The 72,089-nt window shown below is 33.4% G+C and overlaps 1 pseudogene; it reads right to left on the bottom strand.

Moving 5' to 3' along the window:
* Positions 1–10,281: 10,281 nt before the first annotated feature.
* LOC143405719 (thymidylate synthase pseudogene) lies at positions 10,282–20,279 on the bottom strand (annotated as a pseudogene).
* Between the last annotated feature and the right edge of the window lie 51,810 nt (positions 20,280–72,089).

Genomic DNA, 72,089 nt, shown 5'->3' on the forward strand with positions numbered 1-72,089 from the left:
TTTGGGGGGTTGTTAAATCTTTGATAATGGGAATAGAAATTGGATAAAGGATTGAAATGTATTTGATTATCTCCAAACATTCCTTCAATCATTCCTTTTATATATTTTGGGGAAAATATATAAAAACATCTCAGAGTTTTGGGTCAAATAAACCTGAATTTATATTCAAGTTATCATAGTTATATTCTTAACTGTAGAATGATGACACAAATCCAAGAATCAGGGAAGCTTTATGTCTTACTGAAAGTACTTGGAATTTCTCAATACAATGTTAAATTAATATTTTCCATCAAATATTTGGAGTCTTATGTAATAATGAACAAGATTAATTTATTTAAATTACATTGCTGATAAAATAAGTGAATGGTCATTTCTAGTTAATATTGCTAAAGTTGCTGATGGAGTGTATTAATAATGATAGCAGATCAGATCTTGGTTTGGTGCTAGAGGATATAATCAGTATTTATAAGATCTGTCCACCATATGTAGTCCTATAATTCCAGCTTCCCAGTGGGGATGGGGTCAATAGAGAACACTCTGACTGATAGTGTCCAGATTTTTATAAGCCTTCATTCCTTCATTCCAATCTCAACCTCTTTATGAGCCACATAATTCCAAATGAAAAGAAAGTACAAATTTAGACTATAAGAGAAAATATAGTGAAACCCTCCTATTCCCAAGATACAATCTGAGGTTCATTTTTTAAATTAGTCTTTTCAATAGAATAATAAACTGCTCTGAAAAATATTTAGTTTGAGAGATCTTTCAGGTAATATAGATTTCAGTATCTGCCAGAACAACTCTCTGTTTAAATTTAATGATTTGTGGAATTTCATTGTCATGGTAACTAGTTAAATTCAATGTGTCATTTTCTAAACTAATTAAAACATGTAGCAAGCATCAATAAAAAAGATATGCTTGTATATGAAGACAAGTTTTATTTACTTTTATGTCTACTATAGAATGTAAAAAAGGCATTATTCCAGAAAAAAGATTACTGAAATGTTAGCAGTTTGAATAACAGTTTGGAACACTCTTATTTGCAGAATAAATGCAAAGAGAAGTGTAAAATCCCATGAATCTCTGATTTCATACACCTAATTTTTACTGAGATTTGACTTCATCCTTGACAAAATTTGCTACAAACAATTTATATTTCCAGTTGGAGAATGGGTGACATGTTTTCTCTGTAGCTTCTGCCCTGAATGTAAAAATCACTCTGAGAAGAGAACATTCTTTTTCATCACCCTTTTTTAGAGTAGCTCTGGTCAAAGTACTAATTTCCATGACCATCTGATTATGATATCCTCTTTAGAGCAGGGAAAATGGTCAAAACTGATTAAAACACAACAATCAACTTGTACTATCTTTGATTTTACTGTAACATATAAGTTTGTGCATTTTGAATCTAGTTTTTATAGATAAATTTTGAGCTTTGTTCATATGTATTATTTTGAATCATGTAGATATTAAGTAAGGTTAAACAAAGCTATTTCAGGGAATGGAGAGCCACTTCATTTTTCTAGTTTACTATCCTTTTAATTTAGAAAGGATAGTAAGTAGAAAGCCAGATCACCCATACATTAATGACAAACTTCTTGGACCTCAAGCTCATCTTTCCTGCACTCTTTCTCTCTCACCATTTTCTCTTCCTCTCCCTCCTCTGAATATCTTGTTCCTTTGTCCTTTTATCTTTAGGAAAATAACATAAATTACATGAAAATTTTCATGATTTTTATCAAAGGAAATAGATAATCTGTGGAATACTCGGAATGAGTGAGAAAACCTTGGAGGAAAGGAGACACAGTTCTGGTGGAAGCAGGAACAGGTGGAGGTTAAATCTTTGCTGGAGGTGTATGCAGGCAGAAGGGCCAGCTCAGCAGCTGAACAGGGAAACCAAAGACAAAGACCAAACTTCAAATAGGGATTGAGGGAGGGAGATCCCAGCAGGCTGTCATATCAAAAGGCATGAAGTTGAGAACAGGATCTCAGAGATGAATTTAGGATTTTTGCCGAACTCTCAGGTTTTTCCCTGATCTTCAAGTCTCAACTTCAATTCCACCTCCTAAAATACACCCTCCAAGTACGCCAAATACAGCAGCCCATCTCTTCACCTCAGTTATTTCTAAGTCAACACTCTGTCACCTTACCAAAGTATAAAATATTTTCTAAATATTTCAGCTATTTTTTTTACTTTTTCTCACCTTCTTCTTCTCAAGTTTGTAATTAATTGAAGGCTGAGACCATATTTATCTTTTCATAGAGATGTTAAATACATACTTGTTGAAAAACAGGGGGAATTGAGTAATTTAATATTGTCAATTTCCATGGTTAAAGTATCTTCAAGGTATAATAATTTATTTTCATTCTTTATTGAAGGTCAGAGAGAAAGAAAAGTGGGAGAAAAAAATTTTCAAACATTTTTAGGCATATCAAAAGACTATATGAACCCACTATTTAAGAATTCTCTGTTATCCTAGAAAGAGGTCATGTAAAAGAGGTAATAAAATCCAGGAATGCTGTACTTTGCAGTCAGTTGGCACTTTCAGGTTTTTTTTTGAATCTCTTTCCAACTTTGGAGGATATACTCGTTTGAATCTAATATTGGAGTCACACGTTTCATGGGATTCATCCCCCACTTTGATCAAGGGCAAAATTAATTTATTTTCAAGTAGGCATTTGTCATCTTAGGAGTTTTCACCTTCTCATTGGGTCCCAACTGATTGTTTGGGGGATAATTTGGCTAATATACAAAGGTTACTGCAATGAATATTGTGCTGTGTCACTTAGACAAACTACCTGTCTGCCTTTGGGTCTGAGGCTCTCATCCCCCGGCATTTGGCATTTAGGATGTTGTTGAAGAGAGGTATCTTACTCAAGGTCACATAGTATCCAAGGTCCTTATCCAATCACTGGACCTGGGCACATGTGGATGAGGGAGATCAACCCCTCCTCTTAATGGTGTGGGGAGGACAACACTGAGGAGGCCTTCCAGCTCTGGACCTATGGGACAGCCAAGGCCTTCATTGGAATTACACGGAATGCACTAAGTTGAGCTCCTCTTTCTGCCCAATTTGATTTTCTTTACTTCCTCACAGTTAATGATCCTAAACACATTCCCCAGTATTCATCATACACACAAATCTCAATGTCAAGATAGGGGGAGGGTTTCCTTAAGACAAGGAATGAACTAATTTGATGACTATTACTCTACTTTTTCTACTACTCTTTTTTTCTTAACTTGAAAGAATTCCTCTGGGAAAAATATGATAAATGCAATACGCTGGACAGCTTTCTCCCTACAATAGGTAGCATCTGATGGTAAGTCTGGAAATAGTAATGGCACATACTCCTATGGATTTATTCTCCAACCCTGAAATACCAGCCAACTTCTTTTCCCCTTCCATGGTGTCTTTCCAGAGAAAAAGATAAGAGGGACCACTTCTTTACTAAATAAATCATAAGAGATTAACTATCAGTATATACTCGGATGTAATATTTTTTTATACTGGGGATTGAACTAAGGGGCAAGCAACCACAGAGCCACATCCCCATCTGTATTTTGTATTTTATTTACAGACAGGGTCTCGCTGAGGTGCTTAGTAGCTCGTGGTTGCTGAGGCTGGCTTTATACTTACAATTCTCCTGCCTCAGCCTCCCAAGCCATTGGGATTACAGGCATGTGCCACCATGCCCAACTCATTTTTAAATATATTTTTTTAGTTGTAGTTGGACAAAATTTCATTATTTTGTTTATTCATTTTTATGTGGTGCTGAGGATAAAATGCATTGCCTCTCACATCTGAGTCAAGCACTCTACCACTGAGCCACAACCCCAATCTCACATGTAATCATTTTTAAAACATGAATTATGAGTTTAATTATGTGTCGTTCACTCACCAAATTTATATATTCCTCTAACTCCCTGTTCCTCAAAAAATGACTGTATTTGGAGACAGGGTTTTTAAAGAGGTGGTTAAGTTGACATGAAGTCATCTGAGGATCTCTTAATCCATATACTGGTGTCTCTACAAGAAGAGGAGACTAGGTAATGGCACACATAAAGGGGAAACCCATGTGAAGACAGAAGGAAAAGACAGACACTCACATGCCAAGAAGAGAGGGTGAAGAAGCCAACCTTCCCAATACCATGATCTTGGACTCCTAGCTCTGGAACTGTGAAAAAAAAATAAACTTCTGTTGTTAAAGCTGATTTTTCCTGCTAAAATCTGCAGGGTTTTTTTGATGATATTCAAATGCCCTGAGCACATCTAAGAAGTTGAGTCAAAGACATCTACAGGAGGACTTGAGAATGTCTCTTAGTTTTGAATTCTTCACTCCTTGCCCTGATTTCTCCACCCTGTCTTTGTTTCCATATCTTTATTACTGCTCAGTGTGGGTACCTTACATTGATCCTTTGGTCTTAGAATTTTTGCTCCAGTCCCTTGCATTTCTATACATGCCTTATTTTGTTTATATGGTTTTGTAATGCTGGTTCTTCATCTATACCATGAGCCTCAATTCCCCAGGAAGCTATCTCCAAGATATTTCACTAATCAAGCACTCCATGAAAGAGTGCATGGACTGGATACCATGAAAGCTGCATGTTAGTATGGTGGGCCTGAGTTACTCACTGGGGATTAATCATCTTTATATTGTTCTAATTCTATACCTAGAAATAGGATCTATAAAATAGATTCTCCGAAACAACCTATTTCTATAGATTTAAAGTATTTGAAAAATTGTACCAAATCTTTAATTAGGGAAATAACATATTTAAATGTACACATTTAAATTAACACTTAAATATACATACATATATTTTTAAGTAAATATACATATGTATTTTTAAGTGAAAATTCCTGTTGTTCCAGGAACCCTTCATGTGACATGTAGGGCCTCCATCCTGTCTTCCCTAGGTCCTCTGATGAAGAATTCTGATGCCTCCTGGCACCACCATGCAGATGCTGTAACATGCCTGGCTTAGCACAGATGTTGAAGACCTCATGAGCATCCAGGATTGTGTCATAATCTACGGCAGAACAGTCATCTCATTATCCAAACCTATGCTGCCCAGTTGAAAGCACTTACCTCCTGCTGTCACAACTATTTAGTTGCTTCCCTTACAGTTTTCTTTTCAGTCCTAGGATTACTCAAGATCCAGGGACTCTCTTGAGGAACAAGCTCTGCTCTACTCACTGATGACTAAGGCTGTTTCTGGTTCAGGCTTAACACAACTTTTTTTTTCCCTTGGGGGAAGCACTTTCCTAGTACACTCATCAGATTTTCATGCAGAGAATCTTCTGGTAGGTTCTCCTGCCAATTCTCCAAATCTACTTAGAGAAGTGAAGAGCAGCTTGAGAACAAACCAGGGCTTTCTGCCTCCAGAACCTTACCCGTAGCCTCCTTCACATATGTGTATAGAGAATGAGCTACAATCAGAAAGCAAAGAAAATATAGTACTCCTTCAGGACGAAGCTGAAAACACTAGTTCTATCTTCCTTTAGATAGTCTGTGTTGTTTTTATTCCTGTTGCCAGATCTGATTTAGGATATCCAACTTGTGAATTATTATCACCACAGATCATATGATTGTATTACTTTACTGAACAGTGGCCATGATACATACATGCCAGTTCAGTCAATTAAATGCTTTGTGCTTGTAGATGCCTGTCAAGCTGAGTTATGACTAGGAAAATCTGTATTGCTCAGTTCTGCCAGGCTCCTGCATTCACTCTATGCACCTTGAGGTAGAAGGAGTTTGAGAGTTTTTATGGGGACACCAGTCTCTTCCTGATCAGAGCCTGAATACAAGGTGAACACTCCTGAAGGTTTTTTACATCTTACTTATGGTGGAAATTGATTACATACAAATAAATGGACAATGACATTTTATTTTGGAATGAAGAGAGAATAATCTCTATATAGAGAGTTATTCAAGAGTTTGTCTTCATCAAACTCTGCAAATGTTACTTTGGATCATTTACTGGCCAGAAATGACTTATAAAATAAAATCTTCCTTGCAATAAACAATACTTTTATATTTATATTTTCTACTAGATGTCAATCATATGTGCTGCTGTTATTGAAACAAAAGTTTAGAGTTAGTTGCCAATGGGGTTTTGTTGTTGTTGTTGTTCATTTTTTGGCATTTTTTCTATATGGAAAAGGATATGTAAACTCAGTTTTTATAAAGAATAGTGGAAAACAAGAGAAAAAGTAGAAAAGAGTTAATTTTTTGTTCATGCAAAGCAATATCCCTTCACTTTTCATTGTGTCTTCCTCCCACTGACATGCATATGTGACCTGGTAGAGGAAGTGACAATCTGTGTTTCTTTGGGGTCTAATTTTTTTGTAGTGCAATAATCATGAATATTAAGCCCTGCATGGAATCAAAGTTAAAAATGAGACCCAGAGGTAGAGCTGGAGGACACTGAAGAACCAAACCTGAAAAAGTTCTAGAAGAAGAATTCCTATGTGCCCTGAAAAACACATATTGTGTGACCTGAAATTTGCACCCAAGTAATACTATGAAAAAGTCTTTACATGAATGTAAAGAACAATCCTTTACCTCAAAACTGTATTATAAACAGAAAAAATTCTATCTCATTCAGTTGAATTGTATCTATTCTGACTATGCTTTTGTTCTGACAAGCTCATATATCTCATTTTTAATTCGCCTTTTCACGTTTGTGATTCTTTTTGGTAGGGCACTTTAAGAAGAAATCATAAATGAGAATATGTATGGGCACAATTTGTACACAAAGAAAAGTTGCATGAAAAAATCATGCAAGTATATATAATATTCAGTAGCTTATGTTGATTATTAGATTTAATATTTTCCATATTTTTTTCCTATATAATCTCCTTTTCTGTCTTATGGGGCAAGAATCATATTGTTTCCAATTGTCAAGACCATTCCAGCCTGTTGTGCCATATCTGCCTATGTTGCAAAGAATGCTCTCTGTTGTGATGCTGCCCATGAGATTTTCCCCATGTTTGGGGCTGGCCACAATGTAAGAGATGCCTTTCATTTTCTGTTTACCAGAATGCTGCACAGGCAGGCTCTGAGTTAGATGTCCAGTCCAAATGCAAGATAGATGTTCAGGCAGTAGTTAGAAGTTAAAGACCATGCATAGCCCTTGATAGAAAAGAGGGACTTGTGGCAAACACTTTATTCAAGAAAATCCTATTGGGTATCAAATGATATTAAATTGGGCAGTATGGCACAGTGTCCAAATGTTCCAAACAATGGAGGCATGTTTCCAAACAGATTCCTCAGCCACATTTTATGGTTAAAACTAAAGCTATCATGATGTGGGAGAAAGTGCATGGAGTACTGCATACATGGCATAGTTAAGGGTATACAAGTGGGAAACCACTCCCTTATGCTAGGCATGTGAGTGAAAAAACACTTACCCCGTGGGCACAGCCCCGGGTGTGAGGCTGCAGGTTGCAGGTCCTGTGCTTTCTCCATGGCCTGCTCCTCAATTGGTTTTTGCAAGGACGGTTGGCCAGAAATTGTATTGGTGGCTGCCTGTAATCTACATAGATACTGCCTGAATGTGTGTGTGTGTGTGTGTGTGTGTGTGTGTATAAACTCTGCAATAAAATCAGACCTGCATCCTGCTTGGCCTCTGGAGGTCTTGATTAGGGACTCCAGAGCAACGCTTATCTAACCTGTTCTGTGGATACCCTCACTGGACAAGAGAGTGCCCAAGCATAGTAAGAAGTAAATATAAATACTTGAGGTTGTAGAAGGCATGTAGAATACAGGGGATCAGTATTCTTTTGCTGAAAGTGTTGATTGGGAGGAGGCCTAGTCCAGTGGTAAAACAAGTTATTCTGGGTTTTAATCTCAGCACAACTTTTTACAAATTACATAATATCTCATAATTTTTATGATTATTGAGATGGAAAAGAGATAATTCATGCAAAATACCTAGTATTGTACTTGCTACATGATAATTATGGAAGGCCCTAATTGAAAGTATCACTTAAAATCAGGACTAAATATTTATGGAAAATTATATTTACTATTAGCTAAAGCTATTAGCTAATAAAACTCTGATTAAAAGTTTATCTTGAAATATAAAAATAAAATTATAAAGATACTTATAGTATAGACAACCAGCCTTAGTATATAATTGCTACCAAGTACTAGCTCCAATCCTATATGTAGATGGCTCAGCAATGGGGACAGAAAGCAGATTGCCTAGAGCTGGTATCCAATGCAAACTCACACAGGGAGTACAAGAAAGATTTCCAAGGTTCTCATTCAGCATTACTTCAATCAGAAATTCTGACAAGTAGAACATGGTATGGATATGCACAAACCTGATTCAATACGTACTCTAGCTCAATTGAAAGGCCAGAACAAGAGGCAACACTTGAGCAGTTGATAGAAATTCCCTCAAATTATTTCTCCTATGACCTCAGTCTTCACAGATATCACAAATCTGTCTCCAAGTCCTCCTCATAACTTCCTCTAAGATGGAACTGAGCAGATTGTACAAAGCTCTGCCCCCAATAACTTCTAACTTACTTTTCATGTGTTTTCTTTTTCTAATTTTAATGCAATTAGCAATAAGTAGAAGCCCCATCATCAGAGCACCTGGGTGTGGGTGCACAGCTGAGCCTTGGTTAAACTTTTATCCTTTGATCAGCCTTCAGTTGCATTCTTAAAGATCCTGAACTTTGGGTGTCAACCAAGATGGGGTGGAAGAAATTATTGGGGAACTGAAAGGAAAACTTGAATACTGATTTGTAATGGGGTTTCTTTTCTTCTTTGTTTTCCCATACTTTGCATTCCAGTTTTGATCTGAGATGGCAACAAATGACAGAAAAATGCCATAAAAACTCAAGGAGAGACCCCTTTATTCTCACCACAGGTCTGGTAGAGGGGCACAGGCATGCTAGTAGGCATGGAAGGAATCCTTGAGTTGTTTTCCCTTTTTTATCCCTTCCTCTCCTCTCTCCCAACCCTCCCTTTGGCCTACCTCCATTGGGGAATAGCTTTGCTGTGGCAGCAATTGTGACATTTAAAACCCAGAGAAAGGAAGAGAAAAGCCAAGTCTCTGGCCAGAGAAGGAGAGGTAAAAGGACTCTGGGAACTGGAGGCATGTATCAGACAGACTCAAACAGGACAGCAAAGTTCAAACAGAACTGATACCAGAATCACTTCTCTGAAAATGAGAGACAACTTAAGTCTGAACCTACCTACACAAGTGCTCATTAATATGTACACTTAAGTTATTATTATGGCCTGCATACAACATAATTATCATAAGAATTCAAACATGCTACTGAGAAAAATATATATTGCCCATGGGAGATTTCTTCTGACCATGATTAAAACTGTACAATGCATAAATAGGTACTTTGTAAATATTTGAGATCCAAAGAAAGAAAGAAATTTCCAAGTTCTAGACATTAAAAAATATTCTATAATTATAGTTTACAAAAGGGTCTGCTGTATAAAACCAACTTGATATCATTTACATCAATAATTTCACAGAATTCTCTATAGGAGGGCATAAATAAAAGTGTATAATGCCTCAGAATAGAAAGATTGCAAAGTCTTGGGGGAAAAACAGAAGTTTTTAATAAACAATGTGGAAAAGGCATGGACATATCTTCTTCTCAGAGAATATAATTTCGGTGGAGCAATAGTTATTTTTTAATTGATTTTATGTTTGTTCTTTTTAGATATATGGAACAGTGAATGTATTTTGATGTATTATACATTCATCGATTATAACTTTATGGGATCTAGTTAGGATACCATTTTTGGGGTTGAACATGATGTGGAGTTACCCTGGTGGTGTATTCATATATGAATACAGGAAAGTTTTGTCTGATTTGTTCTATTTCTTTCCTATAGGGCATATTTTTATTATGTAATATTTAAATTTTCTTGCAGACAGTTCTTTATTATAGCAACATATAAAACAAATAAGCATTCATAAGCTCAGATATTATGATGGATGGGTTACTTCGAAATAATAAAAGTCACCAGTGTTCATGAAGCCAAGAGATTGAAATATTATATATTTTTCCTAAAAGTACATAAATTTTCACTTTCTTCTCTCATGATTACTAAAACATAGCAGTTATGACCGCCAATGGTAACATACTTAAAAGCTAATGAAGAATAATTGGTAAGTCATGGACAGATTTCTTACCTAGTTCCTTTTTCTTTAGAAAAAAAATAAAACTTTCACCTGGGCATCAGGCCTAATCACTACAGTGACAAGAACTTTCCAACTCCTTTAAAAGCACTCTAAACAGCCATCTCCACATCAATAGTTGGATGTAGATTGTACTCTTCAATCTGAAAGAATTCAAGTTTGAAGTTGTCAATTTTCTCAACACTTTAAACGATTTTGAGCTTTGGGAAAGCTCTTGGTTCCTGTAGAAGCTGAATTTTCAGTGGCTCAATGTGATTCAGGTAAATAAGTGCATCTCCAAAAGACTACATGAAGTCACCTATCGGCAGGACTGTGAAGTGTACAATCATGTAAGGTAAGCAGGGCGTAGCTCTCAATGTTGAAATGCACGCCCAAGCTCAAGACTCCTAACCTATGGTACAGCCAGCAGGACAGCTCCCCATTCACCTTATAGAACTGGCAGAGGGCATGGCATGGAGGCAGCACCATCAGAGGAAAATCTTTTAGTTTCCAAAAACATATCATGATTCTTCTGTCTTCATGGTTGGTTTTGATGGTGTCAATCACTTTTTGCTGTTGGTCTACTCCTTGATCAGAATAATTTGAATCCATATCTTTGTGTTTGCCCAAAAATGTCTTCATTGGAAGCCATAAATTGGGCCTATGTCCCTTTCTTTTTTGATGGAGAATCCCAGGCCATCCCAAAAGACTTGTGATGTATTTGCATCCCAGATATTTAGTCCGTTGGAAGATAGTTCTTTAGCATTTGTGGATCCCTTGATAAATCACAGCAACTTCTCCAAAACACAAATCCAGAATACACATTTGGTTTTCAGCAAAGGAATTCATCTCTCAGGCTGTAGCATGCTTTCATTAAAAAAAAAAAAAAAAAAAAAAAAAAAAAACAGAGTGCCAGTGTCTATGCAGTCTTCCTTCCTGAAGGTACAACACAGGATAGGCTTGATCTGCTCCAGGTACTTCAGCTCCCTGGGCTGCAGCCACTGCTCTGCTGGTAACAATGCACTGCAACTCAGAGCTCATGGCAGGTACAATGAAGACTTTTGTTGGGGAGGATGGGTAGTATTTTTAATTAAATTAATTTATTATAATTAGGTATATATGACACCAGAATGCATTTAATTCATTTTACACAACTACAGCAAAACTTTACATTTCTATGGTTGCACATGATTTAGCATCACACCATGTATGCAGTCGTACATGTACCTAGGGTAATGATGTTCATCTCATTCCACCATCTTTCCTGCCCCCATGCACCCTTCCTACCCTCCTTCCCCTTTGCCTAGCCAAAGTTCCTCCATTTTTCCCATGCCTCCCCTCTCCCCATTATGGATCAGCATCCACTTTCCAGGGAGAATATGTGGCCTTTGTTTTTTTGGGATTGGCTTACTTTACTTAGTATTATGTTCTCCAACTCCATCCATTTACCAGTAAAGGCCATAATTTTATTCTCTTTTAATGCTGAATAATATTCCACTGTGGGTATATATACCACAGTTTCTTTATCCAGTCATCTATTGAAGGGCATCTAGGTTGCTTCCACAGTTTATTTATTGTGAATTGAGCTACTGTAAACACTGATGTGGCTACATTACTATAGTATGCTGATTTTAAGTCCTTTGAGTATAGACCAAGAAGTGGGATAGCTGGGTCAAATGGGGGTTCCTTTCCAAGTTTTCTAAGTAATCTCCATAGTGCTTTCCAGATTGGTTGCACCAATTTGCAGTCCCACCAGCAAAGTATGAGTGTGCCTTTTTCTCACATCCTCACCAATATTTATTGTTGCCTGTATTCTTGATAACTGCCATTCTGACTGGTGTGGAAAGAAATCTTAGAGTTGTATTGATTTGCATTTCTCTAATTACTAGAGATGTTGAACATTTTTTCTATATTTGTTGATTTAATATATATATCTTCTTCTGAGAAGTGTCTGTTCAGCTTCTTAGCACATTTATTGATTGAGTTGTTTGTGGTTTTTTGATGTTAATTTTTTGAGTTCTTTATATATCCTGGAGATTCATGCTCTAGCATGTGTGTGTCATCTGATAAAGACTTTTAGTAAGTCTTAATTGATAAGAAATTCTCAGCAACTAACATAGGTCAAATTGTTTCACTCTCCACCTAAGGAAAATCTAAGTGCTCTATAAGCATAAACTAATTATAAACTATTTGTATCAATGAAAATTTTAGACAATAGTTAATGAGGACTTGTATTTTCAGGTGAAAATATTTTTGCTGATAGGTAACAATCTACCTCTCATTTAATAGTTCAAGTTACCACTTAGTAAGCTAATATGTGGGATGGGATTCTTATAAAATATCTTGAAAACATGGTTCTTAATAGCAGAAATGAGACATATAAAAACTCCTATTTCTTGAGAGGAGATGGAAAATTAATCACTTTGGCTATTTTTTATGTAAATATAGACTGATGTAGTAGAATAATAGTTTTAAAATTTTAAAGGTCTCTGGACATGGGTTATTAATTTTGTAGCATAATGATATACTTGTAATTATATTTAAAAAATGATTTACTTCTCTAATTTCTTTTATGTGGTGATATTTCCTCAACTAAGGCTTTAGCTAAAGTGTTCATTACTCTTTCTCATAGAGAAAATGAGGATCCTGGTCAGCCAATCATGGGTAACAAAAATCCCACATAGGTTTTGGAACTCAGACAAACTGATACCGTTCTGTCCCGGATAGATGGCATCTAGGAAGAACAAGTACTACTTGACAACTGCTTAGAATTCTTCCATGCACCAGGGCCAAGAAAGGCAGCACTGTGAACTTAAGGGAGGCATGGGAATTATTTAGAAGATAATAAAAACCTAAAACTTTAAGGTCAGCAATGAGAGACAGCTCAGCAGCTGGTGCATGGTGAAGTGGGCACCATTATTAAGCAATGATTGAGGCTGAGTAGCCAAGGCCAGACAAATGGTAAAGAGGGCAGCCAGGATTTATCCCCAAGTAGACATCACATTGGCACCTGGACAAAGAATAAACTAATGGAAAAAAATAGCAATCCCAGAAACAAACCTACTCCTTTACAAACTTTATTTATGACATTTTATACAAGGCAGAAAAAAATGGACTATTTACAAAAGTTGACCTGGGCAACACAAAAAATTGAAAAATTGAAACTATTCACCATCCACAAGTCATACATGATAAACAATACTAAATGTTACTTATAAAATCATAAAATTTTTAAAACATGTAGGAGAATATTTTCTTAACTGTGGTTTACATGTATTCTTAGGATATACAAAGAATAGCCCATAAAAGTTTAGACTAGTTATTGACAAAACAAAAACTATTTCCAAATTACAGACTATAAAGAATGGTGGTGGGGCGAAGGGAGATTCTTAAGTTTTTATTTTATTTCTTGGTTCTAAAAATAATTTAGTTTTCCCTGTTCAAAACAATAAGAAAATAATGGTGTATAATAATGTTTCTCATGTATATAGTGGTTTAGAGAAGCCACTATATAAATGTACCAAAAGCCAATTTATTTAATTTTTAAAAATCTCATGCAAAACAAAACAAGTTAGGGCTAGGCTTACTGTTCTTGTTTAAAAGATATAGAAACTATATTCTTGTATTATGTTGAAGCCAGTGAGTGTTAGATTCAGAGGAAAAGCTTGGTCTTGAAATTGTATCAATAAACATCATTATTCAAAGTACATTTATGAAGACATGAATTGGTATCAACATACTTAATAAACAAACAGCAATGTGAAAAATTGTGTTCTATTTTTGTTATAAAAATTGTAATGCCTTATGCTGTCATTTATTTTAAAAATTCTGTACCAAATAGATTAAAGAATTTAGAATCTAATCGACTGCATTTGAGCCCTGGTTCCACCAGGAATTCTCCATAGGATTGTTAGAAGAAAAAAGATAGGAAAATGTCTTAAAAAAACAGTTATCTACAAGTCACAATAACAGCAGCTATTACATTTTTTCATTGTGCTGTTTAATTTGATAGATATTAAGCACTTGAATGTAGTAATCTCATCTTCTTCTTTTCTATTCCTCATAGACCCTAACTTCATCTTCACAACTAGAACCCTGTCTCCATAAGGGCAGGAATTTGGGTCAATTTCTAGGGTTGTTGTTGTCCACTACACTTATAACAACTCTTGACACACACAAAGCTCCTGATCCATATGAAATAAGAAGTGAGTGATTTTATTAATTAATTTTCTGCGTACTGATATATTACCAATTGGATTCCAAATCATTAGCATAAGGATACTTAACAGTCTGGACCTTGTTTCCTAAGGAAACTGAGTTGGGGGTCCATGGATATAAGCTTAAAAAGAAAGACTAGAACAATTTGTATCCATCTGTAGAGTGCCATGGGTAATTTTCTGAGTTCCCAGCAGCCTAAAACTTAGCCTAAAATCAAACATGCAGTGAGTAGAATATCCTGGCAAGAACATGGACCCAAAGAAAGACAGTGTTCTACCCCTGGCTGCTAAAGACATTATATATGGTCCCAGGCAAGCGAATTAACTCCAGATGTCCTACTCCAAGGAACATGGAGTTGGAGTAAATGATGTTTAAATACCCTTTGCTCCTATCACACCTTTCGTCCTCCAACCCAAGGTGTCCCACTAAGGAAAATGCACAATTATAAATGTAGACTGTGATACAATATAGAGAAGGCTTCAAAACAAACTAGAATAATAAAACCTCACAATACATTTTAAATTTTATAAGAGTCATGTTAGCTGTAAATATTTTAAAGAAAAGGTGTAAAATCCCTCCCTCTACTTTCTAAAGAGGTTTTACAAACTACTACATGTTTTCAATTATTATCCCTTCTCTCTGTTTTTAAATCGTGTATATTTTAAACTTATCATTATTGATTGGATCTAATAAATTTCAAGGAAAACATAGCAGTTAAAATGAAATTGTGTTATAGTTTTACTTCAAAAAAGATTCCAAACCAAATATTCTTATCCTGATAGTCCCTATTGATAACATTTATTGATATTTTCAGATTAAAATTCCATATTTTTTTTGGGGGGGGGAGATTGAACTCAGGGGCACTCAACCACTGAGCCTTATCCACAGCCTTATTTTGTGCTTTTTTGAAAGACAGGGTCTCACTGAATTGCTTGGTGCCTCTCTTTTGCTGAGAGTAGCTTTGAACTCCTGATCCTCCTGTCTCAGCCTCCTGACCCACTGGGATTATAGGTGCCTGCCATTGCACTTGGCTAAAACTGCTTCCTTTAAAGTTATTACATACAATTTTCTTTTGAAAGATCAACCTCTTTTACCTTTAATTGACCTGCTTGGAACTTATTATATGAGGTTTTATAAACTCAAATAATTCTAGATGAATATTTATTGTTTTTTATTTTAAATAATATTGCTATAATTAGGAGTAGAGCTTGTATGGTAACAACTTTATATTATTATTACTATTGTTGTTTAGAAGTAAGAATAATAAATACATTTAGTTCTAGGCTTGTATAACAAACTAGCATTAATCTATTGTACTCTTTAGAATCTAGAAATTGTTTTTATTGAACCCCAAACCATAAATGATCATTCCAATATTTATTTATTTATTTATTATTTTTTTAATATTTATTTTTTAGTTTTTGGTGGACACAACATCCTTGTTTTTGTATGTGGTGCTGAGGATCGAACCCGGGCCGCACACATGCCAGGCGAGCGCGCCACCGCCTGAGCCACATCCCCAGCCCCTCCAATATTTATTTTATGAGTTACACAGTGTTACTTAAAAATAGTTGTCATGAACTTTGTTTGTCCCCCACCCATTTAACCCACTGGCACTGATTTTTTTTCAATATTAGATATGGAACTAATTTCTTTATTTTAGTACTACATGATAGGATTTCCTTTAGGAAATAATATTACTATTCTAAATAGGTATATGTTATGCTTTTACAAGTGCTTTTATTTGTTTATTATTGGTGTCTTCACCATTATCTAAAACCATAAAACTATAAACATTTAGGGATTATCTTAGTTCAGCTAATTTACCCTTTAGGTACAGGTACTCAGAGAGAATAAAATTAAAATTAGTTAATTTTGTCAATTCTAGTAGTTGAATAGAACTTAGAAAAAGGTAAACAGTTTTTGGAACAATTTTGATAAGATAATTTCACTTTGTCCAGATCTCAGCATTAGGATTTAGTACTGTTGAAAAGTTTAGTGAGCAGAATTAGAGTGAAAGGATTTGAAAATTATTGATCACTCTCCGGATCGTTAGTAGTTATATGATTATTTTATTTACTTGTTTATTTATTTAGGTACCAGAGATTGAATCCAGGAGCTATTACCCACTGTGCCACATCCCCAGCCCTTCTTTTTTAATATTTATTTTTAGTTGTATAAAATACCTTTATTTTTTTTATTTTTTAATATAGTGCTGAGAATTGAACCCAGCGTCTTTCACATGCAAGGCAAGCACTCTACCACTGAGTCACAACCCCAGCCCCAACAGCCCTTCCTAATATTTTTTTTTTTAAATTTTGAGACAGGGTCTCACTAAGTTGCTTAAGGCTAAATTGTTTAGGGCCTCACATAGTTACTGAGTCTGGCTTTGAACTTGAAATCCTCTTTTCTCAGCCTGTGAATCTGCTAGGATTGTAGGCATGCACCACTGTTCCCAGATGATTCTTTTATTTCTAAAGTTCATGTAGTTGTGCCTACATTAGTCAGAACTCTCTTAACGGTGGCACTTAAATATGTTACTTTATTTATTTATTTAGCATTCTGCCTCATAAGAAAAAAATTTAATCACAACATCTAAGAGAAATAGCAATCAATCAGGAAAATAATTCATTAATGTATTCTTGAGTTAGTCTTCACTTATGTGTTGCTATTTCTTTGCATTTTCTATTGAAATTTATTGCTCCTGATACTATTTTTTTAAATAGTAATTCTTTAAAGTCTTAATCATAAAAATCACGTTGCAAGGCTGGGGTTGTGACACAGTGGTAGAATGACTGCGTAGAATGTGTGAGGCACTGGGTTCACTTCTCAGCACCATAAATAAATAAATAAATAGGATTGTGTCCATCTACAACTAATAAATAAACAGAGGGTGTTAACATTTAAAGTAAAAAAAAGTCATATTATAGCAGTATTATATTTGTTACTATGTTTTCTATGTAGAAAAGTTATTGCCATACTGTAAACATTTTAAACATAATAATTAAACAGGATGTATAAATGCAAGAGAAAAAACAGAAAGTGGACTTGTTATACTGGTTTAAAATAAATCTCAAAAGAATGTAGAAACCATATAGTTTATCAACTATAAACTTGATAAAGAGTTTTAAATGTTGCCTGAACAGTTCCAGATAGGTGATATTGTTTCTGTGTATTTTTGGGGTTATTGAAATATATTTTCTTATTATTTTTACTTTTTTAAAGACACTGACCTTAAATAGGTGAGAATTTATTTTCTTCAAATCAGTGTGTCAAAATACAGAAGCCTTTGCATTAACAATAGTTGAGAGTAAAGTGTCATTTTAAAAAGCATCATACCAAAAGTGGCCTGAAATTTGAGCTGCCACAGAGGGTGGGTCATTTATGAATTTGGCCTGGTGGGAGGGAAAATGGCCTGCAGATAGCCAGGTTGCCAACAGTTATATGATGGTATTATATAAATGTGGGATTTAATAAATTGTTGTGTCCATTATTATCATTTTAAAAAGTAAAATATAAAATTACTCTTCTGACTCAAAAAAGTAGGTATTTACTGTTTTTTTCATGATATTTACTTGTTATAGTTTTAGAAATATGTTTAGATGTTTAGATGTCATGTAATCTAGTTTTAAATGATAGTATTGGATATCACTCATTTGCAAATATTATGTTTTCTTTAAAAATACAGTATTGCATTTACTATTTCTATGTATTAAAGAACTAAAGTCTGAATAATGATGTTTGAGGAAAATATATTTTTATCAAAATAAAAGCTCATTAACACATGACATTTAATTTGATTGACAGCTGTCTAGGAGGTAACATTTTTAAAGTAGGATATGTGTGTGTGTGTGTGTGTGTGTGTGTGTGTGTGTGTGTTTTGGATTGACTATAAATGTGTAATTATGTTGTGAAAATTAATGTTGGAGGTAAAGTTTTAAAAAGTGGGAAAAAGATTACATTGTTTCTTTCTTAAATATTTTATGGAATTTATTGTTAGACTATTTGAAATTTTCATATTAACTTTTTGCTATTGATCTATTCACTATCCAACAAATTTTTTCAGAGCATGTACTTTGTGTTAAGCATAGTTGTAAGGTCTTTGATATCTTAGTGAATACACAGGACAAAAGTTCTAACATTCATGGTGCCTACATTCCAGTAGTGAAGAAAAATAGTAAATAAAACATAATAACAGGAAGTTATGTTGTGTGTGTGTGTTAAGAGATAACAAGTGCTGTCAAAACAAAGCAGCAAAAGGATGACCAGGATATGGGAGACAGAACATGGTAGAGGAGAAGGGCAGGATGAGATTGTAAATAGGATAACTAGAGTAAGACTTATTGAGAAGTTAATAACTGGTATTAGACTTGAAGGAATTGAAAGAGTGAACTGTGGATATCTGTAGATAAAGCATTCCAAGAAAAGAAATCAGATTACCCAATGGGGTATCAGCTCTGCTTCATTTTAGAACAAGCAGGAAGGCATGTTGGTTCTTCCAAAGACTTAAGTGCAGGCTTATAAGTGCAAGCATAATAGGTGTCAAGATGAATGTTAGGATTCTGTAATAAGATTTTTTAGTTGTTGTTTTATAGTCTCTTTTTCTATCTTGGTGAAAAAAAAAACAATATCTCCACATGTAATACATTTACAAAGATGTAAGTAGCTTTTCAAAAATATGGCAAAACATATATCAAAGTATATTAAATATATACATTAAAATAATTCTTTGGCCTAAATGATCATATAATTAGTAACTTAATTATGTTTTTAATTTTATGGGCCAGATATTTTTTTTATTCCATGAATGCTAAATGAATAGAAAAAATATATGAACATTCAATTGTTATGTAGAGTGCAATTTACCATAGTTTTTAAGCAACTAGTTGAAAACTAACTGTGATATTTAGAAATATGTAACTTCTAAATTAAAGGCTTCTAAATTGAAGAAATTCAGTAGTTCGAATTTCTTTAACATATGATGTTGAAGAAATCATTTCAAATGGCTTCATTTAACCCTACTTGTTGTGAGTTTTTTTAAAATGGTATTTGACTAGGTGTATTCTGTTTCCAAAATCCCTGTGATTTTTGTCACTGTATGATCATTGTTTTATAATATAGAGACACACTGCTTTGAGTATTTGTGTAATTTAACATTGTAGAGAAAAATCACACTTTAGACACACTTTATAATTTTTAGTGTCCAGATTCGTATATTTTTCTGGTCACTTTAGAGTTAATTATTTATTGATTTTAATACTTATATTTTATTTATTTATTTTTATGTGATGCTGAGTATCATGCCCAGCTTCTCACATGTGTAAGGCAAGTGCTCTGCCATTGAGCTACACACCCAGTCCCAGAACTGATTACTTCTTCACCTGGTCTACCATGGCACTTTATGCATATTTCCATGATCACTTTTTATTATATGTTTTAGCTACATGATTTCTAGCCTGTCTGAAAATTGCCTATCTTTGTATCCCTACAAGGTGCTGAAATACTGATATGGCTCCTGCAGCCTCAGAGCCAGGTCTCTTGTTCCCTTCCAAGAAGCAGCAGTGAAGCAGTGGAGTGGCCAAGTGGCAGCCCTGGTAGGTTCCAGCACTGGTGGAAGCAGATGGAGCCTGCCATTCAGATGTGGTAGGACTGAGGTTTCTTGGGCTATTGTCAAGGTAAGCTGGGGCAAATCAATCTGTCACCCTACAGCAGCCTGGCCTGCACACAATATGATCCTTATTTTATTTTAAATTTTTATATTCTTTTCAGTTCTCCCTAATCCTTATTTTTTCTCCCTTATTTTAAAAATGCTTTTTTGAAGAACCATATTTATTTACTTATTCATCAGCTATAAATTTAATATCAACTCTTTACCAGGCACAGAGGTAGCCATTTTCCGACTTGAAAATTAACATGGTACACAATATTTACTTATTCATCAGCTATAAATTTAATATCAACTCTTTACCAGGCACAGAGGTAGCCATTTTTCTACTTGAAAATTAACATGGTACACAAGGGTTCAAATATTAGAATTAATAAATAAACATTGCTTATTTAGCTAATATTTACTGGTTTTCTATCGTGTGCTAGCCATTATTGTGGAAATTGTGGATAAGTTAGTAAAAATAACAAAGTCTATGTCCCCATGTAAGTTATAGTCTAATGAAAAATACCAGAATAATGGGGTAAGGATATCAGATGTCGATACTATTGACAATGATGTTAATACATGAACTCACTGACCATGTTATTTTAAGTAATTAGTTAAGTGATTAATAATCATTTTAGCTCTCTGTCAGGTGGTAGGTGTATGGTAATGATGTCAGATAATCATACAGACTACTACTGGAGTGCAGTTGTAGAGCACAAAATTCAAACAGGTAGAGAGTGGTCACATTTGGAGGAAATGGTACCTAAACTGAGACTTTAAAGACATGTAGATGTTAAAATATAACAAACAAGGAACAGGAGAGGAAGATATAGTGTATAAATATAAATATAATAAAGACCCTCAAGCAAGAAGAAAAGGACCTGATGAATCCAGAATAGCTGAATCATATGTATGAGAAATGAGACATCAATTGATGAGGCTAGAAAATTAAGCAGTGGCCATGTTTTAAGGGACCTGGTTGCTTATATTAATAAACTTTCATCCTAAAATCAGGGAGAGGACCCATTATTATATTTTGCATATAAAAGTGACATAAAATGTTATCACTTATAATTTATAGGATTTGCATAAATGAGGAAATATTTTATCATATGTAAAGTTATGCTATAGTTATTTGACTCATTATAATATCTGAATACATAGAAATAATATATAAAATGATATATATGTCTCTTTAATCTGAAAAAAATTAATATCAAATAATATGAAACCTTATTAAATATAGAAATAAAGCTCTGCTTGCAATGCATTGTTAAGCTTATATTAACCTGTGTGCAAAGAAGAAATTTAATTTTACTTTGTGTAGAACATTTGGTTACTTGTGTATATTTTCTATCATATCAGTGAAATTATCAGATAATTTCCCAAGAGCTGATGTGCTGTTACTATCTCCAGTCAAATGCACATGAAACTCTACTTTTTCTCTCCAATGATTTAAACCTTTGAGGTGTTCCCATTAATTGGAAGAACATTCATGTCTGACAACTTTCCTGATCCTTCTGATACATAGGAAATTACTAAAACTATTGAAAAAGGAAATTATGGAAAAAAAATAAAGTATTGAATAAGAAAAAATGGCCCAAAAGTAGCAGTCAAAATTTCTGGATCCAATTCATGTAAGAAAATTTGGATTTTTTCTCCCAATTAATTTTAATATTCACTGTTTTCAACATTTAAAAAGTCTGCAAGTAGCTATTCATCACAATGTCATTCTAAAACAGGTTACAATTTGAAAAAAAATTAGTTAAAAGTCCACTTGTTATATTTTCCTGATATATGTACTTCACCTATATAATAAGGTACAATAAATATGTGATAAAGAAATGAACAAATGAATAACTTTTATCATAAACATGTCAAATCAAGCACTAATATCCATAATATAGAAGAACTCAACACAAAGGATGTGACTGTGTATAATCAGAGATATGAAAAAATGTACTCTATACGTTTAATATTAATTGTAATGAATTATGTTGTCATATATAACAAATTAAAATAAAAATCATATAAAAAAGAATTAATAAAACAACACTAAAAAACAACCCAATTAATAAATGAACAGACACTTCTTAGAAGAAGATATATAATCAACAAATATATGAAAAAATGTTCAACATCCAGTAATTTGAGAAACACAAATAAAAACTACTCAAAGGTTTCATTTCACTTTAGTTAGAATGGCAGTCATTAAGAGTACTAGCAACAATAAGTGTTGGTGAAAATGTGCTGGGACTGCAAATTGGTACAACCAATCTGGAAAGCAGTATGGAAATTCCTTAGAAAACTTGGAATTGAACCACCATTTGACCCAGCTTGGTTTATAGCCAAAGGACATAAAATCCAAATACTACAGTCATGCAGCCAAAGTAATGTTTATAGCAGCACAATTCACAATAGCTAAATATGGAACTAACCTCAATGTCTTTCAATAGATAAATGGATCAACAAATTGGCATATATACACAATTGAATATTACTCAGCATTAAAAGATAATAAAATCATGGCATTTGCAGGTAAATGGATGGAGTTTGAGAATATTATGCCAAGTAAGCCAATCCCCAAACCCAAAGACTGAATGTTCTTTCTGACAAGTGTATGCTGATCCACAATGGCCATGGGGGGAGCATGGGAGGAATGGAGGAACTTTGGGTAGGACAAAGAGGTGGGAGTGGAAGAAGGTGACTCAGTGTAAGAAAAGATGATGGAATGACAAGGACATCATTGGGGCTGGGGATATAGCTCAATTAGTAGAGTGCTTTCTTCACATGCACAAGACCTTGAGTTCAATCCCCAGAAAAAAAAAGGACATCATTACCCTAAGTACATATACGAAGACATGAATGGTGTGACTACTTTGTGTACAACCAGAGAAATGAAAAATGGTGCTTCATTTGTTTACTATGAACTGAAATGCATTCTGCTGTCATGAATAACAAATGAGAATGAGTATATAAATAATTTTAAATACTTGTAAAAATTGTTGCTAACACTAAAATGTCATTTTAATCAGAGCTTTTTGCTTCATCCATTCAGTTAGACTTCAGACAGAATTTCTTCTAAGCCAAACTGAACATAATTTTTTAAATTAAATTTCTTTCAGAGAAGGGAAATCAATTTTCAGATTTGCTTAAATGTTTTCAGAGTGGAAATGGTGTTAGTCTATAACCAGGGTGAAGTTTCTAATTTAAGGAATTAAATTTCCTGTTTAGTTCTCCAGACTATGCTATAAAGTCCATTATAACTCTACTCTAGGAGTCCCCGCATTGTTTTGGAGGCAAAACAGTTGTGATAAGGAAACAAATACCAAGGCTTTTCACTGTTGTGAATAGCATGAGGAGATTGTAAATGTTCTGTTTTCTGAAAATGAGAGCTGGAAGTTTTGGAATATCTTCAGGCTACTAAGAGTTACCTAGCTGTCCCATGTCACAAGGGTGAGTCAGAAGGAACTCAGTAATCACATGTTCCCCAAAGTCCTCTTAAGAGCAACTTCTCCAGTTAGGAGATTTGCACATATTGTGGAAGCATGGCATGATAGAAATGATGAAAAACTAAGTGAGGAGAGTAGTGGAGTCCTAAGTACTTATTAAAGCTTACCTACTACCAAACCTAGAACATTGCAAAAGGTTTCTGGTCCTTAATTTGTTCATCTTAAAGTTGTTGTTGTTGTTGTTTCTTTGATAGTTTATTTATGATAAATCCATTATAACTTAACGCTTCTATATTATTTTAAGCAGAGGGAAAAAAGTTCATTTTAAAATAGTCAGTTAGACACACACTTGAGGAAAACTGTGGAAAACACTATGCCCAGGCTTTAACTGTCTTCATGTTTCTCTGTAAGTCATTTTTACCATTAAAGCGTAAAGAGAGGCACAAGTTCTGATGCATCAATGTGACTTTTATTTCCTTTGGCTTTTGCTGTTAGGGATTTGAGTTCTGGCAGCAAGATGTCTGGCCCAATAATTAATGGATTTCTTTTTTTCCTTTTTTTTTGTTTAGAAAAATAAGTGGTAATAATTCACTCATGTATACTTACAAATATTGTAAATCATCTTTGCTATTTTAATAAAATTTTAACAGAAAAAATTCTTTTGCTGCTTCTCTTCTTGTCACAATACCTATAGGTTTTCCTAAGAATTACTTATTTACTCTTCATTCATCATGTTGCAAGTCAAATAAAAAGATTTATAACTGAAAGATCATTATCCTAAGTATTTTTAAGTGCATTAATATAATGTATAAAGATTGAATTTTGAATTATAGATAAGGGAAAGGGGTGGGAGGGAAAGAGAATGGGTATGGGATTAGGAAGGATGGTGAAATGTGATATACATCATTGTTCAAAGTACATGTACAAAGACACGAATTGGTTGTCAACATACTTTATATACAAACAGAGATAAGAAAAATTGGGATATATATATATATATATACATACATAATAAGAATTGTAATGATTTCTTCTGTCATTTTTTTAAATCAATAAATAAACAATAAAAAGATTGGATTTCTTTGAAATAAAATTGTTACTATTATGTATATTGAATTAATAACTTTTTCTGCAAGTAAAAGATTGAGTGAACAGAACCAGAATTTAGTGGGTTTAGAGCCCAGACTAGGATTTTACAATAACTGGCTGACTAAATTTTCTGAGCTTGACTTTCTTCTTTTACAGTTCTCAGGTGTACAATATATATATATATATATATATATATATATATATATATATATATAGCTAAATATAATAAATAAATAAATCTATATAAAATAAATATATATATATATTACTAAAATTAAAGGAATCTTTTTGACAATATTTGATAATAGATCTCATTGTGATTGTTGACATATAATTTAGAAGTTCAACAACTTAAGGAATATTATTGTGAAAAATCTCTTTATTTTCCAATTTTGTGAACAAGTTTGTGTATGTGTATACACACACACACACACACACACACACTCACACTCTTCAAGCTCTAAAAATTGTTTTAAACAAGTATTGGGGATTAACCACAAATCACTCTACCAGTAACCTACTTTCCAGACCTTTTTATTTTTTACTTTTGAGACAGAGACAGGTTGCTGAAGCTGGCCTTGAACATGCCATCCTCCTGCCTCAGCCTACCAAGTCACTAGAATTACAGTAGGGAATGTTAAAAATAATTTTTAAATAAGTAAATTTGAAACATTTACAAAATACTGGGCTTTGGGCTTCTTAACAGTTAAAGATGCTTGGGGTAGGGGCAAAGAGGCTCTATTCAGAACTTCCTCTTCTGTCTGAAGAACTTAACTAAAAAGCCCTCCCCCATTCCTGTCTTGTTTGTTTTGGTACAGCATTTCCAGAGGCAGAACTGGGGACTAGAATTTTCACCATTTTTTTGAGTTTTTATAGGCAGTGAGTGACAATTGATTGGCCATTCCTATGGTTAATAATTAATCCATTATAGATTTCCTAGTATATAAAGAAATAAATAGCCTGACACTATGAAGTCCTCTTTTTGCTTCTTTTTGTTGGAAGTTTGACAAGTGATTTTTCATAGATACAGAAAGTAAATAAATAGATCATTTTACAGCATAAATTGTTTGATATAAATACAACAGGTAATAGAACTAGAATGTATCCAATTTGTCCCCTATCACCTTTTTCCATATTAAAAATATATCTGTCCCTTGTTACAATCCATGTAGAGCCTAATCTGTTGGGTGATTACCTCTCCCATCATATATTTAACAAAAAACAGAAACCATTGCCTGAAGTAATGATTCTAATAATGAGAAATTTTAGGTCCTGTGGGCGAACTGGTGTGGAAGACATTTTGGAGTAGAGTACACAATATAATTTCTAGCAGTTCTGTTCCCCTACCCACTGACAACATAGAGGGCTAGTGTTACTCAGACATTTAAAAAAAATAGTTGGGCATGGTGGTGCACATCTGAAGGGAGCTCCTGGGTTCCACAAAAAACAATAACAACAACCTAAAAATTCTCCTCTAGCAGAAATTTTGTATAATTCCATTCTCATGTTCCTCATTCATTTCCCATAAAGACTATATTAATAAACTACACAAATATATTAATATTGATATCTTGTGAATCCTAAAAAGTATAACTTTATTTAGGATACACCTCTTAATAAGGAATTTAGTGTTTCTACACAGTAGCTCAGGTATCATGGATGAATATTATTCAATGATAGGAATATATAAGGTAAGACATCAATTCTCTCTCTCTCTCTTTTTTTTTTAAATAGACAGTGTTAAGAAACCTTGTTCACAAAGTTGGAAAAGAAAGAGATTTTTTACATTAATATTCCTTAAGTCATTGAATTTCTAAATTATATGTCAACAATCACAATGAGATCTATTATCAAATATCGTCAAAAAGATTCCTTTAATTGTATTAAAAGCAAAGAATTGGAAATCACCAATTTTGCAAAAGGATTTATTATCTAATTATTAGAATCCTAGTTTATTAAAATCATTTTATCATTAACCTTTTAACTAAGATGAATGTTGTTAAACATTTATCCATTTAAACAACAACAAAAAAGACACAGAAACAATAACAACAAAACACTTGCCAATTGTGTAATTGACAAAACCAATCTTCATTTCAAATCAGTCAATCAAATTATTTTTTATTAGTTGTTCAAGACAATACAGTGATCTTGACATATCATATATTTGATTCAAATAGGGTATGAATTCTCATTTTTCCACATGTACAGATTGCAGGATCACATTGGTTATACATCCATGTGTATACATACAGCAATCTTAGTGTTAGTTGTATTCTGCTGCCCTCCCTATCCCTCCTTGCCTCCCCTCCGCTCCCATCCCTATTGCCTACCCATACTACTGTAACACTTATCTCTCTCTCAATCAAATTAGACTTACTGTCTGTCAAGAAAACATGAATTTTCCATACTCCATTTTCAATACATATTTTTTGATAAAATTCTTTTATCATACATGTTTTCAGAATCGTTCTGTAAAAATTTCTGTAGTGGAGATTCAATATATATATATATATATATACATATCACCTCAGCTGGGTGCAGTGTCTCAGGATACTGAGACAGGAGGATACCAAATTCAAAGACAGCCTCAGGAAATTTTTGATGTCCTAAGCAACTTAGGGAGGCCCTATCTAAAAATAAAAATTAAAGTGGTCTGGGGATGTGGTTCAGTGGTTAGGCACCACTGGGTTCAAACCCTGGAATCAAAAAAAAAAAAAAAAAAGACACAAAAACATCAACAACAAAACATCTGCTGTTTGTGTAATTAGCAAAACCAATCTTCATTTCAAATCAGTCAATCAAATTAGACTTTCCATCTGTGAAGAAAACATCTGACTTTAAACTTTAATTTGAATAAATGTGTTTATAATTATATTGAATAATCTTATCAAATTACTGGGAAATTATTAAGTATTCCTTATAAAATAGGTTGCTCAAAATAGTCAATATTAAATTTATGGAGAGCTAATATTAACATAAAAATGTTAAAAAAAAACAGCGTGGGCTGGAATTGTGGCTCAGTGGTAGAGCACTTACCTAGCATGCACAGGGCCCTGTGTTTAATCCTCAGCAACACATAAAAATAAATGAATGGAATAAAGGTATTGTGTCCAACTATGGCTAGAAAATAAATATTAAAAAAGCACTGTTCCTCATTATGACATTTGGAATAATGCCATATAATATACAGCTACATCCATCAATTTTGAGAAGTGAGATATATTCCTTGGGTAAAGGGTAGATCTGCTTGTGTCAAACTCTGATGTTCAACTTTTGGGAACAATGAATTAATCATGTGTAAGTATCAGAAATAACTCCAATAATTTTATGAGACTTCATGATTGAACTTTTTCTTATATTTTTAATAAAAGATTTGCTGAGAATTAATGGACTTAGAAGCTAGCAAACAATTTCATTATTTGCTAGTAGGAGATAGAATATAGTAAACATTTTTTAAGATGAAGCTCAGTGTGGTGATGCATGCCTGTGATCCTAGCAGCTCAGGAAGCTGGTGCAGGAAGATCAGGAATTCAAAGCCAGCTTCAGAAACTTACCAAGGACCTCAGCACCTCAATGATACCCTGGCTTAAAATACAGGGGGCTGGAGTGTGGCTCAGAGGTAGAGCACTCAACTAGCATGCATGAGGCACTGGGTTCAATCCTCAGCACCACATAAATATAAAATGAAGATATTGTGTCCACCTATAACTAAAAAAAATTGAAAAAATCAACAAATACAAAAATAGGATGGGGATGTAGCTCAGTAATTAAGTGCCCCAAGGTTCCCTCCCCAGTACCAAAAAAAGAGAAAAAAAAAAGATGAAATAATAGGGGGCCTTATTGTAATGAGAATTTTTGATGGGAAGGGGAAAACAACCCCTCCCTCAAAACTCTCCAGTTTTTACACCCTGGACCATGTATTCACTAGAGGCAAGGGGTATGCTTTTGTAGAGTGGAAAAAGGACTATGGTGAAAAAGTGTGCATGAGTACTATGACTGGCTCTCACATTGTTTTTGGGAAAGATTTCATAATGAAGTTGAGGATTTGAAAATATATTCCCTAAAATTCTATTCAGACTGATTTCCTTGCTCAGATATCACTTGTAAAGTCTTCACATACCCTTGGAAAGAATTCCTTGGAAAGTCTTCATGTACCCCACTTTAAAATCTTATAAATATAGGACAACCCATACTCCAATGTCTATTACTTATTCTGGGGCACCAGAGCAAGTGTCTTAGGTAGTAAGGAGGAAAGCTTGGTGTTATTGAAGTAGGTTTATGGAGACATCAAAGAGGATGACTCCAAGAGGGTAGAGTGTGATGATCCTGGATGTGGTCCTCAGCTTTACAGTGAAAAATGTGATTTTGTCAACCCATACAAAAATTTTGTCACACTAAATCAAACTCATAGGAAGTTAATATTATAAAATAGAATGCCCATACATTTATACTCACAGCCACCAAGAGAAATATATTCTTTCTTATTTGGAAATCTAAGTGGGAATGTTAGAAAGTTATATGAGCATGGCTATTATTATCAAACTATGGTAGCCATACACTCACTGTGTGCCATATAATAATAGCTCAGCAATTGTGAAATGAATGCCCAGGCTGGCCTTAACCTTGTAGTTTTCCTGCCTCAGCCTCCCGAATAGCTGGGATTACAGGTGTGTGGCACCATACCCAAATTCATTAAATGTCTATATAATGTAAATATTAAATCCAGTAAAATTTCATGTCATGGAATTTTATATTTGCATTAATTTTTGCATATCATTTCTAAGCCAGAAAATAGGATTGTTCATCTTTAAAAAATGGAGATTGCTTCCCATACTCTGTAGGAGTAGTGATGATGGAATGGCTAAATAATCTGTATTTCAAAATTTCCTTTGGTGGTAGAGAGTGTATTGTTGAAATAGGCACAGTGCCCCACACCAATAATCCCAGAGACTCAGGAAGCTGAGGCAAGAGGATCACAGATTTAAGGCCAATCTCACACAGCAACTTAGTGAGGCCTTCTCAAAAGGAGAAAAAAAAAGACTAGGGATATATAGCACAGTGTTAAAGCACCCTTGGGTTCAATCCTCAGTACCAAAAAACCAACCAAACAAACAAAAATAGACAACAACAAAACCACTGTTGAATGATGTTCTGTGCTACAGGTGAGCTGTCCTAACTAGGAGAGAGTGTGAGCCACCTGTGGCCTGGACAGGTTTTGTGGATTATATTGTGGTGATAAGGAACAATGGTCCAAATTTTCCCTCACTCTCTAAATTCCCTTTCAGGATATAACTGGTTTTTGTTTTTGCAATACTGGGGATTGAACCCAGGGATGCTCTATCACTGCACTACATCTCCAGACCCTTTTAAATCATTTGTTAAGTTTATTTTTTAATTGTAGTTGGATACAATATTTATTTAATTTTTCATGTGGTGCTGAGGATCAAACCCAGGGCCTCACATATGCTAGGTGAATGCTCTACCACTCAGACAGGACCTCACTAAATTGCTTCTGCCTCAGCCTCTCAAATTGCTGGGATCACAGACATGCACCATCATTGCTGACAGGAGGTAATTCTTGATACTACTTTAAAGATAAACAGGAGAGAAGCCTATTTAAATTCTAATATCAATAGGAATAAGATAAATTTTCCCAAAATTTGGGTATGTCTTCCGTCAGAAGTTGCTTTGTCTCCTCAACCCTTTTTCCAGCTCTAAAATAAGCTATTGAGATAGAGGAAAAGATGCCAGGCTGAGGAGTTTCATTTAGTATTTTAACAACAATAAAAAAGACAGTACAAAATGCAAACAGTGTTTATACAACTTCAGATACATATTTTTTGCCAAGTGCAAAATAGTCTATGAACTGCATCATTTGATGTTTATTTTTGATTCTGTAGGAGATGATTTATTGCCAGCAGTGGAAGGCAGATATAAATACAATATTTTGAGATTTCTTCTGCATTAAAAAAGCCTCCTACATGAAAAAAAATAATGGTATTTGAATATTCAATGAAATATTACTCATATTTAAAGAAGAATGAAATTATAGCATTTGCCTGTAAATGGATGGAGTTGGAGAATATCACGCTAAGTGAAATAAGCCGGTTCCAAAAAACCAAAGGCCAAATGTTTTCCCTAATATGAAAATGCTAATTCACAATGAGGGAGGCAGAGCACTAGAGAAGAACAGAGTTACCTTGGATTACGTAAAAGGAAATGAAGGGAGGGGAAGTAAGAGCATGTGGGGACAGGAAAGATAGTAGAATGAAACAGACTTTATTACTTTATGTATTTATATATGACTGGATGAGCAGTGTGATTCTACAACATATATGCTCAGAAAAATGAGAAATTATATCCCACCTGTGTATGATATGTCAAAGTACATAAATGCATTCTACTTTCATGTATAACTAATTAAACAAATAAAATAATTAATAAAATAAAAAGTAAAAAATTGAATTCTATATCTGATAGTAGAATGTGTTTCTTTGACATTATTCATGTTTTTCTCACAGTTTTCTCCTTATGACTTTTGAAACTAGGATACTGTTGAAAAGATTTGAAGCAGAATATAACATTTTAATTATATGGGATTTATTTTAAGAAGTGAAAAATAAATGGAGATGAGCTATGTCTGATTCTTGAGTAAAGTGTCTTAGCATTACTTCTGTGGGCAGAAATTTGAGGTGTGATCCTGTAATGGCTTTTTGTACACATAATGTTGACACAAACAAATGCTTCAAATGCTTCTTTATGTATTCCTGACTGATCATGTCCCTGACTGAATACTGTTTCCAGATCTGGCCTTGTCATCTTAAGATACACATCAGGAGTGGGCAAGGTGGAGGTATACCTGTTATCCCAGCTGGGGAGGCTGAGGCAGGAGACTTGAGACTTCAAGGCCAACCTTAGCAAAAGTGAGGCACTAAGAAACTCGGTGAGACCCTGCCTCTAAATAAAAATACAGAATAGGCCTGGGGATGTCGCTCAGTGTTTGAGTGGCACTGAGTTGAATCCCTGGTACAATTCCCCCCCAAAAAAATACACATCAGGAAATTAAACATCTACAAAGACTTCTAAAGATTAGAAGGAAATGAGTTCACAATGAAAAACTAAAGAAATCAATATCACGTTTTCTACAGAAAACAAGTTAAATGGGATTTTGTTACTCTCTCTCTCTCTCTCTCTATATATATATATATATATATATATATATAAATTCATTTACATTTTGCTCACTTAACATGTGATCAAGTATGTGCCAGGTTCTAGGGTATAAGAGAAAGTTAATGTTAAGTGAGACTTCCTTTGTCAGAAATAGCTGCAGTTTTTTTTTTCTGTCTTTATTGAATGCTAATAACTTAAACTACAGATACCAGATATTTACATCTATAAAGAAGTAAACTTACTAATAATGGTATTGACACTGAACAAAACTTTTAAAATATAATATACTATTTTCAAAAACATTGTCATCATCTGAATGTATATGTTGTAATATTTTTACAAAATTTAATGAGTTTTAGATAAACATTTATGCCCTTTAAATTTTGGCGATTTATTTATGATTTCAAAATTATTTATAATTATATAGTTTTTGGTGAAATAACATGAAACAAAGCTTAATTACTCATCTAAATTAATTTATTCAATAAATAGTACATAAAGTATAAACTTAAAGCATTTTGCCTTATATTGTGGAGAATTTTAAAGGTTTTATTTCTTGTTTGTGTTTGTATATTTGACATGTAATGCTGTGTAGTTCTTTAATGCAGTCTTGAATAAAAATTTGTGTATCCTTTTAAAGCACTGTCAATAATAATATTATTTCAAATATATTTAAAATTATTTTTGACATTATACACATTAAAATATTTCTTATAATGTAAAGTCTTATTGTACACATCAAATGTTTTTTATAATGAGATTTCTTGTTATTAATATTACCAATGTGTGATGGTGACTTTAAAACCTTTTATTTTGAGAAAACTATTCTGTTTTCACTTGGTTGTTACACAGTTATATACAGTTATCCAAATATACTCAATTGCATATCCTGTTTTATGTCATTAAGTAACTATAAAATATTACTTCTATTTTTCAAATCAGAAGAGTAATGTGAATTTTTTACACATCATGAAAGTGTACATCAGGAAATGTCTGTTAGATGGTGGTGCCAGCTTTCATGAATATTTCATCAGAATTTTTTTGGAAACTAGAATTTGGTCAGAACAAAATTCAACCTGTATTAATGGAAGACAGCAAAAGTCAGACATTCCATAATGTTTATATTGGAGCTGGACTTGGGTAAATTTATTACCCCAAAAAATAAGAAAATCACTTTAAGACATGTTATAATCCAAATCCTAAAAACTAATAATAAGAAGTATAAGGAGTAAAAAAAGACACATTGTTATGTAATGTAGTGGTCATAGATAAAAGTGAGCACTGAATTATAATCCAATGCATTAGAATGATATCTTTGAAGGACTGAAAGGAAAATGCTCGCAACTTAGAATTCTTTATATGGTAGAAATGTTATTTTCCAGTGGAAAAAAATCATCACAGAAAATTTTCTTAAATAAAAAAAAATTACCACCAGAATCCTGCTGTATAAAAATGTCAGAGAACATTTTTCAGGCTAAATGAAAATTATTCCTTATTTAAAGGAATAAAGAATATTGCCAGTGATTAACAGAGGATAAATATAAAATATTTTATTTTGTATTTTTAAGTCTCTTAAAATCCATAGTCATAAGTATATACATGTATAACACATGTAGAACTAAAATATATGATATTTTTAGCAAAGGTGTAGGAGAGGAAGATTGGAAAATTATAGATTCCAGTGTCTTATGTTAAATTTGAAGTGAAAAAATTATTAGTTTAGATTGTGGTAAGTTACAGGTACATAATATAAATTTTAAAGCAATAATAATAAATAAAGTGAATAAGCTAGTAGAGGATAAAATAGAACACTAAAATATTCAAACAAAATGAAAGTAGGAAAATAGGAAAAAAAGAGATCAAGGAATAGGTAAAACAAATAGAAAACAGTAAGATTTTATAATATGTTAGAAATTGCCATAAGTTGTGTGTATTCAATAACAAAGTTCTAAGATGTGTGAGGCAAAAACTGACAGAAACAAAAAATAAAAATAAAAAAAGAAACAAAGAGAAAAGAAAGAAAGAAAGAAAGAAATACAGAAAGAAAGAAAGAAAGAAAGAAAACGAAATATCCGCAATATTAATTGGTGTGTTAGGTTTTTTTCTTTCCCCTGTGACCAAAATACATAAAATAAATAACTTCTGGAGGCAGGATTTTCTTAGGCTCCTGGTTTCATCCAAGACCACCCAGCTGGTTTCACTACATTGTGCCCAAGGAGAGGCAGAACACCATGGCAGAAGAATGTGGCAGAGAAAAAGCTGCTCACTTCATGGCAGTCTGGAAGCAAAAAGGGGAACCAGGGCTAGGGGCAAGAAAAATCCTTTCAGGACATGCTTCCAAGACCTACATCTCAAACTATTATATACCTCTCACAGTTTTCACCACCTCCCCATAGTTCATTCAGCTATTGTGGTGGAGAAAGTATAAGGCTCATAAGCTCATGTATGAGAGAACCCAACAATGTTAAGAGGTGAAATCATTAGATAATGAGAACTGCAACCTCATTGGTGGATATACACTGATGTGTATTAATTGAGTGTAAATGTCACGAGGTAGGGGTTAGTTGGATGAAGAAGCTCGTTGGAGGAGTGTCTTTGGTGAGTGGCACTCTTTCTCTGCTTCCTGGTTGCCATGTTCTGAGTTTCTTTCCTCTACCATGCCTTTTCGTCCTGATGTGCTGCCTCACCTCAGGCCCATTGCTTTGGATTGTGCTAACCATGGACTGAACCTCTGAAATCATGAACCAAAATAATCCTTTCCTCCTAGAAATTGTTCTTGTAAGGTATTTTGGTTACAGCAATGCAAAAGCTAACTAAAACAGTTTTCAATGTATTGACTCACTAATGAGGTCAGGGCCCTTATGATCCAAGTGTTTCCCAAAAGCCTTGCCTCTGAAGTTTGCTGCATTAGGAATGAAGTTTTCAACATATAAGACTCTGATGAACTTTCCAGATAGAAATTATAACAAATGACAATTTCAAAACTGTTTAATAATTTAAAGGGTCAATAAAAACGTATTAGAAAAAAAGAAATCTTGAACACTCAGGGGGTACTCTACCACTGAGCTACATCCCCAGCCCCAAAAATAAATCTGATAAGGTGGGTCTGCTGGCAATGGTTTCTCTGAGATTTGTTTAATAAGAGATATTTTTCTTTTCTTTTCTTTTTTGAAAGAAAGTTTTGCTAGTAAAATAATCTTAGTGCTCAATGTCTTTGCTCTTAGCACATTAAACATGCCATCCTGCTAGCTTTTAGACTACATTGTTTCTGATAAGGAGTCAGCTGTTAATCTTACTACAGTTCCTTGTACCTGACAATTTGTTTTATTCCTATTAGTTTAAAGATTTTTCTTTCGTATTGAGCTGTCAACATTCTTAATATTATGTAACTAATCATGGATTTTTACTTTTTACCCTGCTTGAGTTATTTGAAGTTTTTGGATGAACTGATTGTTTCATCAGAATTGTGAAAGTTCAGCCATTATATGTTCCTAATGTCTGCTCATTTTCTCTCCTTTCCTCTAGTGCTGCCATTACATGTATGCTAATATGCTTATGTTACTCTGAGACTTTAATTTATTTTTATGCTTTCTTTTCTCTTATTTTAACAATCTGTCTTCACGTTTGCTAATTCTTTCTTATGCCAGTTCAGAACTACTACTGAGTCCCTCTAATAAGGTTTTTCTTGCCATTTTTGAGCTTTTCAACTCCATTATTGACATTTCTCTCTCTTATGAATTACATTTCTATTGATATTCTCTATTTGAAAAGACATTCCTATCAAACTTTTCTTTAATTCTTTAAGCATCATTTTCTTTAGTACTTTGGGCATATTTATAATTCTTTTTTGGAATCTTTGTTATCTCAAATATCTGAACCCTTTCATAAGAAATTTATTTTGACTACTTTTTATTTTTCCAATTTTATGGAAGACATTATCTTATTTCTTGTTTCTTTTTCTTTTTTTAAAAATTATCTTTTGTTTGTTTGTTTTGGTTGAGAACTGAATATATTAGTTAATTCTGTTGTCAGAATATTGTATACTGATCCATACTGGAAAGTGAGAGGAGGACTTGCTTGCTAATTTATTTGTTCAATAATTTGGCTGGAATATTTTGAGCAACTTGTTTCCCCTACAATATGAAACCTCTTGTGTTACTCCTCAGAGGGCACAGGCTAAGGAGTCATCCTGGAACCACAGTGTTTTAACAAGTCTCTCCTATTAAGCCAGTCTGCCATTGTTGGAATTACAGCCAATTATTAGACTACACCATTTGCTTGAGAGTTCCTCTATTGTTTTCAGCAATGTCCTAGGGTATGAATCTGTTCACAGTCTGATCCAATTAAATGCACACTTCCTTTCAGGAGTAATTTTTATGCCTAGTCTTTGCAGTTTGTTCTCCCCCAGGAGAGTTATTAAGTATTTCTTTGAGTCAGTCTCCTGACCTGGCTGGTCTGTGGTTAACTGTTACCCCATAGAGTTATCTTCCCCTTTGTAGTTAGCAAAGTCTCTGCTGTTTTCAGGAGTCTTTTGGGGCTTGAATTTCCTCCAAGTTTTTCCCAAATAAAGTCAGAGATGTCAGGGAGTGCTTTGAAACTTTCTGTTGTTATGGCCTCCCTCTCCCCCTAGACAAAATCCTCGAGCCACTGTCCTGGATTGGCAACATCTCTTGTAGAGATACCCTTCATCATGAGCAGAACTCTGGACCAGGAAGGTAACTTCTATCTGTTCAATTTGCCTGTTTTACGATAGTAACTATGGTAGAACATGGTCTACCTATACCTAATGAGCAAGCTAGGGTACAAGTGATTTGAATTTCATTATTCTCAGACAGAATGCTGCACCTAAATTAAAACTTCTATCCCATAAATGGGAGATGAGTGGAAGCAGAGAATCTCTTGCAGTTTTCTGGAATTTAACCTCTGAAATGTGGAGTTGGGAATTGTGTGAGAAATGCTCATTGTCTGCTCCTCTGGTAAATATAATATACCTTGGGTGAGAATCGTGGGGAGCAGGCAAGAAGGTTGGCGACATGCACCTATAATTAATACCAGACTTTGCTGTTTGGGGATGTGGGGAAGGGTGGACACTAGTACAGACTCTTGATGTTTTTACCAAGAGTGTTATGACCTTGAATGTGAATTCATTTGTTAATTGCCCTCTAGCACAATTTCTAAAGTCTTTACATTGTTTTTTCTAATTTTCACTGTTTATGAGTTTTTAACTGAGGAATAAATCCAAGAGTTCTTTACCCTTTTGGAAACAAGAATCATTTTAAGAGGTCAACATTACACTGACAAAAGAAGAAAATATATTGGGATGGTGTTTTAGCTCTGTGGTAGAGTGCTTGCTCACCACATGTGAAGCACTTGGTTCAACCAAATGTTTGCACATGTGAAGCACTCAGTTCAGCACCACATAAAAGTAAATAAATGAAATAAAGCTTTCCTGCCCATCTACACCTAAAAAATTAAAAGAACAAGACATTAAAAGAAAATTTTCATATATCAGAAGTCAAGGGTAAAATATGTTCTCTCCTATGTGCAGATAGAAAAAAACATTAAAAAATAATCTCATGAAAATAAAAGGGAGATCAATAGTGTACAGAAAAGGAATTGAGAATGGGGGAGGAACGGAGACTATAGAGAAGCTGTGGGGAAAGAAATCTTCCAAATTTTGTAATGTTCATGAATTAATATACCATAATGAATATACATAATCATAGGTATGTGTGTGTGTGTGTGTGTGTTGCACTAAAATAATTATAGAATGGAGACCAGTAGAATAGAGCAAGTAGATCAGGAGGAGGGAGGAAAAGAGTGAAAGGAAAGGTACTGGGGCATGACACGATCAAATTATGTTATGTGTATGAATAAGGCATAATGAATCACACTGCTGTGTAAAATTAGAATGCACAAATTAAAAAAAAACTTGAATATAATACTCCACATGAACGTATATGCAAAAATAATTTACAAAATTTTAACACACCTGTTGTCCCAGCAGCTTGGGTGGCTGAGGCAGGAGGATTACAGGTTCAAAACCAGCCTCAGCAAAAGTGAGGTGCTAAGCAACTCAGTGAGAACCTGTCTCTAAATAAAAGACAAAATGGGGCTCAGAATGGGGCTCTATGGTTGAATGCCCTGAGTTCAACCTCTGGAAGAACCCCCCCCAAAAAATATTTAACAATTAAATCCACAAATATGGAAAAAATGTTACTGCATCAGAATGAACCCTGGGTTTATTCCAGGAATGCAAGCTTATTAAAACATTAATTTTGTTACGATATGAAAATTTATGCAGTGGAATAGCATTGACAGAATCAAAGTGAAAAAAATATATGCACAAATTCAACAACCATGTATGATAGACACTCTCAATAGAACAAGAATAAAGGAAATTTTACCTGATAATACAGTGTACCCACCCAATTTAATATAGGTGAGCAAAATATTTGGACACTTTACAAAAACCTGTGTGTGTGTGTGTGTGTGTGTGTGTATACACACACACATATTATATATATACACACATATATCCATATATACACATGTATATAAAAGTTTTTTATGCATATATAAACTTTATATATTATATATGTTTGATTAAATAAAAATATAAATTATACATAATTAAATAGTAATACACATATTACTATATACCTAATATTAAATACATTAAGTCTTTGTGGAAAGTTAAATTAAAATCAAAATGAAATACTAAGAGACACCTATGACAATGTGTAAAATTTAAAAAGGCTAATAATACCAAATTTGTTTTTTAAAGAGAGAATGAGAGAGAGGGAGAGGGAGAGAGAGAGAGAGAGAGAGAGAGAGAGAGAGAGAGAGAGAGAATTTTAATATTTATTTTTTAGTTTTTGAAGACACAACATCTTTGTTTGTATGTGGTGCTGAGGATCGAACCTGGGCCACACACATGCCAGGCAAGCATGCTACCACTTGAGCCACATTCCCAGCCCAATACCAATTTTTTTTCATTTATCCATTCATTTATTATTTATTTTAGTGTACATATTTAATAAAAAGTATGCTATAGAAGCAATATCACTTATTCACTGAACCAAGTACAGTTGACCCTAGAATAGTACAGGGTTTGAAGGTGCTGAGCACCACAGTTAAGAATCCCTGTCTGACACTGTAAAACTTATTTATAAACTTTATTAATATGTGCTGGTATCTTGTTGACTTTGAAAAACTCAGTATAAGTTTTTATTATAAATTAAAAATGAAGATCATTAAAATTTTCAGTTTGGTCATATAAAATAATTTAAAAACCATTATAAGTATTTGGGAAAAAAAGATAATAGGTTTTAAAATAATTTGTTATTACCAAAAAGAGATGCCTTTAGGCAAAAATAACAACTCCCTATTGTCCTGATGATGTGGGTAATTCTAGCTATCTCATCAACAGGCAAAAATAAACACTTATAGTATTTTACTTTAGTGTTTTGTTTATTTCTAATTGCTAGAATTTTAATACATTTCTTCTTTTTGAATGTATTCTTTATTCTAAATAGTTATACATGACAGTAGAATGCATTTTCACACATCATGTATAAATGGAGTATACTTCTCATAATCTGGTTGTACATGATATACACTTACACAGGTCATGTAATCATATATGCACATATGGCCATAAGGCCAATTCACTCTATCATCACTCCTACTTTTGTACCCCATCCCCTCTCCTCACTCCCTCTCTGTCTCATGTAAGATACCTCTATTCTCATCCCCTTTATTGTGAATTTATAGCATCCTCATATCACATAAAGCACTCAACCTTTAATTCTTTGGGATTGGTTTATGTTGCTTATCATAATATTCTCCAATTCTATCCATTTACCAGAAAAATATTGTAGTTTTATTGTCTTTTTTTTGTGACTGAGTAATATTCCTTTGTGTATATCTGCCACATTTTCTTTATCCATTCATCTGTTGAAAGTCACCTAGGTTGGTTCTATAGTTTAGCTATTGTGAATTGAGCTAGTATAAACATTGATGTAGCTGTGTCAATGTAGTATGCTGATTTTAAGTTCTTTGGGTATAAATGAAGAAATTGAATAACTGAGACAATTGGTGGTTCAATACCAAGTTTTCTGAGGTATTTCCATAATGCTTTCTATAATGGTTACTCCAATTTGCAATCCGATCAGCAATGTATGAGTGTACCTTTTTCCATGTCGCAGTCTGGCTGGAAACAAAATACCCGAGCCACCACAAAGCCTTGTAGATTCAAACAGCAACTCTTTATTCCCAAACTCTCACCGACACTCTACTCACACTTCCCGTGAACACCCTGCCTCCACTCGGCTCCGCACACCAATTCTTTCAGGAGCAGGCACCTGAGGTAACAGGATATGCCCTACTCCCAGCAGGAGTCACCCTAAACCCTGAGCAGGGTCACCTTTCAACCCAAAATGCCATGTGTCATTCCTACTTGGCTATGGCTCTCAGCATCTACCCCCTTCTGTTTAATTAAACAACAAGCAATGTGGCTTAGGGATCGTGCCTGTTAGGTTGTCCAATACAACATATGATCCTTACCCGTCATCCGATGAGCTGATCTCTAGGCATCAGCCTCCTGTCTTAGGTTGGTACCACTGCAATTGGGTCATACCCAGAACTGACTACCAGTCCAGCATACAGCCATACTTGTGGATAGGCCTTTGCAACAGTGGGGTGGTGAGGTTCTTTGCCTCACCTCTGTTGGCCCCAAAATTTGGCCTTGGTGCCAGTGGGGGGGTGAGGTTCTTTGCCTCACCTCTGTTGGCCCCCAAATTTTAGACCATCACTAGCAGAAGGGAGGAGGATACAGAAACGCCATGACACCAAGCCAATTGACGGCTCCTTTGAAAAATTGACTCACTATGCATTCTTGGAATAAAAGAGTTGGAAAGAATACTTTCCCAATGGGGTTCCTACTAAGGAAGAATCTTGCCTTTTGTTCAAGCAAGGGCATCTGCCTTCACATTGACAACTGACCTAGGACTGGTAAATGTTTGAAAGGATGGTAGAACACCTTGACAGAGAGTTTATAGCACCACAATCAGGCCCAAGATAATAAATCTCCTGCCTGCAGGCTTTAGGTTTCTTCTGATAATATGCTGTGTGTCCCCTTCTGCTCCTTCTTTTGTTTCTTTCCTCCCTTCCTCATATACTGGGAGACAATCACTGAGCTTAAAGCAGTGGGGAGAAAATAATTTAAAAAATACCAGTGATTTTTTTTTGTGTGTGTGTGTGTGTGGCATTTATGATCTACCCCTGAGCCTCAGCATGAATAAGCTTAGAGGTCAAAGGCTTGACCTTTGGTAATGGGCTTTCCCATTATGATGATGTTTAGTAATCCTATTCCCTACCTTGAAAATCAGAAATGCCTCTAGAAGGCCCAATGTAAACTGGGTGTGACAAATGACATGGCTGAGAACTACTGAGCAGTCAGGCACGAAACTAAGTCCACACCTTGAGTGTAGTTTTCATGGATGTCTCTGTGCCTACTTGGGGTCTGTTCAGGGTCTGCTACTGCTCAGAGTGTGAGTTGGTGGGACTTGAAGAGGTTTTAGTGCATAACTGTAGTGAGAGTAAATGACCAGAGGCTACCAAATAAAATCATCATCAACAGAAAGACCATCTTAATATTGTGGAATTATCATGGAGATATTTCTGTGACAGCAAGTCAGTGCAGGTATCTGTGCTTTATAGCACTATGGTGATCACTCAATATCTATAGCTATTATCATTTTCTAAATAAAAAGCTTTATAAATGATGAAATTTTCAGACTTACAGCAAAAACTGAGCCTGACTACCACAAAACCTGAGTCTCTTTGTCTTTTTATTTTTATTTTTTGTACTTTGGATTAAACCAAGGTGGTCTTTACACTGAACCATATCCCCAAATCATTTTATTTAGAGTTAAGATCTTCCTAAGTTTCTTAGATTCTTGTGCAATTGCTGAGTCAGGTTTTGAACCTGTGATCCTCCATCCTCAGCCTCCCTTGCTGCTTGGATAACAAATGTGTACCTGTGTCCAGCTGAAGACTGAGTCTTCCAGAATCCTGACAGAACCAGAAGTACTGCAGTGGAAGAGATTTTCTCATACTTTATTAAGTGCGGAGACCATCATTCCTTGGAAAAAAGCACCTTGAAGGGAGAGCCCAGGATGGGTCCAGGGAAAGATGTAACTTTTTGAGCTTTCTCTGTGTGGCTTAAGACATACCTGACTTTTCCTGGGTTATGCAACTGTATCTTTGTAAGAGTTACTGGCAGGATGAACTCATCAGTTCAAATGTTTTTGATTGACATCATTTTTCAACCATACTTATTTTTTTTTAACAAATGTAACAAAATTATTTATTTAAAAATGTACAGGGCTACATTTTTCTTTTAAGAGTCAAAAGGGCAACTATATTTCATCAGGTACTGGCTCTGTGTTCTCTAAAACAGATGTCATATATATGTAGCAGAGCCATACATCGGTACAAAGACACATAGTGCTTCACCTGGTCTGTCTAGTAAATGCTATAGTATGTTTAGGGATGGGTGAAGGGTAGTGTGTTTCATTTTCATTTGTGAAAACCCTTTGGAGCTCAGGGGTTCAAAGTCATGAATGGTGACTCTGGGGTCTCAGGAGTTATGGATAGGCCTCCAGCTGTCTATTCAGTGTGAGCATTCACACCCACTAATTTTGCAGATTTAAGAACAGGATGTGTTGCATTTCACTGTTCAATATCTTCATTTCTCATCCACCTGGTTTCAAACTTGTGAACTCTGCATTCAATGTAGAAAGCTAAGTTGTATCATGCAGAACATTTTGAAAGCAAGAATCTGATACCTCAAAAATGACAGAAACATCTATTGAATGCTTTTTATAGGCACCAAATCTTGAGTAAAATTTTTTATCTAACTACAGAGCAAAAGAAATTTACTTTTTGGTGCAGCGGTGGGTGCATTTTTGTCATCCAAGCAGCTCAGGAGGCTCAGGCAGGAGAATTGAAAGTTCAAAACCAGCCTTAGGAAAAGTGGGGCCCTAAGCAACTGAGTGAAATCATCTGTTTAAAGAAATACATAATAGAGCTGGGATGTGGCTTAGTGATTGAATGCCCCTGAGTTCAATCCCTTATATCTGCCCCCCAAAATAAAATAAGATGAATAAATAAGACATTGACAAAGAACCATGTTGTCCATCTGAGGTTATGGGAAAAACTGTGATGTGATCCTAGACTTCGAGCATAAGAAAGTTACATTAATGTGTTGGTTTGGTACAAAAGTGGCCTTTAAGTCCAAAGATAGCCTTTGGAAAAAAAAGATGATTTTAATTCAATCAATACAGAGGGATTGAAGAAAGGGCAAGTGAACCTGTAGAGGTCCAAGGAGGGAAGAGGGCCCAGCTTCCAATTTTGCTTCCTGCCCACTTCCATGGGCTCCTGGGTTATGGCCAGTTGGGCAGGAGTTGGGGTTTCATGGAGTCAGCACTAAAAAGGTATCTCAGGGCAATTGTAATTTTTCTTTCCAATTTGAAGTTTCTGGTGATCAATGAGGTGTAATCTAATGACATTTACAGTCTATAGATTTGTGAGAATTGACTCAAGTATTAATGATCTGTTTCTTGTTAACACCTCAAGCATACTTAAAACTTTGCCACATTTTTTACATTTACATGACTCTTATCCAGTACAAATATGTGGTGAACAATAAGACTTTTTCTAATAGAATAGTTTTGCCACATTCTTTGCATTTGTATGGTTTCTCCCCTGTATGAATTCTTTCATGTTGCAAAATGTATGATCTTTTATAAAGAGCTTTGCCATATTCTTTACACTTGTATGCTTTTCCACAGTATTAATTCTCTGGTGTTGATTAAGGTATAGTCCTTGTTTAAAATTAAAATTAAAACTTTGCCACATTTTTTGCATTTGTATTGCTTTTCTTTCATATGTAGTCTCTGGGGTTGACTAAGGAGTGATATTCAATTAGAAGCTTTGCCACATTATTGATATTTGTATGGTTTCACCCCAGTATGAATTCTCTGGTGTTGAGTAAGACATGATCTTTGACTAAAAGCTTTGCCACATTCTTTACATTTGTATGTCTTTTCTCCACTTTGAATTCTCTGGTGTTGAGTAAGGTGTGATTTTTAATTAAAAGCTTTGCCACATTCTTTGCATTTGTATGACATTTCTCCAGTATGAATTTTCTGGTGTCAAGTACAGAGTGATTTATGAGTGAAAGCTTTGCCAAATTCTTTGCATTTGTATGGCTTTTCTACAGTGTGAATTCTCTGGTGGTGAATAAGGCTTCTTTTTGATTGAAAGCTTTTCCACATTCTTTACATGTTTATGGCTTTTCTCCAGTATGAATTCTCTGGTGTTTAGTAAGGTGTGACTTTTGATTAAAAGCTTTGCCACATTCTTTGCATTTCCAGTTTTTCTCTTCAGTATGATTACTGTAGTGTTTAAAAAGGTTTGAATAACACTTAAAGACACTTTCACATTTCTTACTTTTGTAAGGTTTATCTCCACTGTAAATCCTATGATTTTTAGAAATGGATGGAGTTTGAGTAAAATATTTTTTCCAAATTTTTTAATTACAGATAATTTATCACTGCTCTGATAAACAATTGAAGAATCTTTAAATGCTTTTACATATTTTTTTTAACTTGTAAGGCTTCCCTCCAATATTAATTCTCTGGGATTCAGTAATTCTTGCAGTTTTATTAAAAGTGCTTTCATGCATCTTATACCTGTAGTTTGTTTGATTATGAAAGTTATGATAAATAAATTTTGGACATGGATTAAAACCTTTTTCACTTTTATCATTGTAAAGCTCTTTTAAATGATCACATGGGTGTTTTCTAGGATTAAAAAAGAAGTAAATTTTAATGAGTTTCACAGATTTCATATTGTTTTACATCAAAACAAATATACTGAAAATTATCTAGGGTAGGAAGACCTGTCTTCAGGTCCTGAAAGATTTATCATAAATAGAGGTCTCTCTGAGTATCTATATCAACCTTTAGTTTAACCAATAGTACTTATGTACAAATATTCCAATATTAATTATAATTCTATGCATTGCCACAAGGATAAACTGTTCATTGCATCATTATTTTAAAGTAACAATCAGACTACAAAAACTCAGAAAATTCTTCTTCATTTTTTTTAACATCTTGATTACAGAAATATTTGTGGATGTTTACTCAATGGTGCACTTCAGATTATTTCAGTGATAACTGAAGCATGAAATAAACTCCAAAGCACATCTTCCATTGTTTTCGAGGAAGAGTATAATCTCAAAGGGCAGTGCAGATGTATTTAAAAGCACTCATGGGTCCTCAAATATGACTGTCATGTGTGTTGTTGTCTCTCTCCAGCTCATCCAATGCCCCACATCCCTAAAGTGCCACCTTGCCTCCAACACACTATTTTCTGCTTTTAATTTGGAGGCAATTCTTCAGGCACTAGGAAAAAATCATGGCTGTGATGTGTCAGACATTCTTCTTTAAGCCAAAGAGCAAGCTGCATCTGAAATGGCATGCTCAACTTTACACTAGAATATCTATCACTGTGGGTTTTGCTAAAATTCTCTCTATGTAACTAGCTCACTGAAATCAGTAAGGTGACACTTTTAATTTGTTGAAAACATATTCCTTGAAATAAACAAATGAGTAGTGCTAGAGCCTCAGAAAATCTAATGGCAATAGGATTAAGTTTACGAGGACATGTATAGGATCTAGGAAGTCTCTGGGTCTCACACTTCGAAAGTTTTTAGTGCTATGAATTAGAACAAATCCCTTTCAACCCAAGCTCACCAAATGTATAGATCTTCTGGGATATTAACTTGGAGTGTGGTCAAAATCCTTTTTACTATGAAAGATGAAGCAGTGCATGTCAGATGCAGCTGCACAAAGACATCTATAAACTGTGCATAAAATTTTTTTAAAAAAGCATGGAAGACATTAGGCAAAGAAAGTCTGGTAACTGGGAACTCACAGTTAAAATCCAGCTGTTTTAAGACTACCCAGTACATGTTATATATTACCTAGTTTTCTCTAAACTTAGCATGCATTGTAGATGGAGATGGAATCATCTATTGGAGCCACATAGCCACATAGCATCACAGAGATAGATGAGACTTGCCAGAATGCCAATCAACCTGTCTGAAAAAAAGACTCCTTCTGTTAAAATTTTATTCCTACCTTTGATGTACACTCCCTTAAATAAAATGGGAAAAATTATCTAGTCACTGTTTTTCAGATCCTATATGGTCTAGAGAATATATAAGGTTCTTTACCTCTTTCAACATACATTCTGGCTCTGTCTCATATTCCTTTACTAATTATTTCAGATATTCGTTTTTTTCAAGTGGCTCATCATCTTGAAAGAAGGAAATTACTCAGGTAGGATGCTTGATGTCCCATGACATGGAGTGATTATGCTGACTTATAAGCCATATATAGGTTGGTAATTACACAAAGACTGCTTCAATTTGAAATAAAATTATAAATGAATATTTACAAGCACCCTTGACTCAAGCCATCAAGTTTCAGGGAGAAGGGTCTACAAAATTGGGCTTCTGAAACAATAGGCAGAATCATGGAATGACAAAGATATTATAGATCTCTGTTACCTACAGAGAAGTTTTATAGTAAGCCATGCCCTTTTCAAAGGTGGTCTTATATCACCAATGTGGCTGCTTTACTTTTCTCAAGAGTTTTACAATTACAAGCTTTTGTCCTTCTTTATTCTTCATTAGTCCCACACCCTCCTTACTGCTTATGCCCAGGCATGTTTATTACCTCTCAGAATGAGCACAGAAGTGAGTCAAATGATTTCTACTGTTCTCATAAGACCCTCAGGTCTGCTTTTGGGGTGTAATGCATTCCTGAAAGCCATTTGGGATTTGGGTTTTCTGGGAGACTGTGCTAGAAGTTCCTGAGTGTTTTCTTTGTTTCAATTGCTGTACATGATAGATGAGCTGTATGCTTATTTGTTGTATTTTAGAAGGACCTAGCTGCTTCTCTTCTTTTATTTCCTAATTATTATTGCATTTAAAAAGCAATGCCTACCAAATGTTCATCTTAAACATATTTAACTACTCAATAGTTCTTTTCAACAGAAATGTCCTGCTGAGACTTATTGCAGCATTTTCATTTCTGTCTAATCTGAATACTTTTTTTTTGTCCTAAGTAAAAATACTATATATGTGTTTAAATAATCAGACAATTTGTCTATACTGTGTAGGGAATCAACTCCTTATTACTTCATAAAACAGACTAGAATATTGCAATTTTGTATTAGTGATCTGTAGACTTTTATCTAATGTGCAATCACATAGAGATTATTAGAAGTTAAAACATAACTGATTAATAAGAATTTTATTACTGTTTAGTTTTTTTTCACTAAAATTCCCATTTGTATTCTAATTTTATTTCTAAAGCTGAGTAAACTTGTTGAATCTTTATTTTCCTGAAGGTGTTTTAAAGATACAGCTTTATAATGGCCTGTTAACGTTGAATATATATGTAGTTTGATACATGTTTTTGGATTTAAAAGTACTGTGTCTTGTATTTGTAAGTGGTTTTTCACAAAATACTGAGTACTAAAAATTTTACAAATACAATAATGTACTTAAAAGTTTTAACCAAACAAAAAGTGACTGGCACAAGTTGAACAGTCAGTCTTCTGAGGTGTTTGTAATAATATAACCTGATGAATTTGCAATTTTCTGTATAAATAATTTTCATGATTTTTTTCTTTTTATTAAGAAAAGTTTTCTGAACTTCCCTTTATTTTAATTTTTATTTCTTGTTTAAAATTAAGTATTAACTGTCTTGGTATCCATACCTGCTCTTTATCAAGCTTTGCAGAAAATATTTTATTTCTTGATCTCCTGAAAATTCTTGGTTTTGATTAGGAGTCATACCTGAAAAAAAATAAAATTGCAAGTTATTCCACTTACAATACTATGGTGAATATATTCTGCATGTATATAAAACTTTATCAAGGTGGGAGGGATAGCCACAGAACAGTGTGATTTAAGGCCATTATTACTCAAGAAATATATAGAATTCACTACAATATGCTGACAAAACCTGTAAGAACTTTGAAAATCATCTTAAGAATTTGTAGCAGCACAGATGAGGACAACATTCAAACTGACTAATATTATCACAATCACAGCCCTTCACTTCAACTTATTTAAACTCCACCTGTGACTCAAATGTTGCAGAAAATAAATTTCTTATTTAGTTATTTTTTTATCTTTTTGACAAGTATTTCTTAGAATTAAACACAGGAGTATTCTATCACTAAACTACATCCACAGACATATATATATATATATATATATACATATATATATTCATATTTTTTCAGATAGTTTTTTACAACAATGCTGAAATTTATTTCAAACTAGCATTACACTGCCTCAGCTTCCCAATTATATGGAAGTACATTTATCTATCATTGTATATATCATGTTTTTGTTTACATTATAACTTCCAAATATTTTCCAAAATGACTATAATAATCTAGTTTAACATATTTTAAATAAAAATTCCAATGAAAATAATAGCTCACACAATAAAGGGTAAAAACAACTCAAGCAAACAAACAATTGAGAGTTGGAAAATTGATGTTCTTACTTATCTAAGCAATGCCCAATAACCACTTGAAAGATATTTATTAAACTTAATAACAATGTAGAAAATTTTTTAAAAATTTCAAAAAAAGCAACAGTAAAAGTAGAAATTATATACTAGAAATATTCTTTAAAAAATTTATCAGGCTAGGGATACATTTCAGATGGTATATTGCTTGCCTCACATGCAAAAGGCTGGGCTTGATCCCTGGAATCCCCTCACACATGCACAAACACACAGACCCATAAATTATAAATTTGAGGAAGAAAAATATATCAAAGGCTACAATTAATTAATAAATACAGGTAGTGCTGGACACAGTGGTGCATGACTTTAATCCCAGCATCTCGGGAGGCTGAGACAGGAGGATCACAGGTTCAAAGACAGACTCAACAATGGTGAGGCACTAAGCACCTCAGTGAGACCCTGTCTCTAAATAATATACACAATAGGGCTGGTGATGTGACTCAGTGGTCAAGTGCCCTTGAGTTAAATTCCCAGTACCAATAAAAAAATGAATAAATAAATAAAATAAAAAAGTTAACATATTTATAATCAAACTTTTAAAACTCTTCAAGAAAAAAAATTGACATGACTAAGAAAAAGAGAAATTTTATTTACAAAGATTTTTTTTTATGATTAACAGTTGATTTATTTCCAGAAGCCTTCCAGAAAGATATTGGGATATATAGGTATGTATGTTGAAAGAAAAAGAACATATGAACCAAGAATACTTTATCTATGAGTACAATTTTTTTTAACTTTAAGAAAAATACATGCTTTCAAGATATGAAAATATTCAAAAAATACTTTACTTCTTGACGTGCTCTAAGAGAAATAATCAGTGGAATATTTCCAATAAAATAAATCTGCACAACAGAAATCATATAAAATTTGAAAACTTTTGTGGAAAAGAAAAATATACACAAATATATATTTTATTTTACTATCATTGTTGTACATAAAACATTTCATTCTACAATAGAATGTGGAAAACTAAAGCATAAAAATTATTATAAATCTTTGTTAATTAGCATAAATTAGAAAACCAGGTGAGACATCAATAACAAATCATGGCAACACATGTAAAGACACTGATTTTTTAAGGAATAAAAATTAATTCAGATTAAAATGTAGTGCAAAGTAAGTACTTTATTTTTTTCATTATTTCTTCTTTAGTATTACATGATAGTAGAATGTATCTTGAAATATCATACATACATAAATTATAACAACTTATTCTTTTGGTGGTAAATTATGTGGAGTTACACTGGTTGCATATTCATTTAAGAATATAAGAATGTTTTGTGTTTTTTTTGTACTTTTTTTTTTGGTTGTTCAAAACATTACAAAGCTCATGACATATCATCTTCCATACATTTGATTCAAGTGGGTAATGAACTCCCATTTTTACCCCAAATACAAGTTGCAGAATCACATCGGTTACACATCCACATTTTTACATAATACCATATTAATGATGTTGTATTCTGCTACCTTTCCTATCCCCTACTATCCCTCCTCCCCTTCCCTCTCATCTTCCCTCTCTACCCCATCTGCTGTTGTTTAATTCTCTCCCTTGTTTTTTTTTCCCTTTCCCCTCACAAACTCTTACATGTAATTTTGTGTAACAATGAGGGTCTCCTTCCATTTCCATACAGTTTCCCTTCTCTCTCCCTCTCTCCCACCCCACTCATCTCTGTTAAATGTTAATCTTTTCCTCATGCTCTTCTTCCCTGTTCTGATCTTAGTTGCTCTCTCTATATCAAAGAAGACATTTGGCATTAGTTTTTTTAAGGATTGGCTAGCTTCACTTAGCATTATCTGCTCTAATGCCATCCATTTCCCTCCAAATTCTATGATTTTGTCATTTTTTAATGCTGCGTATTACTCCATTGTGTATAGATGCCACAGTTTTTTAATCCATTCCTCTATTGAAGGGCATCTAGGTTGATTCCAAAGTCTAGCTATTGTGAATTGTGCTGCTATGATCATTGATGTGGCAGTATCCTTATAGTATGCTCTTTTGAGGTCCTCAGGGAATAAACCGAGAAGGGTGATAGCTGGGTCAAATGGTGGTTCCATTCCCAGCTTTCCTAGGTATCTCCATACTGCTTTTCATATTGGCCACACCATTTTGCAGTCCCACCAGCAATGTACAAGTGTACCCTTTTCCCCACATCCTCACCAGCACTTATTGTTACTTGACTTCCTAATGGCTGCCAATCTTACTGGAGTGAGATGGTATCTTAGGGTGGTTTTGCTTTGCATTTCTCTGACTGCTAGAGATGGTGAGCATTTTTTCATATACTTATTGATTGATTGTATGTCCTCCTCTGAGAAGTGTCTGTTCAGGTCCTTGGCCCATTTGTTGATAGGGTTGTTTGTTATCATATTGTTTAATTTTTTTTGAGTTCTTTGGATATTCTGGATATTAGGGCTCTATCTGAAGTGTGAGGAGTATAAATTTGTTCCCAGGATGTAGGTTCCCTGTTTACCTCTCTTATTGTTTCTCTTGCTGAGAAAAAACATTTTTAATCTACTGTTTTTAAGCACTTAAAAAATACCAAAGATAAAAAATAAGAAAAAATAAAATGTTACCAAAAAATCTATGCACTACAAATTAAGACAGATTTTAATAGTAGAAAAAATTATAAGAAATCAATAAAACTTAAAAACTCTAAAAGTAACTTCTTCCTCATCAGTAATTTAAGTATCAATAAACTATTTTGAAAAAAAGCTAATCAAAACACAATACGACTAATAAGATTAAGCCTAAAAATATGTTAACTATGTTAGATGTAAATCTACAAAAGATTCTCTTTAGATATAAGGTCACAAAAGGACTAAAAACAAAATGACAAAAAATAATCTCAAATATTACATTTAAAATTGCTGATAATATTTATAAGTGAGAGACAAATTTGAATATTATATAAAAATAAATATGGCAAATCCCTGGAATACAATTATAGTGAATATATTTGTAACTCAAATAATGTTTTTCATATACAGAAAGAAAACACACACAAAATTCAACATCATAGAAAGCAACAAAGTAATAATAGGAGACATCAATTCCCAATTAATTCAAAGAATGAAAAAGTGTATTGCATTATTACCCAGGGATAAAAAACCTTCAAAAAACATTAAAAACCATTTTGGTTTACAGAGGCAATAATCTCTATAGTTTATGAAATATTATTCCAAAGATATCAGGTTGAAAGTACAAAATAAATGATAACAGATATTACAATATTGAATTTGCATTCTAACATAACATATGTTTGAAATAAAAAGCAAAAGTTGTATTTAAAATTTATGAATATGAGTTTAAAGCCAAATTCAGCAATTAAGCAAGGCCTTAAGCAACGTATCTAGACATTGCAACAAAATAAAATATAAAAAAAGCTGCCAGCCAGGCATGATAACACACACTTGTAATTCAAGCAGCTTGGGAGTCTGAGACAGCAGGATTGTGATTTCAAATACAGCCTCATCAAAAGCAAGATGTGAAGCAACTGAAAGAGACCATGTTTCTAAATAAAATACAAAATAGGGTTTGGGATGTAGCTCAGTGGGCAAGTGCCCCTGAGGTCAATCCCTAGTACCCTTCCAAAAAAAGGGTTGTATATGTGGCTCAGTGGTTAAACATATCTGCTACAGAAAAAAAAGCCTATAGCACTCAAAGTAATATGAAGTCCATGTAATACCAATAAAAAAATTAATATTATTTAGCATGTACAAAATAAGTTATTTGAACAATTCTATGGAATATCCTGAGTGCATACATAACTACACATATTAAAATTTTAAAAAATGCTTCTTTTTTAAAAAAATAATAAAAGTTACAATATTCAATAGATTTATGTTAACTTGAGGTTAAATGAGGAAGCCATGAGTAATAAAACTGATAGTACATCAATTAGCCCTGAACTTGATGGTCAAATCAAAATATATTTACAGATCTATTCTCATTAAATACTCAAGAGAGACCAATGTGACAAGCCAATCAAATTACATTTCACATGACTACATGAAGGCAATTCGGAATGAACTATTAAAAGTTTTAAAACTTTACAAAGATAAGAAATTATATAATATCTACAATGATCAACTTTTAAGATAGAATATTAAGTGAAATACAATTCACAAAAAACGTATGCCAGTTAATTCTACTTATGAGAGATATCTACTGTAGACAAATATAGAGACCAAAAGGAATGGCATCAGGAATGAAAAGGTGAGACAAATGATCACTTGTTTGAAAGAAAAATGAACTTACTTTTTATGTGATACATACTTTCTAGAAAAAAAAAAACTTACAAAACAATTTAAATGAACACTGCTGATCAGTAAATTCAAAATATATAAGAGAGAATGTTCAGGAATGTTATACAGTTTTGATCACAATTAAAAATATGACAAATATATAAAAGATAAACAGAATTGTAAACATCTTTATTGTACATTTAAAATGCTAAAGTCTTATTTCTAGACAAAAGAACAGATTCATATATAGAGAGATAATATATATGCCATTAATTCTAGCTACTTAGAAAAGAGGATGAGGCATAGAAATAGAATTTCAGCTTGAGCCACTTAGCAAGAATATATTTTAAACTAAAAGTCAAAAGGCAGTGATGATGTAGCTCAATAGTTTAAGAACCTCTGAGTTCAATCTGCAGTATGTGTGTGTGTGTGTGTGTGTGTGTGTGTGTGTATGCAAAACTTAGCTACATTACATGTTTAAGCACAAGAACTGAGTATACACAATCAAGGTATTATATAAAAAATCATATAAAAGGGGTTATATTTATACATGTAATTAAAATCATAGAAAACTTGATTGAAAACTGGCACATGGTTCATGTGCACTTTTATTTCAACTAATGTTTTCCTAAAGTGACAAATCATGATAAGTTTTATTCAATTATAACATATAGATATAGAAATAAAAACAATATTACTGATGTGAGAAAACCCACGGAACAACACTGAAGCTCTCTAAAAAGTGAAACTAAAAAAAACCTACAAAAATTAGAGATATGTAACGCACAAGATTATGAATAATTGTATTACAAATAAAATATTTCTTTATACTTTTTTGTAGTGACAGGTGTACAGAATGCATTTATTATATCTGATTATTTTTTATGTAGTGCTAAGGATCATACACAGTACCTCACATGTGTGAGGAAAGCCCTCTGCCACTAAACTACAGCCCCAGACCTGAAAATTCTCTTTTAAACCAAATTGATCAGCTATACTTACATAACCACTAGGAGCAGGTATTGTGAAACACTGCTATTCATTATGTGGCAGAAAAATTTCACAGAATATCCAGTATAAGCATTCATATAAAGCTCTGATGAGAAAATTTTGAATGAATAAATATTTAAATTATATTAAAGAATATTAATATAATATAATGGTTTTACCTAGAAATATTGGAAATGAGCAAATTTTTAGGGTATCCCCAAATACCAATAAATGACAGGTTATGAATATCCTCACAGGCATTTTGAAATACTTTGAAGTGATTCTGACTGTGGAAATATACAGAGAAGCATTCCTCTGGTGAGCAAACTCCCATGGGTAACAGGCACTCTGTTTCCAACCCTTAGAATGCCCTGCAATTTCCCCAGGAACTAGTAAAATAATAAAATACACATGCAATATCAAGATGCTAGGGAATTCCCTGCTTGAAAAGGCTCTGCACTAGAGTGTTATCAGCCTCAAACATGATCTCTGGCACACTGCTCCTGAGAATACAGGAACTCTCTTTTAGAGAAGCACAATGTCTCACTGAGCCTACACCTGTCCACATAACAGTAAGTTTATAAAATGGACTTTCTTGAGACCTACACAAAACTCCTAACATTACACATTGCAACTTAATATGTAACTGAGGAATAAGGTGCATAAATGTTGCTAAGTTTCTAACCTGCTTAGTAATAAAATGAACAACATGTAGTAGTGATGACAATGACCTAAGTTAACCTATTGATATGAATAAAGCTTGGCAGCTTGGCCTCTTTACCATTATGACACCTTTCCTACCTCTTGTTTCTGTCTTTTTAAAAAATTTTCCTACAATGCTTTGTTAATTTGAGTGTAGGGAGATCACTGGAGAACAAGAAGGAGCTTCAATAATTGATATGCATGGTAAACACAGAGCATTAAATGCTCTTTAATTATTGCAACAGAAACAAACCTAGACTTGAAAATAATTAATTGTGTCAGATTTTAGCTTATAAATTAACATTTTAAAATGTGAATTACTCTTTGACATTTGAACCACTTCTCTGTATTCTTTTCTTCATTGAATTCTACCCACTTTGGTATATTTTAATAGTAGAAAAAATTATAAGAAATCAATAAAACTTAAAAACTCTAAAAGTAACTTCTTCCTCATCAGTATATGTCTACTGTAAGTTTTCTCTTTAAATCCCAAGGGTATTTTTGGGGGGATAGAAAGATGACCATGGATAACTTAGAGACAGCAAGACATTTTTGATGGAAAATGGAATGTCACATTTTGTTATTTTCTTGGTAACTACAGAAGTCTTTTTAATGTTGTCCTCAGTAGAAAAAAAAAATGAAGAGGAAACACCCTATAAGATTCTAAACAAATATTTTGCCAATCTTTTTTTTTCAGAAAAAACACTAAAATACTTTGAAACCATTTTTATTCTCTACATTGTGAGCAGTACATAGAAAAGATAAGTTAAACATAAAGAAAAATCTTTAATATTTTCTTTTCTACATAAACAAATGCCCAATCTTTGTCCTAAAACCAAGAAACTAAAACTTTTTCATGCAGAATGGAACCTGCCATAAGATACTCTACAAAGTTAAAAAAATAAATATTGGTTTTGAATAAGAAGTTCTGAATGAAATTTAAGCTCACCAATAAAGAGTAGGTTTCTACAGATCTCCAACATCACATCTTCATATAAAGTCTGCTGAGAAGGGTCCAGGCATTTTCATTCCTCTTCAGAAAAATCAATGACCACATCTCTTAATGTCAATGGCTCCTGAAATAAAAATGAATAATTACATATCACATAAACCATATAATTAATCACCTCGTATTTAATTTCATAAAAATTGTATGATAGTTAAAAGAGGTGGCTTTCACATATGGTGGTGAGGTCAACCATTCAATAAGATACATTTTTGTGGTGCTGGGGGCCTTATGCATAAAAAGCAAGCACTCTAACAACTGAGCTATATCCCCAGCCCCAATAATTCATGATAAGCAGTAAAATTAATGGATATATTTGGTATAATGAAACCCAGGGAGCAGCACATGTGAAACAAAACTCTGAAGCAAAAAAGTGGAAAAAAATCCAACATAATTCCAAAGGATAAATAATAGTTGCAATTAGTTATTGAATATTCATAAGAAGTGCAACCAAACAAAGCAATGATATTTGAGACATGCATAGCAAAATTAAAAGCAATAATTATACTCATATGACAGTGGGCACCTTAGTGCATCGAAGACATAGAAGATCACTAAAAACACACCAAAACTTTCAACAGTCCACATATTTATTTGAATGGTTATCTCCAAAGTTGTATATCTTCTCATTATTTAAACATACCATAAATCTATACTGTATTTAAAAAATTACTTTTACTTCTGCAGACCACAACATCACAACTCACTTCTAAAACAATAGAATAAAATTTTTAGCTATCAAACTATTACAAAACACTTAGGTACTTGGCTTCTTATAAATTATATAAAGCTAGAAGATGACAATTGAAAACCTTGCATAGAACATAAAAATTGTCAGAGAAAAATGGGACACTATATAGGCCATTTTAGAAAATAACTGGTTAAAGATATTACCTCCAATTTTTCTGCTCTGCTACAGAAGAGTCCCCTGCCCAATATGATTTAGAAGATTCTCACTATTTTAAATATGCTGGTTCAGATACTTGTTCTGAATATTCCCATTGTTTTCCATAAAAAAACCCAGTTAATTGAGCCTTTTTACATTCAGGGGTAGGAACAAATTTGTTAAAAAAAATGAAGCTTAAGTCTCTCCTTTATTTGAAACCCTTAGAATATAGGGTCATCTCATGTCAGCCCAAACCAACTTACACACAATTTTTTAAAACTCCTAAGTATTCATTGGCTTCTGGGTAAAGAATCATTTATTTGGAATTTTAATTAATTAATTTATTTATTTATTTTAGTACTGGGGCATTCTACAATTAAAATATATTCTAGGCCTTTTAATTTTTTTGAGACAGTGTCTCTAAGTTGCTAAACTAAGATTCAACTTTGATATTTTTTTCCTCAACCTCCAGGTTGTTGTGATTACTGGCATGTCATATTATGCCCAGAAAGATATGAATGTTCTAACCTCCTTTGGTCCATTTTCCTTTCACCTTATTTATTTGCTATTTCTTCAAAAAAGAATCCCTTGATAGCCTAAGATTTTGGATGCATCCATATCTTATGTTTGATGAATTTGAAGTATTGCAATGTATATTTTAAAAAAAAAGCTGAATTTTTTCAATCTGACATTCTAGACTTTGCTCCACAGCAATGAAAATTATAGCCACATATACAACTAAGATCTTACTTAACCTTCAATGATGTTCTTCTTTTCAGGCTCAAAAAATTACCTTAGTTTGAATACAATTTTACTTGAAATTTGCCTTTATCTTTTCTCTTTGGAAACTTTTGTTTAAATCTTTCAAGTATTAATGACAAATTACATTTTATAGGTAATAGAAATGTTATACTAAGTGAGACATGCTCAATCCACCACCCTATTTACTTAAATATTTAGTTACCACCTCAAACTTGAAGCACTACACTATGTCTTCCAATTAGCATATAGTGAGTTTTTCTTTGAAGACTTCTGCACAAACACACTAGGATTTTTTCTTTTTTTTCTAAATCCTTGCTACAGCTTATTCTCCTTTCAAATTCTGGCACCTTATAATCAATCTTCCCCAGATAAGTAAGAAAATGTGAGCAGCAATGTTTTTCTGGGGAGCTGAACCTAATATTTGGGAAAATAATATTAATATTCCAATATTTGATCTGTTTACATGAAACCTATAAAGGATATTTCTGTAATCTCTAGAGTATCTAGAGTATCCAGCTAGTCCAACAAGGTGCTTCATTCCCTGACCACAAGCTGCTCTGTGGGAAGAGAGGATTACACACAGGCTGGTATTCTCTAAGTAATTCAACAAACATGGAGCTGTGGGCACTTTTGGTTAGCTTCATGTAATTTTTACACGATGGCCACTCAAAGACATGGCAGATACTGAAGAGACATTACACTCTAAAGTATCTTTAGGGGGCCCTAAACTTGCTATCTATGCTTATGAAAGACAAATAAACAAAAGGTTCAAAGTCCTAATCCTTAGTACTAAGGATTAAACTCAGCAGTGTCTACACACTGAGCAACATCCCCCTCACCATTTTATTTTTTATTATCAATATATGATCCTCTTTCTTCAGCCTATTAAAATGTTGAGATTATGAACATGCATATTCACACATAGCATTAGGTACAAATACTTTTTAAAGAGCTTCATGTTATTACCACATGTTCCTCTCATGTGAAAGTTCAACCACACACATGAACACACACTCACTTTTAAAAATTTTATCCAAAACTAAGAGGAAAAGATGAATTATAACTATGTGCTTTTGAAATGTTCCAGGGAACCATACTTCATAATATAGTGAATTAGCTGAGAAAAGATGACATTTAGGAAAATCATGCTTAAAACACATTTGGAAAATGCACTTTAAAAAGTGGATGCCACCTAGTAAGTTAAGAGAAACTGAAAACTCCTTGGACCACAGCTCCTCCCAAATATGAATTATTTACATGTGTCAAAATTCTCATGTCCTGATCCTGTTCTTAACATCCACTCTGAAGGGGTATAGGCAAGAAAATACAGAGTTACTTTCAGGCCAGGCAGAGGTCACCAAACTGGAACAGGACAAAAAGTAGAATCCTGACTGTCAGTACCATACTTAGGGCCAGAGGTGGCAGTATTTTGAGCTTTATCGAATTTAGAGTAGGGTTAAAAGATTACAAATGTGACCTCAGGAAAGCCTAGGTTCTCACAATTAGTTTTGACTACTTTTACTCAGGCCCTTTATTCTGTTTTATATTGTCCAGCCCTGCAGACTTATCATTTTTAAAAATACTCTAGGGCCTTTGGTGGTAGCTCAGTGGTAGACTGCTAACCGTATCCACCTAAAACTAAAGACACATAAATAAATAAATATTTTTTAAAAATAAAAAATAAAAATACTCTACACCCCGATAGTCAGAGGGAAATGACCTGTGACAGAGGTACCCAGGCATCACAAAACCTGGAGATGGATTAAGAGATTTGCTGGAGAGAGATTAATTGTCCCCCAGATTCTGAAGCCTAACCTCTATTCTTTGGTTGTTGCTCTGATTCAATAATTATCACTCCAATCACTTCTGATTGAATATTTTTTTACCTGAATAGAAAAAAACAATAAACATTAGACCCCTCTGCCTCTGAGTGTCAGGTGAAACAATTTCAACTAAGGATGTAGGACACAAAAATAGTAAAATATTAATTTTATTCCCTCTCAGACAGAGCCTTTTATGTGCAAGAAGATCTGGTCATACCATACAATGGGACATAATTATTTAATGTTGAATATAATATCAATTATTAGTGACAGTAATGCCAAAAACAGATTCACAAATGCAAATAATATAGTGAGAATTACTTTACATTTTTGGGATTCATAACATTCATAGTCTGGCTAAATGAAACTTGTTTGTTTGTTTGGATGGTTTTAGGGATAGACACCTGTGATGCATCTCTGAGGATAATCTCCAGTTGTTTATAATTTTTATTGTTTCCCCAAAATCTCACTAAGTCTTTGAGGCTGACCCTAAGCTTGTGATTAATTTTCTTTACTTTTCTGAGTCACCAACATCATAGGTATGCAACAACACACTCAGCTCTTGTTCAGGAATTCTGATGCAGCTAGATTTTAGAAAAAGTAGACAATCTTCTATAGCATCACTGTTGAAAAAAACTAAAATGATAATTATGTGTAACTGAACTTCTAAAGGTCATAAGACAAATAAAATAAATAAATATAATAATTTATAAATGAATTTCTATAAATTCTTATAATTTACAAGTTATCACAAATAATTGGTACATTATAATAATTTAAATTATAAAATAATTAAAAATTTTTATTACATAAAATTATGAGTATAATTTCTAAGAAAAAATATTTATATTTTTAACCCAATATATCAATAATTTTATCATTCTAATGTAGAAACAATGAAAATTGTTAGGTAACTACATGTATTTTTCATTAAAATTTTAAACCTCACACTTCTCAAGATAGATCAGCCACATTCTAAGAACTCATTAGCTACATGTGGCAAATGATTGCCACATCAAAAGTGTTTATCTGAGTCTTGTTGTTCCCTACACTGCAGAAAATTGAATGACTAAAACCCTCCTTTTTATTAGAGGTGAGAAAACATGTCTTCCTTAACAATATTTCTTCTTTAATATATATACATATGTGTGTGTGTGTGTGTGTGTGTGTGTGTATATATATATACATACATACATATTTGCCTAAAGCTTTAGACCAAATGAGAAATAAATAATATTTTTAGACCTAGAAGGGTGATACAGAATGAGAATTGCCTAAAGCAGACCATTCTTCCAAAATGATAACTGTTAAGGTCAGTAACTTTTCATATATTAGATAGCAAATGATGGATCATGCAAATCCAGGGGGAAGTGTCCTCATGTCTTCATGTCTGTCTATACCTTGATAGTGAAATTTAATTGTGAACAAAAAGATTATTTTTCTAAATTTTGCCATTGGGCCTTCATTCTAGTGATCCAGCTATGGTTTTCTTTTGTTGTAGAGTATGCTGTGAGTTAAATTACTAATAACATTTTCATGTCTACATGGATTTTGGCATTACTCAAAATTATTTCATAGATCTTTCAACATTAAATCAATAAAAATAAATTCAGGGCTTCTTCCATGCCTAAATCTATGAAGTTAACTTTAAATGAGCATGTTTTGAATTCTGGCTTTCTGTTTCTATTAAGTGTATTTTAAGCTATCAAGTATTACAAAGCTATTAAGTATTACAAACTACCAGCAAACTTACTAATTCATGATTCAAATGAACACTTAATGAGTAAGCCAAATTTATAATGGACTTAATTGAGCTATTCAGATTTCAGCAAAAATTTTACATGTGTATGCTCTGCTATTTGACATGGTTACTCTGCTCCTGGAAGAGAGATGGCTGTCCGCTGTGGTCTTTTCATTCTCATTCACAAGGCCTCTTCTCCTTTGTAAGCCTAATATGAGATTTTTTTTCTTAAGATGATGAGGTTTACAAAGACAAGAACTGGAAGAATTCAAGATACTTTTGGTCTAAGCACAATACCAGTAAATTTCCATATTTTCTCTCTTCTACTGACTGTAATATAATAGCCATTTTTTATTCTCATTATTGCAAAGAGATACTGCCTCTTGATAAGGACAGCTATAAGAGACAATTGCCAAATTGCTGGGATACAAGGAAGAATATGGAACTGAAGATATTTTTGCATTTTATACTTTTTTTTTCTTTTAGAGAACAATTGTATGTCTATTCTAAATTAATAAAAGTTTACAATACCACAGGTGCTAAGAGGTCATTCAGGTTTTGAACTCAGAATCACAACTGTGTGTCTCAAAAACTCAAAGATTTTCCTAGGCCACAATAATCATGCAACATTTCCAGCATTCTTGATATAGTTCAATTGATAGAGTGCTTGCCTTGAATACAAAAGACCCTGGGATAAATTCCCAGCACCAAAAAAATTTATAAGACTTTTCTAGGATTGTAGGAACTAAAGAATTACACCTAGGCTATAGAAGCATTTTCTTAGCTTCATATCCTTTACTACTTTTTTTTCTATTCAAATACTTTCAAAAACACTCAAGGCTTTTTTGTTTAATTTTACTTTTTGTTTTGTTTTGTTTTAATAGGGAATGATTTTGGTAAATCAATGTGGACAATGTTTGAAAATAAAGCTAAATGATTAATTTTTATTTCTCACCATAAGATAATACTAAAGATGTGCATAATATACAGTATATCTTCAACTTAGTTTATTCTTCTGTGTGTGTCTGTGTGTGTGTTAATAGTCTACATATAATTTTGAACCTAGACTAAACCTTGACATTCTTTTTATAAGAGTTTCTTAATATGAAAGTAAGAGAACAAGATAGATCTACTGAAAAAATACTTCCTCCCCAGCACTTTACCTAAACACTTGAAGATTTAAAAAAATAATCCTTTTATTTTTTTCAACATAGCAAATCTCTTCTCTATAAACCCCCACATGAAAGGCTGAAGTGGAAAAATCCACACAGCACACAAGAAAACAATGCAGACATAATGCATTTTCAACTGGGAACCAGTGATTTTTCAGTTCTGACTTAAGTGTATAGCCACCTGAAGGGTGCTTTAATTTCAAAAAGAAAAATAATTGCATTAAAACAATGTAATCCATATCCCTGGAATTCATATCCCTGGGGAAAAAAAAACCCAGCCAACAGTGTTTTTGAAAGATTGGAAAGAAATTATCATGTGTATTAAAACTAAAACCACCACTTAAAGTTAACATCTTATAATAAATGAGTTGCAAAGACACATAAGATATGTCCTTATGAATTTATCCACACAATTTTTCAGGTTTTTTGTTTGTTTTGTTTTTAGCTATGAAAAGTACTTGTGATAAATCAACTAGCAAATAGAAAAAAATCTTATTTTGAATCAAAATTCTGGAGATTATTGTTGATGAGTTATTGTTATTATAGTTTTATGTTTGAGGTAAGTATATAATGGCAGGAGTGGCAGGAGCACATGGAATAAAATAGCACAAGGTGTCAAAAATTTGTTTCAAGTACATAATCTACAATTAACTAAACAATTCCCAATATGCTTTCTCCTTGTAAAGTTTCCACTAGATAAAACATCCTTAGGAACAGACCTCTAATACATGGACCATTATGAGGCAGTTATTTAAACCACAGCACCTGTATTGTATTATTGATATTCTTTGCATACACTAATCTTTGATAATTATTTTTGCCCATTCAATTCAGTTAAAAATTGCTGTTAATACACCAGGCACAGGACACAGTTATAAGTGCATTATCATGAACCACATCATTTTGTCAAAGAATTTCATAGGAGATAATTATTAAAGAATATTTCTTAAGCCCTGGTTGTGTTGCATGCAAATAATGCTACAATGAAGGTGTCTGATATACTGGATTGCAAGTTCATTGACAGGCTTGGTGACATAGTAAGGTGACATTAAAAAAATATATATATATATATTTGTATTTCTTTACCACTGAGATATGAATATATACTATATATATCTCAGTGGTATAGCAATACTTACTACTATTCCCCGCATTGAAAAAAATTAATGAATAAAAAATATCTACCACATTGTTGCTAAAAAAACAAACAAACAAACAAATAACAACAACAACAACAACAAAAAAACACTTATGCCCAAGTGTTAGAACATGGATAAACGCCTGAGAATAATCAAGTATTAAAACAGAAATTGAACCAATTTGAGATTTGTACTGAATTGCAAATTGTTGCTAATATTCTGTGATACCTAATTATTTCACAAACATAACATTTAAAATTTCCATTAAAGTATGATGCACATATAAAATGCATAAAGCATTTATGTAAAGATTCAGAAATTATCTAAAAGTAAACATATTTTGAATCAACCTTGCTCAGGAAAGACTAAATCAGTGTTTCCATTTACGATCCTAAAAAGTAAAGAGTTTTTTAATAACTTCCATGCGAATATTTTATTACATAAATGTAAAATGTATATAAAAAAGTGAATATTTTACCAGTTACGCAGATTTAATACCTGCTTATTATATGCCATTTTTTAGTTTTTAATGCTTCTACCTATTTCCCAACATAGGTCAGCCCCTCTCTTTCTATATTTATTTTTTGGTGAAGTCACATGTACACGTCTTGAATGTCATAGAAATACATTATATAGTTTTAACAAATAGAATAATAAAAAACCTTCACTGCTTTTAAGCACAGAATATTTACATCACCCCCCCCCCAAAAAAAAGAAAAATAAACAACATTTACTTTTACATGGAACTTTCTGTTCCCAGAATGATGTTACTGTAATGCATTATAAAAACTATAACTTTATTTTGCTTGACATCATCCAATATAATTTAAATACAGCTGCTGAACTATACAGTATCTGTGAGAGTCAATAAGCATGTGTTCACCAGTAAAGTGTTCCTTTGTATTGATGACTGCTTTGGTATTTTATGGACACACTACAAATTGTTCATTTCAACATTCAAGAACATTGGGTTATTTCTTATATTGGACCATTATGACTAGTGGGGCAATCAATAATTTTAAGCAAATAATTATTCCACTCAGCTTATGCTTTTCTAGTGTTTCAATGACACTATATTTTATTTTTACTGGCTGCTATGAGAATTATAATTTCCATCTTATTATTTCAACTTAATTTGAGTCAATATTATATCTGTTCACTAAGCACAAACTAAAAACCTTGCCACAGACTGTTTATTTTCTTGAACCCTTTGTGCAATTACTATAAATATTTATGTGCACATTATAACCCCCAAAATACACTGTATAAATTTTATTCAAAATAATCATAGATTATTATAAAACAAAGAGAAACATGCATCAATCATAAAGCTGCTAATGTATGCTAGTCGTTGTAGTAAACACCTATAATTCCAGTGACTTGAGAAGATGAGGCACGAGGATCACAAAGACAAATATTGCCTCTGTTACTTAGCAAAGATCTAAGTCACTCAGCACAACACTGTCTCTAATAAAAATATTTAAAGAGTATGGGAGCTCAGGATGCATCTCAGTGCTTAAGTCTACCTAGGTTCAATCAATGATTTTTTCTAACCTTTCACCTTCAGTCTATGTATGTCTTTTCCTATCAAATGCGTCTCCTGTAGGCAGCATATTGTTGGGTCTTGTTTTGTGATCCAGTCTACTAGCCTGTATCTCTTAATTGGTGAGTTTAAGCCATTAACATTTAGGGTTATTATTGAGATATGGGTTGTTCTTCCAGCCATATTTGTTTATTTATGTTACTAAACATGGTTTGTTTTCCTTTTTGATTATTTTTCCCCCCTTTACTGTCCTACCTCCCTCTGTTGGTTTTCATTGTTATTTTCCATTTCCTCTTCCTGTAATGTTTTGCCGAGGATGTTTTGAAGACATGGTTTTCTAGCTGCAAATTCTTTTAACTTTTGTTTATCGTGGAAGGTTTTAATTTCATCTTCCATCCTGAAGCTTAATTTTGCTGGATACATGATTTTTGGTTGGAACCCATTTTCTTTCAGTGTTTGAAATATGTTCTTCCAGGATCTTCTAGCTTTCAGAGTCTGTGTTGAAAGATCAGCTGTTATCCTGATTGGTTTACCCCTAAATGTAATCTGCTTCCTTTCTCTGGTAGCTTTTAAAATTCTCTCCTTATTCTGTATGTTGGGCATCTTCATTATAATGTGTCTAGGTGTGGATCTCTTATGATTTTGCACATTCAGCGTCCTGTAGATTTCTAGGATTTGGGATTCTTTCTCATTGTTCAAGTCTGGGAAGTTTTCTCGTATTATTTCATTGAATAGATAGCTTATTCCTTTGGTTTGGACCTCTTTACCTTCCTGTATCCCAATGACTCTTAAGTTTGGTCTCTTTATATTATCCCATATTTCTTGGATGTTCTGCTCATGGTTTCTTAACAGTCTTGCTGAGCTGTCTATGTTCTTTTCAAGTTGAAATACTTTGTCTTCATTGTCTGATGTTCTATCTTCTAAGTGTTCTATTCTGATGGTAGTATTCTCAATTGAGTTTTTAAGTTGGTTTATTGCTTCCTGCATTTCTAGGATTTCTGTTTGTTTGTTTTTTATTACCTCTATCTCCCTGTATAGTTGATCTTTTGCTTCTTGGATTTGTTTATGTAATACATTGTTGAAGTGGTCAAAGTGATCTTTCATTGTCTGATTTTGCTGTCTAATGTCTTCCTTGAGACTCCAGATCATCTGCAGCATGTATATCCTGAATCCTTTATCTGACATTCCATCTGCTGCAGCTATTACCTCTTCTAAAGTTGAGTTGACCTGCATTGCTTGTGGTTTTTTCTTCCCTTGTCTTTTCATATTGCTCGTGTTTCTTTCTGCTTGTGTTTTTGAAATTTTCCCCCTATATATTTATATTGCTCTTGTATAATTGAAAAGTCTCCCTTGCAGGGGCGGGCGGCGGCTCTGCTCCTCCTCCTATTGGAGTGATCTGTCTACCACGCTGGCGGGCCGCTGGAACTGTTCTGCAGTTGGTCGCAGGTCTGCCTACCTTGGAGGCATGGGCAGCGGCTCTGCTCTGCCCCTCCTCCAATTGGTGTGACATGTCTACCACGCCCGTGAAACCCTGGACCTGTTCTGATGGTCGGTCGCAGGTCTGCCTACCTTGCAGGCGCGGGCGGCAGCTCTTCTCTGCCCCTACTCCAATTGGGGTGACGTGACTACCATGCCTGTGGGTCGCTGGGCCTGTTCCGGGCGCGGGAGGCGGCTCTACTCTACCCCTACTCCATTTGGGGTGACGTAACTACCACGCCGGAGGGCCTCAGGGCCTGTTCCAGGCATGGGCGGCGGCTCTGCTCTGCCCCTACTCCAGTTGGGGTGACGTGTCTACCATGCTGGCAGGCCACTGGGCCTGATCCGCCGGTTGTCACAGGCCTGCCTACCTTGCGTGCACGGGTGGCGGCTCTGCTCTGCCCCTACTCCAATTGGGGTGTCGTGACTACCACACCAGTAGGCCGCTGGGCCTGATTCGCCAGTTGTCACAGGTCTGCCTACCTTGCGGGCGCGGGTGGTGGCTCTGCTCTGCCCCTACTCCAATTGGGGTGACATGACTACCACGCCGGCAGGTCGTTGGGCCTGTTCCGGATGTGGGCTGCGGCTCTGCTCCCAAATAAGTTCCTTTAGTTTTAAAAAAATCCTATCATGAATTCTTTATTGGAATCATTAAACAGTGGAAAACTTGGAAGCAAATGATTTGTACTTAAATACAACTGCTCTCCTTGTCTCATAGTAGTTAACTGCTCTGTATACTAAGTTGCATAAAATAACTATGAAACTTGTTTTCAATCATGTTCTTTTAATTGTTAAATTAGATTTTTTTAACAAAATTTGAAATAATTTTTTTAAATAATCAATTTCTCATTGAAAATCTTCTCCATAAACCTACTAAAATGTAATCAAAATTAAACAAATTACAAAGTATGCAGTTTTAAGTTGTCTGAGCATCTGAAAGTAGTAATTTTTGAGTAGAATGTTATTATCCATGAAAATGTAAAGACAGTGAATATTTGGGACCTGTGGGCAATTCTTTTACTCTAGAATATTATATGAAATTGGGTCATAACATGTTACATATCTCCACTATCCTTGAAGCACTTTATGAAATAAAGTATGTAACTAGGCTGCTAAGATTCAGTGTGCAGGACAACCAAATATATTCATATGCTCAGATTTCCTGATGATGCTATGATTCTCTGAAGATTGATTCAAAATGGGTACAAACATAAGTATTTTTTTATTGAGCATTGGAAGAAAACATTCAGAGCACATTCATAACTCACAAGTGTCTAGTCTTTTTCTGAGCATTATTAATTGCTTTCCAAAATGATATAATGTAGTTGAGGACAAATGTTTAAGCAACAATAAATTTTTGATTTAGTATATATATATATATATATATATATATATATATATATATATATATATATTATAACTAAAAATGTACATTTTTAAAAATGTTATCTGTGCAGGAACTATATGTGGGTGTTAAGGAAATATTACTTTAAGAACAAGTAATTTGCTTTTATAAGTTTATAAATAATCTTTCCTCAAATTATATTTATATGTAGGTGTGTACATAATTTACTCTATGATGTATGTATATTACACATGTATAAAAAGAATAACATCAACATATTTTTTCCAAGTATTTATGTGAGATGGGGAGAAAATTTGAAGTTCATTTAACTACAACAAGTTAATCCAGTTAGTCCTCACTATCAATTTTTATGTTCCCATAGTCAAAACAAGTTAAACCATATTAAAATTCCAAACATTACACTCATTAATGCTAAAAGACCATGCTTGTAGATCCAGTTATCTAGGCTTTAACAATTTTAATCACATCATAGATTTATACAATGAATGAGAAAAACCAAGAAGACAAGTTCAGAATGAATATCAATAATAGGAATTAAATGTTGAAAGGGACTCAGTTACACTGATGGTGGACAGTTTTTCTGAATAATAAAGGAAATAATAATTCCATTGAATAATTCTAGTACTGCATTTATTGGCTGGAAAAGTGGGTAATTTTTCTGTAGTGATATAGGGCAAAACATACTACAACATAATATTAAGTGGAGAAAAGCTCTCAAGGATATGTGTTGCTTAGATGGAATGTTTCTCCAAGAAATATTTTTAATATTTGACTAAGAAGGAATAAAATGTATGAGGCTGAAACATACTCAAATTTTTTGATACCAACTCAATTTATTTTTTTAATCAATGAAAACAGAACTACATCAAATCCCCAGTCTATTTCCTCTCCATTCTTCCAATAAAGCCATCCTGTTTTTTTTTCTTCACTCTTTTCATTATCAAACTGAAATATATGGTCTTTTATTTTCATAAGACACTTCTATTGTTACACTATATTTTGTAGTAACTGTCAAAACTGGTTTACTTTTGGGTCAATTTTTTTTTTATTTTTTTGTAAAGAAGTAATAGAAATTGTTATTTATCTATGAGGATACAGTGTGAAGAGCCTTCACATGGATGGGAGGGAAAAAAAATTGTAACAGGACATTATGGCAAAGATCTGCTCATGTTTTAGCTTATCATAATTGTTAAAATCAGATTGATATTTACTTCTATGTATATATTTATCTGAAAGTTTACCAATGAGAAGAATAATTTTTCGGGAAGTAATGTAGAGATTATTAAACAACCAAGTATGCCTCAAGTATGTTGTCTTTGATAGCAGTCAAATGATCAATGGATAATGGGGATCCTGGGAATAAAAGGAATGTTAATGAACAGAAAATCCTGTTTAGACCAAGACTACATTATAGGTGAATTGTGATTTTTATGCTTAGATTTCCACTTGTTTGTACAGATATAACCTGGGCCAAATAACTACATGTCTGCATGTGATTTAATAGTTTTCTCATAATGTCTTCTGAGCCTTTGAGTCACTGGCAGTTTTCTGAATGATGTACATACTGTAGGGGCAATGCAATATGTTATATTATAGGAACACTTTGAAAGTAAAACAGGTACTAGTTAAGATTTTACCCTGCCACAAAGAGTGTGACCCCATACTCCACTGAATTATTGCTGAGCAGACAGCACCTCTTCTTTTGCATCTTGGGAAACAATTGTGGCCTGGATGGGAAGCAGAACCAGGGAATTCTTGGATGATGAAGGCTTTTTTTAGTCAGTGTCTCATACCTTGCTGAGGCAGCTGCCAGGAACACGTATTCATGACAGGTGCAAATCACCTTGGAGAAGACCAGATGTTATGCTCAATTGGTCACAGGGACTTCTTTTCTAAGAATCTCAAAATAGAAAGTAATAGTGACCAGGTTTTGTAGATCTTTACTCCTTAAATAGAAGACTTAACAGGAACATATTGAACCCTATAATCTCATTCCTGACATTATTAAAATCTATTCTTCTAAGTTTTTATTTTATCTTTTTCCTAAAATTCTCAGTTCCTGCTTTTTCCATTTATCTAAATCGTTTTTTTTTTCTTCTGAACTTTCCCACAGGCAGTTTAGTGTATCGAGGTATATGTAATATTCCCCTGTAATTATCTTTCTTAATTAGACTGAAGTATTCCCCTACTCAATTATCTAATTCTTAACTTAGTAACTGTTATTGATCATTATTTGATCCCCAAACTTTCACTTAGTACTATCCATTCACTAATAAATTCATTAATCAAATAATTTAGTTTAAAATTTAGTAATAAGTAAAAGCATCACTTTTAAAATATGAAAATGATTACACTTTTTAAAAAAATCAAATCATAAAATAGATATCTCCTAAATACCTTAAATGCCTCATATAAAAACTGAAGTCTGGTATTAATTAAATATTATGTTACTGAATGATCTAATCTGTGGGGACAAAAATTAAAAAAAAAAGAAAAACACTTGACAGAATAATAAGTTCATATATGTATATATGATTGAAAAGTGAATGAAAAGTGTAGATACTTCTAATTTTTAAATTTAAACATTGGTTTTCTGAAATATTGAGATTTTTAATAATATATAATATTTTGAAATTGGAATATTGTTGCAAAATTTATTTATGCATCAATTTTTATAATAAATATGAAAGATGTTATCAAAAGTGAAGGGGTCCTGCCCTAACAGGGTCCAGGGAGTCCTGAAGAATGAGTGGGATCTGTGAAAAGGATGAGACAGGAGTCATTCCATTGGAGCAATCTACAAAGAGAGAGAGAGCTCTAATGCAGTTTTTTCTGGGTCATCTTTTATTAAAATTTTTCTCATCATTATAGGTTCAGAATATGTCATTAATTATACAAGTTCAAAACTTTGCCAAGATGTGACATTTTCTTAACCATCATTAGGGGTATAGAAAAGTGTAACATCAGATTACATTTTTCCAGTATGTGACCTTTAGTTATTAATTATTAAAGGTATGGAGTCATTGATAAAATGTGTCACTAATTTACATTTTTCAGATTTTCCCAGTATGTACTATTTTTTTCCCAAGATATGCTATTTTCTTTTTAACTAATGCCAAACTATTTAACCAGACTCAAAGTCTCCTAACCTATCATTAACCTTTAAGTTTAAAGTACACCTGAACTTTATTTCTAATCTAAAATTTCCATCAAAAAAGTCCCCTTAAATCGTATACTTAAAATATACTAAAGTTTATAAATAATTCTTAAAGTCTATAAACCATTCTTAAAGCATATCAGAAATTCATACAACTAAAAACTTAAGAATTATAAACCCAAGAATCTAAATAAAATAATATGTCTAACATTATTCTAAACATATGTCTTATAAAGCTACTTTAATTATTTCCTACATTTATTCTCATAAAACTGGTTGAACGGCTTTCTAGAAGAGTTAGTTTCTTAGTCAAGGCACACTATCTCTTATATCTTTGTAATCTCTCTCAGTAAAAAGCAAGTTCTAAATAAGAGTTCCCTTAGTGCCAATATTAACTATGCTCATCATAAATTCCTATGTGAAGTAAAGGAGGGTTTATAGAAAAGAGGAGAATGTGTATTTATATGTCTTAACTTTTCTAAGTATATAACATAACTTTCCTTAATCAAAAATAACTACATATGGTGGTTTTTGTACAATAAGCTTTTTAAGAGGCCAGAATTATGGGCCTGGTATCTTAGTTGATATAATCAATGTGGTGCCTAAAATTCTCATGACTTTTCATAGAATGGTTGTTGTCCACTATCAGTTTTATCCTCAATGTATTGAGATAGAGGAACAGCCTTCTATTGTGTCCTCAATATGCTGAGGGTTAGTAGAACACCCTTCAATGCATGAACTACCTGTTATGTTTTAGCCATCTGAAATTTAATTTGGTTTGGCATTTAACATACTCATGCCTCCTGTCAGGAACATGCGTGTGAAAATGAAAAGTCCCAATTACATAAAAAAGGGCCTCATGGTTTTGGTTTCCCACAAACCAGCGCAGCTTTGCCAGCCTTCATCCTGTTACCTTGTAAAGACAGTGGGAGAATGGCCTTGCCAGCACTTATCTTCACTGTGACCTTGTCAAGACAGTGAGAGGAGGAGTGCCTTCACCAGAAAAGTAAATTAATATTATCACCAATCAACCAAAACCAGCAGTTGTTTAAAATAACTATTTTATTTTCACTATGAATATTAACTCTTATTTTATTATTATTGTGCTATAGATATCCTTACTCCTGATTTTATTTGTAATAATTATTTAAATGAATGTCATTGGTTTACACCTGACCTCTTCAATACATTGTGAATTCAGAAAACACTATTTCACTTTTGCCTTTGTCAGAAATCATTGTACTCTCTACAAAGTGAGCTTAATGAGTTCTAGTAATAAATTTCCCACTTATTGTATGTTTGATAATATATTGCTTCAATTATGTGGATATATTTTGATAAGACAGGAGAGTCTGGAACATGGGCATGCTTGATCAACTAAAATTAGTAGTAAATTTTTGATTAAATTATTGATCAACTAAAATTAGTAGTAAAACTCTCTTATTTGATAGAATGTGACAGATTCCTCCTTTATTATTCTTTCATTCCAGTGAATGAATTATACTTTCTAATGAATCCAGACATCTTTCCATGAAGCCCAAATCTTCATATGCCATCTAAAAATATTATAATTTCTGCCCCAAAAGAAATGTGCAGTTAGTTAGTAAGTGGTGAGACTTGACTGGGAACCTACATCT

Source organism: Callospermophilus lateralis, chromosome 8 (genome assembly GCF_048772815.1).
Source record: "Callospermophilus lateralis isolate mCalLat2 chromosome 8, mCalLat2.hap1, whole genome shotgun sequence".
NCBI lineage: Eukaryota > Metazoa > Chordata > Mammalia > Rodentia > Sciuridae > Callospermophilus > Callospermophilus lateralis.